This window comes from Dermochelys coriacea, chromosome 13 (assembly GCF_009764565.3).
Source record: "Dermochelys coriacea isolate rDerCor1 chromosome 13, rDerCor1.pri.v4, whole genome shotgun sequence".
Classification (NCBI taxonomy): domain Eukaryota; kingdom Metazoa; phylum Chordata; order Testudines; family Dermochelyidae; genus Dermochelys; species Dermochelys coriacea.
In genome coordinates, this window is record NC_050080.1 from 36,071,943 (window position 1) to 36,144,031 (window position 72,089).

A 72,089-nucleotide genomic window follows, 5' to 3' on the forward strand; every position below is an offset into this window, starting at 1 on the left:
CCAGGATGGTGATGGTGACTGTGAAACACTCAGTAAGATTAGAGAGGCTACAAAATAGAAAAGTCAATAATAATGGGGGATTTCAACTAACGGTATATGTTACCTGGTACAGGTCATCTCAGGAATGGATGGAAAGAAAAAATTTCTATACACCATTAATGACTGCTTCTTGGAGTAGCTAGTTCCTGCTCCAGGAGGGAAGAAGCAATGCTGATTTAATCCTAATGGTGCATGGGATCTGGTCCAAGAGGTGAATATAGGCGAACTGCTCAGTAGTAGCAAGCATAAGGTAATTAAATTTAACATCGTGGGGGGTGAGAAGGAATACCAAAAGAGCCTACCACAGTAGCATTTAATTTCCAAAAGGGGAATCCTGTCTGGGTGATCGGTTTAATTATTAATGGAATGATGTCAGATTGGAGGAATGTCTCAAGTCAGGTTCTACAGGGATCTGTTCTGGGCTTGGTGTAAACAGCTTTACTAATTACCTAGACATAGGAGTAGAGAGCATACTGATGAAATTTGCAGATGACACAACGCTGGGGGGGTGGGTGTTTCCAATGCTTTGGAGGATAGAGCTAAATCTGGGCTATTGACAACACAATAAAAATAATCAAAGACAAATATAAGGTGCTACACTTAGGGGGGAAAGCCAAATGCACAAATAGAATGGGAGATAACAGGCTTGGCAGCAGCACTGCTGAGAAGGATTTGGGAATTGTGGTGGAACACAACCTCAGCATGAGTCAACAATATGATGTTGTGGTAAAAAAAAGCAAATGCAAATTTAGGTTGCATTAACAGAGGCATAGCATGCAAGTGGTGGGAGGTGTTAGTACCGCTCTACTCAGCACTAGTTAGACCTTAGCTGGAGTACTGTGTCCAATTTTGGTCACCAATGTATAGAAAGGATGTCGAGAACTGGAAAGGATCCAGAGGTGAGTGACAAAGATGATTGAAGGGATGTAATGTACGCTGTAGAGCATAGGCTGAAGGAACTGGGTATGTTTAGTTTGGAAAACAGATTAAGGGGAACATGATAGCATCTTCAAGAACTTGAAAAAACGGCCATAAAAAGATGGAGAAAAGTTGTTCTCTTTTTGCCAAAGAGGGCAGAACAAGAGGCAATGGGTTCAAACTACAGCATAGCATAGGACAATAGACAGACTACCTGCAGAGGTTGTGGAAGCTCCTTCACTGGAGGTTTTCAAAAGGAGGCCGGATAGGAATCTGTCTTGGATGGTTTAGACACAACAAATCCTGCATGTTGGCAGGGGTAGACTAGATGACCCTTGCAGTCCCTTCTAACTCTATGGTTCTATTATTCTGTGATTCCATGAAAAATGAGTTAAACAGAAATTAAAAGGAAGAGTCACAAGAGTGAAATATCTGTAAGCTGCATGGAAACATTAAAAAAACAGAACAGAGCTCAAATTAAATGCATATCCCAAATAAAAAACACTGTAAGAGGACCAAAACCACCGTGGCTAAACCGCAGAGTAAAAGAGATGGATAGAGACAAAAAGACATCCTTTAAAAATTGGAAGTCAAATCCTACTGTGGAAAATAGAAAGCAACATTAACTCTGGCTTTTACAAGTGTAAAAGTGTAATTAAGCAGGACAAAAAAGAATTTGAAGAGCACCTAGAAAAGACACTGTGACACATGGCCAGAAAGAGTTAAGCATCCTGCAGGATTAATGACCCAAATTTAACCTTTAGGGTCATATTGGTAGATAATGTTTGTGTTTTGTGTGGTTACAGATATAGTTGTTAGAGGTTTCAGAGTAGCAGCCGTGTTAGTCTGTATTCGCAAAAAGAAAAGGAGTACTTGTGGCACCTTAGAGACTAACAAATTTATTAGAGCATAAGCTTTCGTGAGCTAATGCATCCGATGAAGTGAGCTGTAGCTCACGAAAGCTTATGCTCTAATAAATTTGTTAGTCTCTAAGGTGCCACAAGTACTCCTTTTCTTATTGTTAGAGGTTGACAATGTAACCAGACGGTTCCTGTCTGTGCTGTATTCTGTTAATTCAGAGATCAAAAGAAGATCTTAACATGTAGATGAACTGTAAATATAGTGATATCACTGTACTGATCTCTCTTTGAAATGTATAGCAAATCACCTGCGAATAGTGGAAAACAGGCAATTGCCTTATGTTAATCTATGTAGCTAATTATCAGGGATGCTTAGGAAATAGGTCTACTTCAAAGTCTCAGTGATTGCCTATTGTTCGCCTAAGGACTCCTTGCTGTCAAGAGAAGGCCTGGAACTGTATAAAGGTGTCTTGGATCCTGTTCCTCTTTATTCAGATCTGCTTGATGCTTTATGCAGGGGAAGCATGAGTTGTAAGACTGAGATCTCCAGACCCACCTGGATATGAACATTGGACTATAACCTATGGACTATTTCTGAAATAACTCTTTGTAACTCTCTCACCATCTCTACTATAAAACTGATCTCAGAATGGTACTCATGTCTGTATGTATACTGATCTTCCGAGCAGTACTCTCTCTCTCTCTCTCTCTTTTATTTTTAATACATTTTAGTTTAGTTAATAAGAATTGACTTTAAGTGTGTACTTGGGTAAGAGCTGAAATATTCATTAACTTGGAGGTAATGTGTCCAATCCTTTGGGATTGGTAGAACTTTCTTATATGATAAATAAGATTTACAGTAATCCTCATCATATTGACTTGGTGTGTCTGGGCAGAAGTTTAAGTCTGGGTTGCTATAGGGAATTTGTGGCACCTTAGAGACTAACAAATTTATTTGAACATTCTCTAAAGTGCCACAAGTACTCCTTTTCTTTTTGCGAATACAGACTAACACGGCTGCTACTCTGAAACCTATAAGGGAACTGTGTCTTGGCTTCTGTGTGACCAGTAAGGTATCATAGAAGCTGTTTTGTGCTGGCTTGGTAAATCTAAGTATCGGAATATCCACCAGTTTTGGGGATTACATTCTTTGCAGTTTGCCCTAATTGAGTTGTAATAGTAGGATTTATGTTTGTATTTTTGTACAATTTAAAAATAAAAAATAAAGAATAATAATGTAGCATGTATTAAATGTATTGGTGTATGATTTGATTATATTTTGCCAGCCACCCTTTTTGAATAGCAAAAAGGAATGGCCCTAATGGGCCAGTGGTAAGATGCATTAGCCAGAATTTGTGTCTAAGCTAATTTCAAGGCAGTAACATACCTTTTAGGGTCACCACTTTGTTTTAGGTTTAGCATTTTAAAATAAGTAAAAAAATGCAATAATTGTTTTTCTCTTGCATTGCAATTTAATGTTCCTGTTCAAATGTCTGTGTAAATCAATTCTGTTTTTTTGTGTGAATAAGGAATGTGTGTGTTAGAAGATCAGTGTGAAGGCCATCACCAAACCAGATGTTCGAGGAAAAAAACAAGGACAGAAGCAAGGGCACCAAAACATTACAACACATCCCTATTGAAATGTCAGAAAAAGGCAAATTAACTACTCTGAAAACAAGACAGGTACCTACCAATGGGACAAAAATAGCTGTAATCAAAACCAGCATAGGATAACTCCCTAAAAGAGTTAATACAAAACAAAATAAAAAATTTAAAAAAATTAAAAAAAACAAGCACTCATCAAACAACAATTGATTACAACATGACAGTGCAAAACTCATTGATGCCAATGAAGGAAAATCACCATATAAATAGGGTGCCTTGCCATGAAAGTTTGGGTTTGTTCTGTCAAGACTTCCCCGGAGCATCATGTGGTGACTGACAGAACCAGGCTCGTACCTACCCATGATCAGCCTAGCTGGCCACTAGATTGATCCACAAAAAGAAAAGGAGTATTTGTGACACCTTAGAGCCTAACAAATTTATTTGAGCATAGTTCCCAGTCCAGATTGATCCAAACTCTGGACTTGGAACTATAACATCAACTGGCAGGATTGTGTGTGTATATAATTAAATGCATATGCTAATTGTTGTATTTCCAATAAATGCAGCATATTGCCTTTTCCCTTAAAAAAATCCCATGTGCTTCTTATAAGCATAACATTAACCTCAGTGTAAGCTTTCGTGAGTGAACTGTAGCTCACGAAAGCTTATGCTCAAATAAATTTGTTAGTCTCTAAGGTGCCACAAGTACTCCTTTTCTTTTTGTGAATACAGACTAACATGGCTACTACTCTGAAACCTGTCATTAACCTCAGTGTGGTTCCTTTGGGACTCCAGTCCAGACACAAAATAACAGCAAAAAAATATTACATCAGAAGCAGGAAACTTGCCAAATAATCAGTGGGGCCATTGGACAATTGAGGTGCTAAAGAAGCACTCGAGAAAGAGAAGGCCTTTGTGGAGAAGCTAAATGAATTCTTTTCATCCTTCTTCAGTGCAGAGGTATGTGAGGGAGATCCTTCACCTGAACTGTTCATTTTAGGGTGACAAATCTGAGGAACTGTCCCAGGCAGATGCAAGAGGTGCAAGAGAGATGAGGTGGGTGAGGTAATATCATTTATTGGTCCAAGTTCTTGAAAGCTACAATGATACAGCCTGGGACGGTAACTCTGAGATGTGGGAACTGCTGTGTTCATCTCCATGGGTGTTCCCAGCCCCCTTCTTGGATCTTCAGAGCCTCTGAAAGGCAGGAAACTTGCCTATTCTCAGCTCCCCACCCAAAAGGGATGACTTCCCCAGATGTTGGCTCACATGGAGGGGCTACAGATGATCCCAAAATGGCAACACTTCCCTAAGCTTTGCTCGCACAAGGGGATGTATGGAGAGTGATCCACTGCTTTAGATGGGCACAGGTCCCCCAGATGCTGGCATACATGGCGGCAGCAAGAGTGGCTCAGACACCCCAGAATGAAAAGGCCCCCCATCTCAGCTCATATGAGTGGGGCAGGGAGGGGGCAAGGACCCACCTAGAGGGGAAAGAGACCCCTAGATCTGGGCACACACATGAGAGGGGAGCATGTGGGGCTGACAGGAACCCCTGCCCCTATTTTCACTCAGCCCCCCTCCCACTCTCCCCCATATCCCCCTACCCATTGTCACATCTCTCCATGCCCCCTAACCCTCACACCTCCATCATCTGAGCCCCCAACTTCTCTTCTCTCCCCTACCAACCATCTCCACGTATCCCCCTCCCCATTCCTCCCTGCCTTTGCTGTGGCCCCAAACCCTTCTAACCCTATTCCCCCAATCTTCTGTCCCACAATTACCCCTCCCTTTGCAGGAAGCTCTCACATGACTAACTTTTCTGAGAAAAACTGAGTGCATTCCCCTCAAAATAAAATTGACACCCAGGACACACAGATTGTAGCAACACCCAATGACTCAGCCCAACATGCATATTGTCCTAGTGGACATTTGAAATTAACTTTATTTGGTTGTTACTTGAAGGGTGAATTCACAGCCATCAGTCTCAGCAAGGTCTGTGATTCACCCAGTTATTAGTTTAACAGCACTAGTCAGAAGAAGGAAACCATTTTGGGGGCCACCCTGTGACTCTGGAACTCAAATTTGAATCACTAAAGCTACTCCATGTGTCCGTGAGTCACAGCAAATTTTAAAACAATTCAAGTAACCGTTCGGATTTTAGGCCACTTACAAGAGTTGAGCTTTAAAACAATAAAAAATGATGGGAATGGAAACTCTCAGGATGTTTATTTCTGTACTGCGTGCTGTCAGGTTCCTTCCCCACTCTGAACTCTAGGGTACAGATGTGGGGACCTGCTTGAAAACCTCCTAAGCTTACTTTTACCAGCTTAGGTTAAAACTTCCCTAAGGTACAACTTATTTTACCTTTTGCCCTTGGACCTTCCACTGCCACCACCAAACTCTAACCGGGTTTAGTTTTGAGAAAGTGTTGTTCGGAAAATGTCTTTCCCCCCAAAATCCTCACCAAAACCTTGCACCCCCCTTCCTGGGGAAGGCTTGATAAAAATCCTCACCAATTTGCATAAGTGACCACGGACCCAAACCCTTGGATCTTAAGAACAATGAAAAAAGTATTCAGTTTCTTACCAGAAGAATTTTAATAGAAGAAACAGTAAAAAGAATCACCTCTGTAAAATCAGGATGGTAAATACCTTACAAGGTAATTAGATTCAAAACATAGAGTATCCCTCTAGGCAAAATCTAAAGTTACAAAAAGACACAAAGACAGGAATATCCATTCTTATTTTATCAGCCATTTAAACAAAACAGAATCTAACACATATCTAGCTAGATTACTTACTAAATTCTAAGACTTCATTCCTGTTCTGTCCCCGGCAAAAGCATCACACAGACAGACACAGACCATTTCTTTCTCCCCCCTCCAGCTTTGAAAGTATCTTGTCTCCTCATTGGTCATTGTGGGTCAGGTGCCAGCAAGGTTTATCCTAGCTTCATAACTCTTTACAGGTGCAAGGGTTTTTCCTCTGGCCAGGAGGGATTTTAAAGGTGTTTACCCTTCCCTTTATATTTATGACAGGTGCGCACCCTGTAAAAAGTGAACATTTCTGTTCTTAAATGTCCTTCTAAATTTGGATCCACCAAAAAGTTAATAGGGGGCCATGCACTAACTTGGGTAAAACTCAACAAGTTGAGACCATTTGACCTGTATCACATCAATAGTTTGATCTGAAGTGCTGTGCAAAAATAAATAAATAAACCAGAAAATAAATAAACTTTGGAGGAAAGGGCTATTTCATCCAGCGTTATAGCTCTGGCAAAGCCCAGTTCAACTGTCTCCAAATCTGGAACACTACCCCTATCTTGACTCTCTCAGGCACATCAAATTTTAAAGGTTTCATAGTAGCAGCCGTGTTAGTCTGTATTCGCAAAAAGAAAAGGAGTACTTGTGGCACCTTAGAGACTAACAAATTTATTAGAGCATAAGCTTTCGTGAAGTGAGCTGTAGCTCACGAAAGCTTATGCTCTAATAAATTTGTTAGTCTCTAAGGTGCCACAAGTACTCCTTTTCTTTTTGCAAATTTTAAAGGAATCCAAGTTAGCATGTTGATGTTAGAGATCTTAGAAAGGGTGACCTTTAAACAGTAATTATGATGCAACAGTAGCTATATTGGCGCTGCCGTGCCAGGATAAGGTCATCAGTTCATGTACTGACTGTGGACACACTGTGCAGATTTCTGTCTGTTAATCATGATCTTGGAACTTTTCCTGGGCATTAGAATGGGATTGGCCATTAACCAATGAGAATTTCAGATACAGGAACAGACATAAAACTAAGCAATACCGTACAGATATTCAGGTCTTATAAACTGGTGTAGCTCCACAGCACTATGCCAAATTGTGCCAGCTGGGTAACTGGCCTAAAGTACTTCAATGGAGCTATGGCTGATCTACACCAGCTGAGGATCTGACCCTTCATAGTCATTCCATTTTGCTGACCTAGTTATGACCAGTGTGAATTAAATATTTTAAAGTGTGATGCAAAATTGCACATGCACCAATATGAGTTAATTTTTAGTGTTGTCTGCAGAGAAAAAAATGTAATTGCTGAGAAAGAAAGAAAGAAAGAAAGAAAGAACGAAGAAAGAAAGAAAGAAAGAAAGAAAGAAAGAAAGAAAGAAAGAAAGAAAGAAAGAAAGAAAGTTGGGCCATCTATCCCAATGGAAGTTGAAGATCAGATACAGAGAACCTTTGCAACACTGAATTGCTCCAAAGTTCTGCCCCTAGTGGGAATGAATTGGTTGATAACCATTAAAAGTTAGACCTTGTCTATATGAGGAAATTTGGTCAATATAACTTTGTTGCTCAGGGGTGTGAAAAATCCACACCTCTGAGGGACGGAATTAAATCCAACCAACCCCAGGTTAGACAGTGCTAAATGGACAGGGGAATTCTCCCATCAAACTAGCTATCACATCTCAGGGATGCAGATTAACTATGCCAACGGGAGGACCCCTCCCATCAGCATAAGTAGCTTCTTTAGTGAAGTGCTACAGAGGCGCAGCTGCAGCAGCATTTTAGGTGTAGACAAGCCCTTATACTTTTGTATTGATTCCCATGGGTCAAAGAAGTAGGAAAGTGGAGACGGCTTAGAAACTTTTGCCTTCTCTTTAGTTCAGAATGAGAGGCAAAGAATATGGATTTGAAACTGTGTATTGGACCAGATCCCCAGCTGATGTAAATCAATTGTAGCTCCATGGAAATCAATGGGCCAGATCTCCAACTGGTGTAAATCAGCATAGGTCCCTTGAAATCAAAGGGCCAGGTCATTATTTTACATAAAGATCCCTAACTATTTGTAACTCAATGGAACTGTATCAGTTTACACCAGTTTAGGATGTTGCACTGAGCTTTTAGTGTTTGCCTCTGACTGCTTCTTAGTGACCAACATCAAACAGCCAAGGCAGCCTGAGCTATGGGTTCCTCTGGTGTCTGTATCCCAAGAGCTGCTGATGCAATGCAGGAGGGAAAAAAAATCTCTGCTCTCCCAGAGCTGATTATGTATGGTTAAAGAAGGAACAGGCTATTTCAGGCCAGCTGGGTCTCTGGTGCCACTGGGCTCCGAGCTATTGTAGGTCACATGTCTGTGCTACAAATATATATTCTATTTTGAAATCTCATAAGGACACCACTTAGGTCTCAGCCCTGCCTTGTTTTTAGCCAAGGGTCCTTCCAGCGATGCTGCCATTGTGTGAGATCCAGGTCAGGTGCTGTTCCCCCTCAGTGGGGTTAGGGTCAGCTAGGGCAGGTGTCAGGGTGGTTTGCACCAGAGGTGAGATTAGAGCTGGGCTCACAGCACTGGGGAGTAGATTCAGCTATTTAACCCCAAGGCAGATAAATCCTGGGCTGTGACCGGGTCTTAAACCCTGCACAAGTCAGAGTCAGTTTCACAGCTGGGTGGGGTATCAGACCCACATTCTATTTAGTCCTTCACCACTCAGCCAAATCTGCCTGAGGAGGGGAGCAGGGAGCTCCCATCTGTGAAGTGGGTCCCTGTTTTCTAGGAACTGCAGAGAGACCCAGCAACTCAGGGAATATGGTGACGGGACAGAGAAATGGCTGCTGGATAACACAGTGATGCAGGCATTATTGCACCTGCACAGATAGACAAGAACTGAAGAATCCTGGCAGTGGAGTGTCAAATGCATTACAGACTTGGAAACATTCCACAAAGACAACACTGTAAGTTTGTTATCTCAATTAAATATGTTTGGACATTAATGTACTGGGGAAATGTAATAATAGAACTATGAATTACAATTGGAACTCAAGACATTTACTATCACTTAAACATCTAGAGCTTTGCAGCTTTTTTCCCCCAGCAGGAAAAAAAAACAATTTTCATAGAAATTGTGAAAAAACAAACATTCTTTCCCCCCCCCCATTGACAACCAAACAATTGCTGGTAAAAACTGCTGAAAACTGGGAAATTTTCACTGAATTTTTTGAAAAATAAAGTTTCGATTTTTACAATATAAATGTTTTTAAGGATAGCAGAGACATCCTATGAAAATTTCTTCACTTGAAAACCCAGTTCTCCTTTGAAATGATTGAAACGGAAAATATCTGAATACCTCAGATTGGAGATTTAGAATTAAGTCAGGGTGCCAGCATTGATATTATCCAATATCATCACACTTTTGAATCCATTCACTCTATTCCAATCCCGTTTACTGCTGTTTCAAATGGTTACTTGTAGGATGATAAAACTGAGTAAACAACATAAGTTGATACATGTAGACACCTTTAAACTGAGGCACAGAGAGTGGAAGCTCCCAGCCAAAGACTGTCTTTGCCTAAGGAGGGCAATGGGACTAGACCCCAGATCTCCTGCCCTGGCACCACCTGGCCTCTGTCCCACAATGATGCCTGCTAATAGAAATGCTCTTAGCAGGTGGACAGAACATACACATAGTAAGACACAGCCTATGCCCCAGAGAGTTTACAACCTAAGTAGAGAAGGCAGGGAAAGGGAGAGAGGGGAAACAGAGGAAAAGGGAGGGGAAGTAACTGTCTCAAGGTCACACAGCAAATCTGTGGCAGAACCAAAAACAGAAACCAAATCTCCTGATGGCCACTGAACTGCACAGCACAGACATAAAATCAGAGGGAAATAACATAACATAGAAGTAGCTGAGAAATGCTGTTAGCCTCTCATAACACTGTGTTGCAGTGGAATCATTACAAATGCTCTGCTGTAAGGGATGCTTTGTGAGTCCATGTCATATTTCCCTGGAAAGTGGAAATCAGGCAGCATTAGCTTTTTAGTATTTTAGCTTCATACCCAAGTTTGCAGCCTTGTGTCTGGACCAATACAGGAATCATCTTGGCTTGAATTGTTGGGTTTGGGTTGTACTTTGCTCCAACCTTCATACTGTATTTTATCAAGCCACATCCTGATCCAGATCTTCAGATGGTGTAAACTGATGCAGCTCCATAGACTTTAAGGGAGCCGCACCAATTTACACTTGTGTGTTAACTCACCATTCCTTGTTGATGTCAGTGACAAGTGCTGTGCACCTTTGACATTCCTACTATGACATATGTGACAGGGTCATGCCAGAGGGCTAGAGGAGAGTGATCCTATTGGCATCCGGGAAGCCGCCCACTGCTAAAAGGATCCCCTCTGAGCCTAAGAGGGGGGTCCACAGGACCTGGACACCAAATGAGTATGGGGGACAACTAATGAAATAACAGGGACAGGAGTGTGGTCAAAGGGTCAAACAAAGGGAACCGGACGGGGACACTGAGCAGAGAACCCCGGACAGCGCCTACTGATCCTCAAAGGCGTCAAGGGAGTCAGAGGATGCCACCCAGAGGAACTCTGCGAGGATATGTGAACAGACAGAGGATCAGATATAGGCCCCACAGTCACAGGAGACTCCATCAGCCAACCTCCTCACCCTGGTTTTATAGATGGCCATTTTCGCCAGGGCCTGGAGGAGGTTGGCCAGGAGGTCCCGAGACTTTGTGGGGCCCTGGATAGGGAGTGCATAAATAAGAAGGTGAGGGGAAAAGTGTAACCAAAAACATAACAAAATATTCATGAGGAGCCAGAATACGGGCTGCAGCCTGGCACACTCCAAGTATTTGTGAGCCAGGGTTTCCCTCACGCCGCAAAAGGGGCAGGTTTCTGGGATAGGGGTAAACAATGCCAAGTACACGCCTGTGCTCATGGCTCCGTGAAGGAGCTGCCAACTGACATCCCCGGTGGGCCTTGGAACTAAGGTGGAATATAGGCTGGCCCACCGGGGCTCCTCACCCTCCAGAGATGGCAGAAGGTCCTGCTATTTTGTATCGGGGCAGGGCGCGAGGGTGAGGACATGAAGGGTGTGGAGCATGAGCGTGTATAGATGATTCCTTGGTGTGGTCTGGAAACAGACCGGCGGCAGCTCGTGCAGCCAGCTCGCGATGAAGGGGCAGGAGGGTTGGTTGGGTCCACAGGACAGGGGCCCAATGAAAAGGACTGGAGGGCCTGAGGTGGAGGATGGGCGGGACATGCCCCAATGCAGGACCTGGTCGAGGTAGACCCGAGCAGCTGGCAGCAAAGCGGCCCTCACCTCCTAAAGTACGCACCGGGGAGTATGAGGTCTAGAGAGCCCCGTGCGCTGAGCGAGCATCAGGGGATCCAGCCAGTCTCCCCGGTCGTAGTCCAGGAGGTCTCTGACTCTTGTGATTTCTGCCAGGACCAACCTCTGGCGCACCGTCGGAGACTCTGCCACCTGCACGCGGAGCTGGGGGTTGTGTAGCAGGGGCTTCACGAGGAAGTCTGTCCCCTTGGTGACCGCCACGGACCTGATAGTTGAAAGCAGTTTCCAGGTCCGGAGGAGGTCCTGGTAGAAGACCAGCAGCCTGGGAGAGGTCTCGTGGAAGACCTCTCAGATGGAGATAAAGGAGATGCTGGTCGTATCGGAGCCCTCGGAATCGGCGCAGGAAGGTGTGCGCCAGTATGCTCCACTACCTGCACCATAAAGGAGCCTCTGCAGTGCCTGGAGGTGGAAGACATGGACGCGAGTGTGCAGACACTTCAGGCCCTGCTTTCCCTCCTCCAGGGGTAGATGGAGAACCCTTGCAGAGACCCAGTGCAGTCCTGACCAGAAGAACTCCAGAATCGATGTCCAGAGGTTGGCTAGGAAACCTGGGGCTAGGACCAGGATGTTGAGCCAGTACTAGAGCATGGACAGGACTAGTTGATGAAGCACCAGTGCTCTCCCTCGAAGGGAGAGGCACCGGAGTAGTCCTGTCCATTTCCAGAGCCGTTCTATCACCCTGCCCTCCAAATCGTGCCAGTTCTCTGGTGGAGAGGGAGGCATGGAAGAAAGGTAAACACCGAGATAGAGCAGCGGACCCGTGCTCCACCGGATGGCCTGAAGCGCGGGTGGGAGGGAGCTTGCCTGCTAGCTGTCCCCATCCACCAGGCCAGAGCTCTTGACCCAGTTGACCCACGCAGAGGAGGTTGCTGAGTAGATGGCCTGGCAAGCCTCCACCCATGCCAAGTCGCCTGGGTCCTGGACCACGAGGAGCACATCATCGGCGTACGCCGACAGGAACAGCCGCAGCTCCGGCTCCCACAGCACCAACCCAGTCAACCTCCTATGGAGGAGACAGAGGAAGGGCTTGATCGCCAGAGTGTACAGCTGGCCCGAGAGGGGGCACCCCTGCCGTACTCCTCACCCGAAGCTGACCGGTTCAGTCAGGGTACAGTTGAGGCTTACCAGACACTCTGCAGAGGAGTACAGCACCTGGAGAAAACCACAAACTGGGGTCCAAACCAAACACTCGCAGATCGCCCAGGAGATACCTGTGGTCCACCCTGTTGAATGCCTTCTCCTGATCCAAGGATAGGAGGGCGAACGACAGACCATCCCTACACCTGAGTTCCAAAAGGACCCAGACCAGATACAGGTTGTCAAGGATGGTGCGGCCCGGGACGGTGTAGGTCTGGTCTGGGTGGTCCACGTCTGCCAGCACGGACCCTAGCCGCGGCAAGATGGCTTTCGCTACGACTTTGTAGTCTATGCTGAGGAGTGAGACAGGATGCCAATTTCGTAAATTGCGGAGGTCCCCCTTCTTCGGCAATAAGGCGAGCATGGCTTGCCTGCATGAAAGAGGGAGGACCCCGCTCTGCAAAGACTCGGCCCAGATGGTGACTAGGTCTGGGCTGAGGATGTCCCAGAACTCACAGTAGAACTCCACGGTCAGCCCGTTCATGCCCGGAGATTTATTGGTGGGCATGCAGTGGAGGGCTTCCGAGAACTCGGCCAGAGTAAGAGGCAGCTCTAGCCGGTCTCAGTCGCTCACGCTGACCATAGGGAGCTAGTCCCAGAGCACTCTGCAAGCGTTAGAATCGTTCGGATCTGGGGAGAAAAGGTTTGCGTAGAAGGCTCTCGCCCTCCCACACATCTCCACCGGATCCGTGAGGGGGGTGCCGTCCTCTGCCAGAAGGCAGGTGACATGCTTCTTGCCCCCCCCTCTTTTTCTCCAGGGTGTAGAAGAAGTGGGAACCATGATCCATCTCCCAAAGGAGAGGGATGCGGGATCAAACAAAGGCACCCTGGGCCCGATGATCCTCGAGGGTCTGGAGCTCCTCCCGCTTCTCCCAGCACACTCCGCAGAGGGGTGGATCCTCAGGGCTGGCAGCCAGACGCCTCTCCAGCTCTAAGACCTCCTGTTCCAAATGCTCTATCACCGCATCCCTCCGTTGGCTGGCACCCCAGGTGTAGTCACGGCAGAAGAGCCGGGCGTGCACCTTCCCCAGGTCCCACCACCACCGCACCAAGGGAAAGGCACACCGCTGCTCTCACCCTTCCAGAACTCCCGGAAGGACACCACGAAGCCCACACCCTCCAACAAGCTGTTGTTGAAATGCCAATAGGCTGGCCCTGGGATCTCCGTGCACAGAGAGGCCATCACGGTGGCTAGATGATGATCAGAGAACAGGGCTGGCTGGATGCTGGTGGAGTGGGCCCGTGAAAGGTGGAAGCATGATAAATAGATGCGGTCTAACAGGGAGTGGCACGACCAATGGGCTTCCACCCAGACAAAGGTGAACATCAAGATGTCATCCTGGTGGTGGTTGCGCCAGATCTCCACCAGGGAGTGATGTTCCACTATCTCCCGGAGGATGTCCACAGAGACCGGGCACTACTCAGTCCCCAAGCAGTCCCATTCCTCGAGGGTGGTGTTAAAGTCCCCGCCCAGGACCAGGCACTTGTGAGGATCCAAGGTGCTGAGGAAGGCGGACGCCTGCTGATAGAATTACAGCTGCTCCGGGCCCGATGTCGGGGCATAGACGTTAATGAGGTTGACCATGAGCCCCTCCATATGGACCTGGAGGTGCAGCAGATGGCCCGGCACAGCCTCGGTGACCCCCAGCACCTCGGGCCGTAGGTCGGGGGAGAACAGGGTCACCACTCCAGCCGTATGAACTGTGAGATGGCTAAAGTAGACCCTGTCCCCCAGGCAAGCCGCCAGCTGTCTTTGGCGGCCGGATCCATATGGTTCTCCTGCAGGAAAACCACAGAGTACCCCCCCAAAGGAAGGAGAGAACCTGGGACCTGCTGAGACCCATCCTACAGCCCCGGGTGTTCAACGTTGTGATGATGATAGGTGCCATGAGGAGGGCTGGGGGGAGATCCTGGCCAGCAGGGATGGTCACGGCCCCCATTGGACCACGCAGCAAACTGTGACCTAACCCATAGGTGAGCAAGGAGTCACGGAAGCTGCAGACCCGCTGGTTGGCTGCTGCGGCCTGCTTCCCTGTCCTTTTACCCTCCCACATAAGGGTCCTTGTGGCCTGGAGGATTTGATGAAAGTCCCCCCATTCCTGGAGAGCAAGCTGGACCTTTTTGCGGGAGCCACGGATGTCTTCAAGAAACTCCCGCAGCTCCTCTCCCAGCGCATGGGGAGTGGGGTTACTGGCTCCTGACCATCCTCTGATGGGGCCCTTGGCACAGCCCGGTGGCCCAGCAAGAGGGGCAGGCAAGGTGCGGACCCTCAACGCGGCACTCAATGGGCCGGCGCCTCGCGGCTCGCTTTGAACCCTGGCTCAGTAGGGGGTGGCAGAAGGAAGATAGCAGCCCCTTGTGGGTCGGGACAGGGAAACACAAAGGCTGCTTCCTTTGGGTGATCTGCTGGAAAAGGGAAGGAGACAGCCCCTGGGGCGGCAATTACATCATGGGAGGTGGAAGGAATAGGGAAAGGGTCGGCAGGGGCATGGCTGGCGTCAGGGACAGGGGCAGGGGTGAGATTCTGGGGTTTGTGGGGGCCTCTGGGTGGTGTGGCACTGGGTGTAGGGAGTCAGAGGAGTGTTGGGCGGGGGGTAGCATGGTGCAGCATGGGACCACCCCCAAGAGGAAGAAGCATGATGGCTGCGCAGAGCCGGGCTGGTCAGTGTACATCTGGCAGCTCCCGGTCTGTAAACAGTGCCCTTGTACTGGGCTGGGTGGAGCGGGGCTGTCCCTGCCGTGCCATGACCCATCTCCCATTGCCCCCAGCCAACCCCTCACTCTGAGGACTCTGCCCCCTGCCCCATGTCCCCATTGCCCCCATGGGGGCCCACAAATATGTTTAGCAGCGGGCCCACAAAAGTTAATCCAGCCCTTTTTGGGGTGCAGACTCTGGGATAGAGTTGGGGTGCAGGAGGGTTGCAGGCTATGGGGAGTTTGAATGAGGGGTGCAGGGTCTGAGCTGAGGCTGGGGATTGGGATACAGGAGGGGGTGCAGACAAGTGGGCTCTCGAAGAGAGTTAGCAATTCAGCACGTTATATAAGAGAGAGGAGCTGCAGTGATTTCACATAGATATAGAAATGGATAGAAGACTCTTTTACATATTCAAAATGTGAGAGGCAGAGTTTGTGGGCCGGCGTGTCTAGAAATATTTCCCGGCAGTCAGACTCCTGGCTGGAGCAGTAATGTAGCCCCGCAGCACTTGGATACGACAGAGAGGAGCTGCGGTGCCTGAGCATTGACAGTCTAGGGATGGGGAGCCCTGGGCCTTTAAGACCCCAGCCCCAGGAACCCGCCCTCTGCTCTGGGGCTGACATGCAGCATCCTGGGAGAACGAAAAAAGCCTCTGTCCCCCCCCACCCCTAGATTTGCGAGCACAGCAGGTGGCTCATCCCACAGGGTCACTCTTCCCCCCGTCCCCCTGCCTAAACTGGGTTTTGTCCCTGCACAGGGTCTGGCAGCATCTCCTCCCCGGACTTAACCCGGGCTACCACCGATTTTTCCCCTTCAGCCCCTCTCCTGCCGCTACCTACAGTAGCTTGATCCCCCCCTGCCCAGTAAATTTCTGTCCCCTGCTCAGATCCTGACATCCCCCAATGCTGCGATTTGCCCCCTTGAGCCTTTTAAACCCCTCCAAAGAAGAGGCAGCAAATCATAAGGAGAAGTAAGGGCAGAGAGAGGGCAGGGGCAACAGCGAAGGTTATTGGACATGCTCAGTTCACGTGAGCCTGCTCAGGGCACCCAAAGTAGGGAACTGGGAGAGGGAACTGTTTGTGTCGGCACCAGCAAAACAAGCAGGTACTTGGGGTGGCACATTTCTAGGGGCGGCATTCCGGCGCCGGCCATGGCACCCCTAGCTAGAAATGTGCCCCTGCCACCCCAACTCGCCTCCGCTCCATCTCCGCCTTCTCCTCTGAGTGCGCCACCGCTGCGCCGCTTCTTCCCCCTCCATCCCTCCCTCCCAGGCTTGCCTTTCGCACACCAAGCCTGGGAGGGAGGGGGGAGAAGCGGAGCGGTGGCATATTCAGGGGAGCAGGCGGTGCGAAGGTGAGCTAGGGCGGGGGGTTGCAGGTGGGGGGAGCCGCAGGAAGCAATGGAGAGGGGGGTTGAATGCGGCACGCCTGGGGGAGGACGCGGGGCTGGGGATTTGGGGAAGGGGCGGAGTGGGGCAGAGCAGAGGGCGGCCAAAAATTTTTTTGCTTGAAGCGGCAAATATCCTAGAGCCAGCCCTGCTACTGGCTCAACCTTCAACTCAGGGGCTCTGTTTCCTTTCCCACCCTTGGCCCATCTTGTCTATTTAGACTGTGAGCTCTTTGTGTGTTACCGAGTGCAGTGGGCCACAGCTCTCAGGGGCATCTATCATATACATTTTATTATTGTTACCCCTCAGTACTACATCATGGGAATGGTAGTTATTATTATTATTAATTTGTTTTGTCATATTTTGTTTTATAGATTCACAGATTCCAAGGCTAGAAGGGACCACTGGGATCACCTAGTCCGAGGACACAGGCCAGAGAACTGCCCCAAAGTTTTGTAGTTATTGATTTTTAAACAGTCTTCACAGACCACAAGATGTTTAAGCGTACAAAGGGGAACACTACTGTCTAAAATTTATCCCCATGAATCACCAGTTAATCCTGACTCCAAACGGACTCCACAGGTTCTGGTGAGACAGAAGTTTTGTTAAACCCACCACAGAATGCCTGCATTTTAGTGGCTCAAATACCTTCTTTCCACTTTGACTTTCCTTAAAATGATCACAATGCCTAAGAGTGCTGTCTGCTGGTGGCCACTGACTGTGATGTCTTGCATTCTTGATCTGCTCATTCATATCCTTAGGGGTGTCTCCGACAGCTCCAGTAATCACCAGGATAATCTTTATTCCTAATCATTGCACTTTGTGGTAGAGATCTTCAAACTTCACCCTCTTCTTGTTTCTTTTCCATGTTTCTGTCTTCTGCTCTGGCAATATCAATTAACATGGACTTGTTTGTCTTCAACAGCTATGTCCAGCTTCTTTGCCTGCAGTCTTTGTCCTGTAACAATTACCAGAGCCCAAAGCCTTTTTATTCTCTAGAGCACCTTTGATTCATTGGTCATAATACCACATGGTTAATTTAAATCCAGAGAGGCTCCAGTGCAGACAGGTGGCAACCTCATTGTGTCTGTTCATATATACTCTCCCATCCAGGCTCCTGCAGATGCTCAACACATGTTCCACCATCTCTTCCTTTTTGGAAGACATTCTGCAGATTGGGGAGCAGTTCTGTTGGTCAATTTGATTTCAAATGTTGTTAAGCCTTAAGGATGGCTCTTGTGTACTCATAACTAGGATCCCTGCCTCTCTTTTGAGTCTGTGAATCTTCTATGGATAAGGGGTTTGATCTGTCTCCATGACTGCCCATGCATTGGTTTCTGTGTAAATCTTTCTAGGATTGCTTTCCCCTCCTTTTATGCTTTCTTGGGCTGGGATGCACATGCACCCCATTGATTGGTATCGCAACAAGCTGATCTGTTTTCTCTGGCTGACTTCTCATTCATTTTAATGTTGTATTCTTGATTGTCATTCGCTTCTTCCAGAGATAGCAAACACATCACATCGCTGGCTGTACGTCCTGTGCAGGTCTTGACTCATATTCAGTACTTTGTGTATCACCAGAAGCTACCTTTTTTAGCTTCTCCTTTGATTCCACTTGATCATTCAGGCCTTTCACCAGACAAGGCCAGCCATCAGACTGCTGCACTGGGCAACACAGTATGGGGAGGAGGTAAGCAGCCCTCAGTGGTGAAAGAACAGGTTAAGGACTATTTAGAAAAGCTGGACATGCACAAGTCCATGGGTCGACATCTAATGCATCCAAGGGTGCTGAGGGAGTTGGCGGATGTGATTGCAGAGACATTGGCTGTTCTCTTTGAAAATTCGTGGCAATGGGGGGACATCCTAGAAGACTGTAAAAAGGCAAATATAGTGCCCATATTTTTAAAAGGGAAGAAAGAGAACCTGGGGAACTTCAGACTGGTCAGCCTCAATTCAGTCCCTGGCAAAATCATGGAGCAGGTCCTCAAGGAATCCATTTTGAAGTACTTGGAGGAAAGGAAGGTGATCAGGAACAGTCAACATAGATTCACCAAGGGCAAGTCATGCCTGACCAACCTGATTGCCTTCTATGATGAGATAACTGTCTCTCTGGATATTGGGAAAGTGGTGGATATGATATATCTTGACTTTAGCAAAGCTTTTGATATGGTCTCCCACAGTATTCTTGCCAGCAAGTTAAAGAATTGTGGGCTGGATGAATGGACTATACGGTGGATAGAAAGCCAGCTAGATTGTCGGGCTCAACGTGTAATGATCATCATAGAATCATAGAATATCAGGATTGGAAGGGACCTCAGGAGGTCATCTAGTCCAACCCCCTGCTCAAAGCAGGATCAATCCCCAATCCCCAATCCCCAATCGATCAATGGCTCGATGTCTACTTGGCAGTCAGTATCAAGCGGAGTGCCCCAGGGGTCGGCCCTGAGTCCAGTTTTGTTCAAAATCTTTATTAATGATCTGGATGATAGGATGAATTGCACCCTCAGCAAGTTTGCAGATGATACTAAGATGGAGGGAGAGATAGATATGCTGGAGGGTAGGAATAGGGTCCAGAGTGACCTAGTGAAATTGGAAGATTGGGCCAAAAGAAATCTGATGAGGTTCAGCAAGGACAAGTTCAGAGTCCTGCACTTAGGACGGAAGAATCCCATGCACTGCTACAGGCTGGGGACCGACTGGCTAAGCAGCAGTTCTGCAGAAAAGAACCTGGGGATTACAGTGGATGAGAAGCTACATATGAGTCAGCAGTGTGCCCTTGTTGCCAAGAAGGCCAATGGCATATTGGGCTGTATTAGTAGGAGCATTACCAGCAGATCGAGGGAAGTGATTATTCCCCTCTATTTGGCACTGGTGAGGCCACACCTGGACTATTGCATCCAATTTTGGTCCCCCCACTACAGAAGGGGTGTGGACAAATTGAAGAGAGTCCAGTGGAAGGCAACAAAAATGATTAGGGGGCTGGGGCACATGACTTATGAGAAGAGGCTGAGGGAACTGGGGTTATTTAGTCTGGAGAAGAGTGAGGGGGGATTTGATAGCAGCTTTCAACTACCTGAAGGGGGGTTCCAAAGAGGATGGAGCTAGGCTGTTCTCAGTGGTACCAGATGACAGAACAAGAAGCAATGGTCTCAAGTTGCAGTGGGGGAGATCTAGTTTGGATATTAGGAAACACTATTTCACTAGGAGAGTAGTGAAGCATTGGAATGGGTTACCTAGGGAGGTGGTAGAATCTCCATCCTTAGAGGTTTTTAAGGCCCAGCTTGGCAAAGCCCTGGCTGGGATGATTTAGTTGGTGTTGGTCCTGCTTTGAGCAGGGGATTGGACTAGATGACCTCCTGAGGTCTCTTCCAACCCTAATATTCTATTATTCTATTCTGTGATTCTATGTTACCGGTATCACTCACATGTTAATGGCTTAAGTCAAATTCTTCGACTCAAGTTTTGTCCTTAGAATGGTTCTTATTCATCTGTAATATCTGTCCTCACTTCTTCTTCAACATCCCTATATTGTAGCTTTGACATGACCCTGATTGTAAGGGATTATGTTATTTATTATTTTATTATTATTATTATTTTATTTATTGAAGGGCTAGGTCCAGGACATCCTGAGCTATTCCTCTGATTTTGTTCAGTCATTTCACCTCAGCATTTCTCAGTTTATCATCTGTAACATGGGGATAGTAATTACAGTTTGGCAGATAATTCATAATGGTCAAAAATGTCTATCCAAATGGAATTTTAATTGGGTTTCACTAAAAATTATTTGGGGCAGAAAAATATAATTTTGGATTTAATTTTCTGAGTGGCGGGTATTGAAAACCTGGAGATGGAAAACTCTTTTGTAAAAAAATGTCAGTGTTTAGTAATATTTTTTGAAAAACAGAAATCTTTTCCAAAAGTTGAAAATACTTACCAAAAAAATAAGTAAAAATGGTTTTCAAAAGCCAAAATCTTTTCAGTTTTTCAGAAGCTGGGAATGAGCGACAGGGGATGGATCACTTGATGATTACCTGTTCTTTTCATTCCGTCTGGAGAACCTGGCACTGGCCACTGTCAGCAGACAGGATACAGGGATAGATGGACCTTTGATCTGACCCCGTATGGCTGTTCTTATGTTCAGTTTCTAGTTTGTTTCTTCTTCTTCTTCCCAATCCTTCCCAATCAAAAATATCATGGAGTATTTCAATGAAAACAAAACAATGACATAAAATATAATTCTCATTTTTCACCAGCTTCAGTAATGAGCAATTAAATTAAATTAAATTGAATGAATTTGAGTAGATCAGAGTGCTGTATTCATTGTGAGTTTAATTGAAAAATCTGCTTGTTTGATCATAGGGATTATCTAACAAATAGGCTGGAATTTCCAAAGGGGCCTAAGAGAGATGTGTGCCCAACTCCCATTGATTTACAGCTGGAAATGTGCTCCTAACTCCCTTCGTCCACTTGGAAAACCATCATCCACTTCTGTAACAGAGCCCCCTTGCTGAGGCTGACCTACATTGATGCCCAGCTCTTCAACCTCATTGAGCTCCTTAACTTCCTTTTTGCCCCACTGTTGTCATCCTCTCCTCACTCTTAGAGATGGTGGGGGTGTTTTCCTTCATTAGAATGACCATTGTGAGGATCCCATCCATCAAGGAATAACCAAAGGCCTTCCCCATGTGTGTCATGTACATCAAAATGGTTGTCTGGGGTCATGGCACTCCCATCATCCTCCAAATGCATTCAACCAAGAACACATTGCTGATGCCCAGGAAGCAGGCTGCCATGCTCAACAAAATACTCACACCATTCCTCAGTCACTTCAAATTCTGCTTAGGAACAAAAAGGTCCATGAGATGGTGAAGGATGCTTTCAACAGGACCCTTTACTTCTCTAAGAACACCTGGATGCTAACAGCACTGGGCAGCAAGGACAATGGCAGGAAATTGGAGCTGGTAGGAAATTTTCCAACATTCAAATTCAATGTAAAAAAGGGGTTAAATATTGCTAAATATTGTAAAAATACAGTCAACATTTTTTGATATTGGATTTCTGTCTGTGAAAATTTCCAATGTTGACGTCAAATACTGGAAAAAAAAGTCTTTCATTAAAAAATCACAAAAATTAACAGCATTAACTCAACATTTTCCATCAGAAGCTTCTAATGTTGACTCCCTGTAAGATGAAAACAAAGTGTTGCTAAAATCCAAACCAGAATTGAGGAGTTTTTTTGTTTTTGTTTTGTTTTAACATTCTAAATGTCTATGAATTCTTTAAAGAAACTTTGAGTTATTTTAACTGGTGGGAAGATTATGATCCCCTCAATCCACATTGTTTTCACCAACTCTAGTGAAATAGATTCAGGGAGATTTTTAGTTGAAGTAGGCCACAACTCAGAGTTATGTATCTCAGTCTCTGTCTTCTTGAAGTAGGCCACTGCTTCTTACAGGTGGTAACATCTGATGGGAATAAATTCCTGACCAGGACTCTGCAACAACCAAATAAAAACCCATCACCTTGGACAGTCCATCCTGGTTTTATGCACATGTTGGAGCCAGTGTGATCATCAATTTTCAAGGTTGCATTGGTAATTTGGCTATCAAATTCCAGATAATTTTAAAGGGAATTGAGCAACTCAAAGCCCTATATGGCCTTTGAAAATCTACACCCATAGTTTCAAAATCAAAACCCTGGAACCTTTTTTTCTGGTGGCATTTTTAGGGCCATGTGACATATCAACAAAATACAGGAGTGCTCTTTTATCTGCAATGTGGGCTGGTGTCATTACAGCCAGCTGCTGAGTCACCAGGGACATGGGCATGTTCTTCAAAGGGAAGGAATTTTTCCCAAGAATTTCCTTCTGCCCTTGAAATCTATTAATCTAGTCCATGTTGAATGTACACCCATGAAATGATTAAAGCTCAATAGAGGTCATGTCTGAGTCTCAGTCTCTGTATATAAGGGACTCCCCAGGAATCTGGTCCTAAAGTTTCCAGTGTGGTGGCTGCTAGTTTTGGCTTCCCACCTTGAGATATCTGGGAAGTTTTTGTTTCTTTGAGAGTGTGACATTATCTGATTAAAATATGACCATGCAAGTCATTATTGCTACCACTGTTATATAATTGCAATGAATCCTATATAAAGTGTGACGCATGGCCAGAAAGGGTTAAGCATCCTGTAGGCTAAATGACCCAGTGTCAAACTGTAGAGACATGTTAGAAAAGTATATAAATGGTAATTAGGACCATTCCATGGTAGACAGGCTAGAACTTTGAAATGCAAACCTATATTGTTAGAAATTAGAGCTGATACTAATTGTATGTGTACTCATATCTTGTTAAATGTTAGCCATGTAAACAGACAGCCTTTGTCCATTGCTATAGCTGTTGATTCAGAGATCAAAAGTAAATATTAACATTTAGATGACTTCTTAGGTAAAATAATGTCATTGTCTATGTCTCTTTAAAATTTGTGATAGACTGCCTAATGGATAAATTACCTTAGATTAATCCTTATAGCTAATTACTGGTGATGCTTAGGAAATAGGGCTACTTCAAAGTTGTCCTGATTACCTATTGTTTGCCTAATGTTTCCAACCTGTCAAAGAAGGGCTGAAAACTGTATAAAAGGCTCTTGGGACCTGACCTTTTAATCACAGATCTGTTTGATGCTTCGTGTAGGGGACGCTTAAACCACAAGGCAGAGATATCCAGTCCTAACCTGCAATCACCCTGAATATAAACACTGGATTATAATCTATGAACTAATTCTGAAAGAACTCTTTGAAACTACAAAACTCACCATCTCTACTATGAATCTGAATCTCAAGAGCTGTATGCATATCTGTATGTATACTGATCTTTTAGCCAATACTGTCTCCCTTTTCTTTTTTAATTTAAGATTAGTTAATAATAATTGGCTGTAAGCGTGCATTTGGATAAAATCTGGAATATTCATTAACATGGGAGGCAATGTGTCCGATCCTTTGGGATTAGTAGAAGTTTCTTATATAATGAATAAGATTTTCAGTAATCCTCATCATATTTGACTTGGGTGTCTGGGTGGCAGCCTTTGGCTGGATTGCTTCAAGGGAACTGTTTGTTGGCTTCTGGGTAACCAGTGAGGTATTATAGAAGCTGTTTGGTGCTGGTTTGGTAAAGTATTTGATAAAGTGCTAAGTACTGGCATATCCACCAGCTTTGGGGATTGTCTGCCCCATTCTTTGCAGTTCACCCTAATTGAGTAACTCCAGTGTGGCTCCCTGTAATCCCAGTCACAGAGAGCCATCAGGAGGCAGAGCTGTGTGATGAGGAGCCAGACAGAGTGAAAAGTGAGTTGCAAGGCAAAATGGATGTGCCTCCAGCTAAGCCCCTGCGATGCCCAAAGATAATCAGGAGGCCCCGGGGGTTCAGAGGTCAAATCACCCAATAGGATGGCTAAGGCCTGCCCCTGAATGCTGACACCTGAGCCTGCTGAGAACTGATGAGCTGCTGGCTGTTAGCAGAAATTCTCCTTATTAGACGCTTAGAGAATGACCTTCCACTTTGTTCTATTGAATGTCACCATATTTCTCTCACTCCAGTCTTTGAGTTCATTCAGATCTCCCTGTATAACATTCTGATCATCCCCTTCATTGATGATGCCTTCCAACTTTGGGTCATCAGCAAGCTTCATTAGCACACTCCTACTCTTTGTGCCAAGGTGAATAACAAAAATATTGAATAAGGCTTCTCCAAAGATAAATCCTTGAGGAGCTCCACTTGTTACCTCCCTCTAGTCCATCTTTCAGCACAATGCATTCCCTTGTCCCCTTTAGCCAGCTCCTTGTCTACTTTACAATGTTTGTTCTAATCCCCATCTTCCCTAATTTAACTAATAATTTCCCATGTGATATCATGTCAGATGCTTTACTAAAATCCAAGTAGATTCGATCGACTGAACTTCCCTTCTCTAAATAATCAGATAGGTTCTCAAAGAAGGAGTTCAGGGTAGTTTGGCATGATCTACATTGGGTAAATCCATGTTGCATTACATTCCCTTTACCATTTACCTCCATTAATTTGTTATTTCCTTTACCATTTGTTCTAAAGCCATGCTTTCTACTGAGGTCAGACTAACAGGTCTCAAATTGCCCTCATCACTTTTTTCTCTTTCTTAAATATAGGTGTTAGAAGGCTTTCTCTCCCCGCCACCCCATGCTTCTTGTCAGGCAGACAGAAAGCAGAAGACAGCAGTCTGAAGTGCAGGCAATGTGATGTTTATTGGGGTTAGTTCCAAGCAAGCAGATCCATAGCTCTACACGCCAGCAGAGTCTGTTCCCCAGTGTTCCATTGCCAGCTATGACCCCGCAGAGACTTGCCTGTGTCCCCATTCCCACCTCCTCCTGCTTAGCAGGCCCAAATATACCTGCAATGGCGTTCCTAGTCTCAGTGGCATTACTAGTCTCACTCATATGGTCAAGTTCCATATTGGAGGGTTGTGAGGTTAGGGTCTTTGTCCCACCTCTTTTGTATCCCATGGGAGGGGTAAGGAGTGGGGTTATGTTCTGACCAAGGCCAGGCTTTTCTTTGGATTTTAGTGTTTCTTATGCCTCCCCACACTTTTCCCCTTGCCCCTCTGAGTTGTTTGCTTAACCTTGGCTTGAGAGAGGAGCCAGGCAGCATTCCGGTGTATGCTCATATATCACACTCCCACCATACCTGTAATACTTTAGCTCTATCCCTTATCTTTTCTCATTATACTAAAAGCCCCATCTGGTTGTGGCAAATGCAACACACACTGTCTTTGTTCACTGTTTTTTGCACATATCAGAATAAGATACAAGAGTGTCAAAAAGTCAAACCCAAAATTCTATCTCAGGCTAACAAACAAGACTATATACTAACAATAGGTGTGACGTTAACTATTCTCCAGTTAGATGGATTTATTTAGACAGATTTTTTTTAAAGTATAGACAGATTGTGATTCTGTCTAAACAGTTTGCCAACTCTGTGATATAGATGGACCAACAGGGCAATTCACTTGCATAAGAATATCAAAGAGATCGTAAGTGGACTAATAGACATAGCCCCATTCACTTGTCATGGTAGAAATCAAGGGAGATGTTAATTGTATTGTTTTTATCAGTCTGTATCCTGTACTTAATTAGCCTTAGATCAAAGACGTGGTAAAATAAAACTCTATTTGATGTATACAGTGCATGAAACTCATGAATGTTACCTCTAATATTGTCACTTATCGATCCCTAGTGTAATGAATGGCTGAGAATTACATTAGGTAAATCACTGCACCTAAATTACTTGTATATGCATAGGAGGTAAAATGTTATCTTCAAAGAGTGGGTCGTTGTGTGTTAAACAATGAAAACTGACAGACTCATGTTGGGCTAAAACACTTGTCATAAAATATCAGGGTTGGAAGGAACCTCAGGAGGTCATCTAGTCCAACCGCCTGCTGCAGGACCATTCCCCAATTAAATCATCCCAGCCAGGGCTTTGTCAAGCCTGACCTTAAAAACTTCTAAGGAAGGAGATTCCACCACCTCCCAAGGTAAGGCATTCCAGTGTTTCACCACCCTCCTTATGAAAATGTTTTTCCTAATATCCAACCTAAACCTCCCCCACTTCAACTTGAGACCATTACTCCTTCTTCTGTCATCTGCTACCACTGAGAACAGTCTAGGACCATCCTCTTTGGAACCCCCTTTCAGGTAGTTGAAAGCAGCTATCAAATCCCTCCTCATTCTTTTCTTCTGCAGACTAAATAATCCCAGTTCCCTCAGCCTCTCCTCAAAAGTCATGTGTTCCAGTCCCCTAATCATTTTTGTTGCCCTCCACTGGACATTTTCCAATTTTTCCACATCCTTCTTGTAGGCCCAAAACTGCACACAGTACTCTAGATGAGGCCACAGTACCTCTAGATGAGGTCGAATAGAGGGGAACGATCACGTCCCTCGATCTGCTGGCAATGCCCCTACTTATACAGCCCAAAATGCCATTGGCCTTCTTGGCAACAACGGTACACTGTTGACTCATATCCAGCTTCTCATCCACGGTAACCCCTAGGTCCTTTTCTGCAGAACTGCTGCCTAGCCATTCAGTCCCTAGTCTGTAGCGGGTGCATGGGATTCTTCCGTTCTATGTGCAGGACTCTGCACTTGTCCTTGTTGAAGCTCATCAGATTTCTTTTGGCCCAATCCTCTAATTTGTCTAGGTCTCTCTGTATCCAATCCCTACCCTCCAGCATATCTACCTCTCCTGCCAGTTTAATGTCATCTGCAAACTTGCTGAGGGTTCAATCCACACAATCCTCCAGATCATTTATGAAGATATTGAACAAAACCAGCCCGAGGACCGACCTTTGGGGCACTCCACTTGATACCAGCTGCCAACTAGACATGGAGCCATTGTGCCAACTAGACATGGAACAACTTGAATCTGTTAAATAACTTTATAGTAAATCTGTAGTATCTATGGAATGTTTCTGTAGTATATATTGAAATCCCTATACAGTCTGTTGAGTAATTAGTAAATCTGTAGCATCTATGTAGTAACTTGCATGAGTAAGTCTACAGTAGCTGTGGAGGGAGCCTGTGGTTAAATGCAGTCATTCTACAGAGTGTATGGGTTTACTCCATACTTTCTATGGCGTAACTATATAATGAATGTGTAGTATCAATAGAAGATCTGTGGACTATCTATGGAGTAACTCCAGAATTGACACTGCTATAACTGAGAGAAGAAATTAATTCATTCTATTTTATATCTGAATATAGTGCCAGTCCTGGTTAAGAATAATTAATACTCAGGAGATGATCATCACTTGTATTAGTTGTGTTAAAACATGGAAGGAATTTTGGCCATGGGTCAATTGTCTAGTGCTAAATTCATGGCACTTAAAGACTGCAGGGTTAATTATTGTCTTTATTTATATTTCACAAAAACAGTGAGGAGTCCGGTGGCACCTTAAAGACTAACAGATTTATTTGAGCATAAGCTTTCATGGGTAAAAAAAACCACTTCTTCAGATGCACGGAGTGAAAATTACAGATACAAGCATAAATATATATTGGCAGGGAAGGGAGTTACCTTACAAGTGGAGAACCAATGTTGAAGACCAATTTAATCAGGGTGGATGTTGTCCACTCCCAATAATTGATGAGGAGGTGTCAATACCAAGAGAGGGAAAATTGCTTTTGTAGTGAGCCAGTCACTCCCAGTCCCGATTCAAACCCAAATTGATGGTGTTAAATTTGCAAAAGAATTGTAGCTCAGCAGTTTCTCTTTGAAGGCTGTTTTTGAAGTTATTTTGTTGAAGAACGGCTACTTTTAAATCTGTTGTTGATTGTCCAAGAATATTGAAGTGTTCTCCTACTGGCTTTTGTATGTTACCATTCCTGATGTCTGATTTGTGTCCATTTATCCTTTTACGTAGAAATTATCTGGTTTGGCCAATGTACATGGCAGAGGGGCATTGCTGGCACATGATGGCTTATATAACATTAGTAGATGTGCAGGTGAATGAGCCCCTGATCGTGTGGCTGGTGTGGTTGGGTCCGATGATGGTGTCTTTAGAGTAGATATTGGGACAGAGAAGGCAACGAGGTTTGTTACAGGGATTGGTTCCTGGCTTAGTGTTTCTGTGGTGTAGTGTGTAGTTGCTGGTGAGTATTTGCTTCAGGTTGGTGGGGGTTGTCTGTAAGCAAGGATTGGCCTGCCTCCCAAGGCCTGTGAGAGTGGGGGGAATCATTTTCCAGGATAGGTTATAGGTCGCTGATGATGCACTGGAGTGGTTTTAGCTGGGGGCTGTATGTGATGGTGTTCTGTTATTTCCCTTATTGGGCCTGTCCTGTAGTAGGTGACTTCTGGGTACTTCTGAAGGTGTATCTCCTGCAGGTGTGCAGCTTCAGACCCGGTCCCTACATTGCTCCCCTGTGTGCTGCTTTGGTCCCTGCACAAGTGATTGCTGATTGACACAGGTAAGTTTCCTACAGTGAGGGAAGGAACAGAGCAGCTCTGCCAAGGAATCTTCAGCATAGGATTGGCAAATACCTCTAGGAAACTTTCCTGGAGCTATCTCCAGAGGATTCCCATGAAATCTCAAAAAGAAAAGGAGTACTTGTGGCACCAAATGCATCCGATGAAGTGAGCTATAGCTCACGAAAGCTTATGCTCTAATACATTTGTTAGTCTCTAAGGTGCCACAAGTACTCCTTTTCTTTTTGCGAATACAGACTAACACGGCTGCTACTCTGAAACGTGAAATCTCAGTGTGCATTAACACACAGTTCCACTGCACTGCTTAGCTTCGCAAGGGAATGTGGAACACATGCAAACACAGCTAGTCGTATACATTTCTATCCCTTCACCCACTTATACAATATACAGAGCAAAGGACAGGTCTACCTCATATCACTGAGGAGCATCAACTCAAAAAGATCACTTACCAGGGCTCTCCTCTCGTCCATCATGTGTGAAGAGACGGGCTTCTGGTATTGGCTAGATCTCTCCACAGTGGAAGAGTTCCTGACTCACCTCACCACTGGATGACACTGCCATGTGCTCCGCATCATCCTCCAACTCAACCTCCTCATCCACAACTTTGTCCTTGGGGTCGAGTCCCCTGTATGCCACCACCAGTCCACACCAAAGTATGCATGGGGCTCTTGGTGGAGGTGCTGTCATTGCTGAGGCTAGTGTCCAGCTCCTTGTAGAAGCGGCAGCTCTTTGGCACAGCACCAGAGTGACAGTGTGCCTCCTTTGCCTTATTGTATGACTATCTCAGCTCAGCACTGCTGTGTGTCCTGTTCGTAACCCTTCTCCAACAAGCCACGAAAAATCTGACTGTAGGTACTGAAGTTTCTACTGCTGGAGCGGAGCTGGGACTGGACAGCCTTCTCTGCCCACAGTGCCAGCAGATCCAACAACTCAGGTGAATTCCAAGCAGGAGAATATTTGCTCCATGGAGCCGCCATGGTCAGCTGGGAAGATGCAATGTGAGCTCTCCACACTGAGAAAACAGGAACTGGAAATTCAAAAATTCCCTGGCCTTTAAAGGGGGAGGGGCAGATGTCTGTTTACCTGGGTGCAGGGATGCAGAATTCAAACTTCTGACCAGAGCGCTCAAGATGGGCATTGTGGGACACATCCTGGAGGCCATTAACAGCAACATAACCAAGCACGGTGTCTATAATGGCACTTTGTCAATATAACTTTTACCCCCAAGAGCTCTACACCTCTTGTTGAGGTGGTTTTATTTTGTCAGCAAAGCAGTTGGCCAAAGGTTAATTGTAGTGTGTACACCTCCACTGTTTTGTTGATGAAACTTGACTTTTGTTGACAAAACTGTGTGGTGAGACAAGGCCTTAGATGTATGTTTCTTAATGCAAGAGGTAAGGAGAATAAAAAGGAAGAACTAGAAATAAAAGTAAAAAGATTGGTGTTGTGCCTCAACTCCTTGGGTATGTTATGAGCGCACTCAACAAACATCCCAACCATCCAGACTGGAACCATTCAAACCCATGTGAGCAGCCTCAGCAGAGACCAAGGACCAGTCCTAATCTAAAGGGACCACCTCAGAAGTGGGAGAGGGTAGTTCTATTTCCTAGTGCCAGTCACATCACGTTCTTTCCATGAAGAAAGTGACAAAATGGACAATTGTTGCCAATCAAATATTGTGGTGTGTTATCATAGAGTCATAGAAGATTAGGGTTGGAAGAGACTTCAGGAGGTCGTCTAGTCCAACCCCCTGATCAAAGCAGGACCAACCTCAACTAAATCATCCCAACCAGGGCTTTGTCAAGCCAGGCCTTAAAAGACTCAAAGGATGGAGATTCCACCACCTCCCTAGGTAACCCATTCCAGTGCTTCACCACCCTCCTAGTCAAATACATGGTAACAGTGAATTTGAACCAATTGGGATAGGATTTTTACAAATGGGGCCTAAGGGATTTGGGTGCTCAATTCTCACCAAAAGTCAATAAGAGTTGGATAACTAATGGCTGAAGGTCCAGCTGAAAAAATCACATCCTTCCCCCCCTAATGCAAAGGGGAGAGTGAAAGCATTTAAACATTAATCAGCTGTAAAACTTTAATGGGACTTCTGGCTTAATTGTTTTTCCAGATCAGTGTCTTAGTTCAGAATATTCAAAGGAATTGAGTTTTAAATTCATAATCACTGAGTGTTTGGACAAGAAGCAATGATGCTTTAGACCATATGAGGAGTTGTTCCTTTGTTAATAAATTTGTTAGTCTCTAAGGTGCCACAAGTACTCCTTTTGTTTTTAAGAAAATTCCCATTATAATAATCCAATGTATCCAATAAGGCAAAAGAAACAAAGCACATTAAAATATATCTAGTCAAAATGGCTCAAAGCTCACAGACAATGCATGTGATAAAATTCTTGTTAAAAAGCTATGGAGTAAGAAATCTTCTCAGAAATAACAATGAATAATAATACATACTCTGAGGAAAATCATGATTTGTAAATCAAGAGTCAGACAGAAAAAGAGGCAAAATAAATTGACATTGATTATTCATGATCTATTTATATATCTATCTATATGCTCTTCTTTTATCTATTGTATATATAATATACACAACCATGCACAAACATGGTTTAATAATAAATAATAATAATAACAACAACAGCCAACTTCTGTGATCTAGACACTTTTGGATCCTTGTGTGGATGAGAGATCATTGGCCAAATCCACCTTTGAAGTGAATGACTATAGCTCAGTTGTTATGGTTACAAGGGTAGCTGAACCTCTTCTCCTTGGTCTGGTCTCTTAGTGGAAAACCTCAGGTCTCAGTTTTGTGCCTGTCCCTCTCTTAGGGTGGAATCATATGATTCTCCCAGGCTCTAGCAACTTGTGCACCAACAAATGAGTTCTCCAACCATGTCTGGTATTTGCAGTTCTTCCCACAGGAGTTGTGACCCATAGTAAGTTGAGTGACTAGCCAGCCTTCACCATACAAAGTATGATTTATTTACCACTGTAGGAACAAAGCATAACATAAGAGAAAATATGAACAATTCTAGATCCATCACTGCAGTAGTTTGGCAGGTTAAAAAGTTGGCATTATTACTCTGACTCAGTTTGTCTTTTTGAAATTGCAATAGCTTTCTCTTCCAAAATACCTTTCCACCACAGCAAGTAATTTTTTTAAATAAAAAATAATACATATAACTATATAAGGCTCTATATGCCCTACCACATCATAAATAAGACAAGAAAATCCCATCAGCATTAAAATAATCATTTGAACAGGAACTCAAGTTTTTTCAGGTGTCTGAATATCTTTTTTCAATTCTTTATAATTTGGGAAAGAAAAACTTCATGTTTCTCAGAAAACCCCTTCAAAGATATTATGACATTGACACCTTGAATAAGTGACAAAATGAACTGATACCCCCTGTCAAGGCTGATTCCTCACTCTATCACTTCGAGTGCAGAAGGTGGGGGCCCAAAAGGATTCTAAAAATTAATACTGGCCACTCCAGGCTGGTATGAAACTCCCAAGTTTGCAGCTATTCTCTGACCTTAGATGGGTAGATGCTGCCACCACCCAAGTTCAATCCCCCACCCCCCATTTTGAGAGCACTTGGGAATTCCTTCCTGTGGGGCTACCATCAACCCCTTTCACCCCCGCTCTGGGGAAGAGCTGAGAAAGAAAAACAAAGGAAATCGGCTGTTGCCACCAACTTATTAAACAACATATGCACAAACCTCTTAGGACACAGAAAATCCAATCCTGTTCTTAAAAAAAGGTAAATTTTATTAAAAACAAAAAGAAAGAAAATATATCTGGAACTTAGGCTTTTTGCTAGATCTTAAAAAAAATTACAAAAATTAAGCATCAAGTTCGCTCTCTTGAGATTCAGCTTAAAGGTTACAAGCAAAACTAAAGCATTTGGGGTTAGCACAGAGGAGTCTGTCAGAGTTCCTTCCCCACTCTGAACTCTGGGGTACAGATGTGGGGACCTGCATGAAAGCCCCCAAAGCTTATTGTGACCAGCTTAGGTTAAAACCTGGTATGCTGCCACCACCAAACGATTTAACAGGGAATCGGGGAAGAGCCCACTTGGAGACGTCTTCCCCCAAAATATCCCCCCAAGCCCTACACCACCTTTCCTGGGGAGGCTTGAGAATAAATATCCTAACCAATTGGTTACAAAATGATCAAAGACCCAAACCCCTGGGTCTTGGAACAATGGAAAGATCAGTCAGGTTCTTAAAAGAAGGACTTTATTTTAAAAAAAGGTAAAAATCATCTCTGTAAAATCAGGTTGGAAAATACTTTACAGGGTATTCGGATTCAAAACATAGAGGATCCCCCTCTGGGCAAAACCTTAAAGTTACAGAAAACAGGAACAAACCTCCCTTAGGGAAAATTCACATAAAACAAAAGATAAACTGATCCACCTTGCCTGGCTTACCTATACTAGTTGCAATACTGGAGACTTGGATTAGGATGGGTTGGAGAAGATGGATTTCTGTCTGGCCTCTCTCAGTCCCAAGAGAGAACAACCATGTAAACAAAGAGCACAAACAAAAAAGCCTTTCCCCCCCTCCAAGATTTGAAAGTATCTTGTCCCCTTATTGGTCCTTTGGGTCAGGTGCCAGCCTCAGGGATTTTATAGTATTGTATAGAGGAAGGTGGTTTTGCAGGATGGAACATGTTGGATGAAATTTATTCCTTTATATTTATGACAAGTCCACAAACCAATAAGAAATAAAATAAATTATAATCACATCTTCCTAGACATTCCCTGATTTACTTACATATCTGGGGTTCAAATACGTAGTTCTAGGTATGATCTGATGATTTTCCATACCTGGCTTAAAGCTTCTTATAACATTGCGGCTATGTGTCTCCTCTCTCCAGAGAACAACAATAGACAGACAAAGGGAAGGGTTTTTTTCCCCCCAATTTTAAAACGTTCTAGTCCTCCCATTGGCTCTTTTGGTCAGGTGCCCACTCAGTTCCCTTTACCTATGCATGCAGTCAGACTTTTTAACTCTTTACAGGTAAAGCAAGTTAAGAACAGCTACCAAGAGGGATTCTATAGCTAACTGGCTGGCTGGGTGTCCACAAAAGGGAGCTTCCTCCCTGCCCCCCATGTAACATACCCCCATTTCATCCAACATGATCCACCCTGCAAATTCCTACCCCAAAAAGCCATCTGGAACAAAGAAACAAGTCAACCAATGAATCAGCAACATAAAAAAGAAAAAAAATCAAGCAAACACACAAGCCAAACCTCTCATACTCAAGCACAGTTTTTATCCCAAAAAGAGAGACGAGGAAGAGACATCACAAAGCCCACTAGTGAGTTAGCAATAGCTATAGATATTCTGTGCAGCACGCTCAGATAGCATGGTGATGGTCACAGTATAAATCCCTAAGACAGATAGATACATGTCTATGTAGATTTATGGATAGACATATAGATTCTGATATTATGTACATGGTGTAATCCTAAACTTGCTCATTTGACTTCCATGGAGTTAGTGCAGATTTTATGACATCATAAACAGATTGCGCCTTATTTTCTCAAGGAAGCAATTGATTATTACTATAAAGAAGCCCAGAATGAAATCACAGCCAAGGATCAATGACAGACATTTTTTTTTGTTGGTGAATAACCTCCACGCAATCAGTTTATTTAATGCAGCTTTGATCTCCGAGTTCCTCATGCTGTAGATGATCAGATTCATAATTGGAGGCACCACAGAATAGAGAACAGCCACCATGAGATCCAGCCCTGATGCTGAGCTGGAGGTGGATTTCAGGTAGGCAAAGAAGCCAGTGGAAAGTAATGAAGAGACCACAGTGAGGTGAGGGAAGCAGGTGGAGAAGGCTTTATGCCGACCCTGCTCAGAGGGGATTCTCAGCACCGTTTTGAAGATCTGAACATAAGACACAATTATAAAAACAAATCAGTTTAAACTTAAAAACACACTAAAGGCAAGAAGCCCAATTTCACTGAGGTATGAGCCAGAGCAAGTGAGCTTGAGTAGCTGGAGGATTTCACAGAAGAGCTTCTTGATGACATTGGACTGGCAGAGGGTAACCTGAAGGTGTTCAGTGAAGCGTAGACAATACCAGTAATCCAGGCACTGGCTGCCATTTGGACACAAGCTCCCCTGTTCATTATGCTTTCGTAGTGCAGTGGGTGGCAGATGGCAACATCTGTCATATGCCATGATGGTGAGTAAGGCAAAATCAGCTGCAGTGAAGAGGAAAAAGAGAAACACTTGGGTGACACATCCAGGATAAGAAATCACCCTCGTGTTTGTGAGGGAATTGGCCATGGATTTGGGGATGGTGACAGAGATGGAGCCAAGGTCTAGGATGGATAGATTCATCAGGAAGAAGTACATAGGGGTGTGAAGGTGGTGGTTCAGGGCTACAACCATGAGTATGAGAAGATTCCCCATCAGGGCTGCCAGGTAAATCAACAGAAACACCACAAAGTGCAAAATCTGCAGCTCCTGAACATCAGAGGATCCCAGGAGAAGGAACTCGGTCAGGATGGTTTGGTTGGACATTTTCTTTCTCAGTTCATTGTGTGATGGCTGTGGAAGGAAGGAGAAAGACAATGGTTAGGATTAGAGCTACAGAGAGAATGGCCCTGATTCCCCTCATTAATATCTCTCGATAAAAGTGTCAATTGTGCCCAGCACTCATCATTGCCAAGAAGTGGTGAGTTAACTCACGAGTGTAAATTGGCACAGCTCCCTTAAAGTTAATGGAGCTGCATCTGTTGACACCATCTGAAGATCTGGCTCAGGATGTGGATTGATAAAATACAGTATGAAGGATGGAGCAAAGCACATTCAACCCCAATGATCTAGACAAGATAATTCCCCTATTGGTCCAGACACCTTGCTGCAAACTTGGGGATGAAGCTAAAATACTAAAAAGCTAATGCTGCCTGATTTCCACTTTCCAGGAAAACTGGGATTTCAACTGAAGACATTTTCATAGGAAGTCTCTGCTATCATTAAAAATAACATATGTATTGGGAAAAAAAATTCAATACATCAGTGAAAATTTTCCAGTTTTACACAGTTTTTACCACCAATTGTTTGGTTCTCAGTTAACAAAAACAAAAGTTTGGTTTTCACAATTTCTATGAAAATTGTTGGGGGGTTTTTCTGCTGCAGAAAAAAAGAGGAGCTCTAGATGTGGGATTAAATGATAGTAAAAGATTTAAAGAGTTTCCATTCTAATTCGTAGTTCTAGAATTAAATTTCTGCAACATAATAATACCCCAAAATATTTAACTGAAATAGCAAACTTACAAAGTTGGTCTTTGGGAAATGTTTCCCAGTCTGTGATGCATTTGACAGTCCACTTGCCAGGATTCTTCAGCCATTGTCTATCTATAGATCTGTCAATAATGCCCCCATATCTGTATTATCCAACATCCATTTCCCTGCCTCTTCATCATATTTCCTGAGTTGCTGGGTCTCTCTGCAGTTCCTTGCAGACAGGGATCCATTCCAGAGATAGGCGCTCTCTTCTTCAGGCAGGTTTGGTGAGAAGTGAAGGACTAAATAGGATTGGGGCAGAAAGCCACTCCCAGCTCTGAAACATATCCTGACTTGTGTAGGCTTCAAGACAGGGTCACAGTCCAGGATGTATCTGTCCTAGGACTAAGAAGCTGAATCTGGTCTCAGGGCTGTGAGCCCAGCTCTGATCTCACATCTGGAGCAAACCACCCTGACACCTGCCCTAGCTGACCCTAATCCTACAGTGGGGAAACAGCATTTGCCCTTGCTCTTGCACAATGGCAGCAACCATGGATGGATGAGTGGCTAAAAACAAGGCAAGGGCTGAGGCCCAAAAAGTGTGTGTGAAGGAAACTGCAGAATGAACTATATATTTGTAGCACAGACATGTGACCTACAGTAGCTTGGAGTCCAATGTGACCAGACTTAGTTTCTTCATTAAAGTCACATAATCAGCTCTGAGAGAGCAGAGATTTATTCTCCTGTGTTGCATCAGCAGCTCTTGAGATACAGCCACCAGAGGAACCCACAGCCCCGGCTGCTCTGGCTGTTTGATGTTGGTCACTAAGAAGCAGCCAGAGGCAAACACTAAAAGCTCAGTGCAACATCCTAAACTGGTGTAAATTGATACAGTTCCATTCAGTTCTGAGTAATTAGGGCTGTTTACACCAAGTGGAGATTTGGCTCTTTGATTTAACTGGCGCTACTTGGATTTCCATTAGCTGGGGATCCGACCCTAAAACTGCCATAGAGCTATGTCAGTTTTGACCAGCTGGAAATCTGGCCTCCTTAACTCCAATGAAGCTATGTCTGATTTACACCGACTGGGAATCTAGTCCATTACACACTTTCTGATCCATATTTGCCTCTGAATCTGAACTGAAGATGAGACAAAAGTTCCAAACCAGTCTGCCCTTTCTTAGTAATCTGCCCAATGGGATTGAGTGCAACTTTTAATGGCTACAGAGAGATTCATTCCCACTGGGGACAGAACTTTGGAGGAATTCAGTTTTGCTAAGATTTTCTGTATCTGATTTTCAACTTCTACTACGATGAATGAACCAACTTTCTTTCTTCCTTCCTCGGCCATTAAATGTTTTCTTCCTGTAGACAACACTAAAATAAAAGGCTCGTGAGGCTGCAGATGCAAAGCCATATGATATCTTCCAGCTGTTTAATTCACACTAGTTGTAGGTATGTCAGAGAGACTGAACAAATATGAACGGTCAGATCCCCATCTGGTGCAAATCAATTGTAGTTCCCTTGGAGTCAATGGGATTGTCAAAGCTGATTCCCCACTCTGGCACTTCGAGTGCATAAGTTGGGGGACCAAAAGGATCCTAAAAATTAATACTGGCCACTCCAGACCGGTATTAAACTCCCAAGGTTACAGTTTTTCTCTGACCTTGGATGGGTAGATGCTGCCACAACCCAAGTGCAAAACCCCTTTGAGGATCCAGGAAGGCGCATTTGGAAATTCCTTCCAGTGGGGTACCCTCAAGCACTTTCACCACCACTTTGGGGAAGAGCTGAGAAATAAAAACAAAGCAAATCAGCTGTTGCCACCAGCTAACTAAACAACATGTGCACAAAACTCTTAGGACACAAAAATCCAATCCTGTTCTTATAAAAGGTAAATTTTATTAAAAACAAAAAAAGAAACTACATCTCGGAAATCAGGCTATTGATAGATTAAAAAAAAACTTCTAAAGATTAAGCATCAGGAATAACCTTCTTGAGGACCAGCTTAAAGGTTACAAGCAAAACAAAAGCATTTGGGGTTAGCACAGCGGAGGCCACAAGCCACAAAGAATTAAAAGGAGATAAACTTGATCATGTCTTCCATGATATTTAGAATAGAATCATAGAAGATCAGGGCTGGAAGAGACCTCAGGAGGTCATCTAGTCCAATCCCCTGCTCAAAGCAGGACCAAACCCAACTAAATCATCCCAGCCAGGGCTTTGTCAAGCCAGGCCTTAAAAACCTCTAAGGATGGAGATTCCACCACCTCTCTAGAGAACTAATTCCAGTGCTTCACCTCGCTCCTATTGAAACAGTGTTTGCTAATCTCCAACCTAGACCTCCCCCACTTCAACTTGAGACCATTACTCCTTGTTCTGTAATCTGCTACCACTGAGAACAGCCTAGCTCCATCCTCTTTGGAACCCCCCTTCAGGTAGTTGAAGGCTGCTATCAAATCCTGCCTCATTCTTCTCTTCTGCAGACTAAATAACTCCAATTCCCTCAGCCTCTCCTCATAAATCATGTGCCCCAGCCCCCTAATCATTTTTGTTCCCTCAACTAGACTCTCTCCAATTTGTCCACATCCCATCTGTAGTGGGGGGACCAAAATTGGATGCAATAATCCAGGTGTGGCTTCACCAGTGCCGAATAGAGGGGAATAATCACTTCCCTCGATCTGCTGGCAATGCTCCTACTAATAATACAGCCCAATATGTCATTGGCCTTCTTGGCAACAAGGGCACACTGCTGACTCATATGTAGCTTCTCATCCACTGTAATCCCCAGGTCCTTTTCTGCAGAACTACTGCTTAGGCCAATCGGTCCCCAGCCTGTAGTGGTGCATGGGATTCTTCTTTCCTAAGTGCAGGATTCTGAACTTGTCCTTGTTGAACCTCATCAGATCTCCAATACATCTCGGTCACTCTGGACCCTATCCCTACCCTCCAGCGTATCTACCTCTTCTCCCAGCGTAGTGTCATCTGCAAATTTCCTGAGAGCGCAATTCATCCCATCATTCAAATCATTAAAAAAAGATGTTGAACAAAATCGGCCCCAGGACCAAGCCCTGGGGCATTCTACTTGATATCGGCTGCCAAAAAGACATTAAGCCATTGATCACTACCTGTTGAGCCAAACAATCTAGCCAACTTTCTATCCATCATATAGTCCATTCATCCAATACATATTTTTATAACTTGCTGGCAAGAAAACTGTGGGAGGCCATATCGAAAGCTTTGATAAAGTCAAGATATATCACATCCACTGCTTTTCCTATATCCACAGAGACAGTTATCTCATCATAGAAGGCAATCAGGTTGGTCAGGCATGACTTGCTGTCAAGGTTCCTTCCCCACTCTGAACTCTAAGGTACAGATATGGGGACCTGCATGAAAACCCCCTAAGCTTATTTTTGACAGCTTAGGTTAAAACTTCCCCAAGGTACAAACTATTTTAACTTTTGCCCTTGGACTTTATTGCTGCCATGACCAAGCGTCTAAAAAATATATAACAGGGAAAGAGCCCGCTTGGAAACATCTTTCCCTGCAAAATCCTCCTCAAACCCTACACCCCCTTTCCTGTTGAAGGCTTGATAAAAATCCTCACCAATTTGCATAGGTGAACACAGACCCAAACCCTTGGATCTTAAGAACAATGAAAAAGCAATCAGGTTCTTTAAAGAAGAATTTTAATTGAAGAAAAAGTAAAAGAATCACCTCTGTAAAATCAGGATGGTAAATACCTTAGAGTAATCAGATTCAAAACATAGAGAATCCCTCTAGGCAAAACCTTAAGTTACAAAAAGACAAACACAAGAATATTCATTCTATTCAGCACAGTCTAATTTCTCAGCCATTTAAAGAAATCATAATCTAATGCACATCTAGCTAGATTACTTACTAAGTTCTAAGACTCCATTCCTGTTCTGTCCCAGGCAAAAGCATCACACAGACAGACAGACCCTTTCTTTCTCCCCCCTCCAGCTTTTGAAAGTATCTTGTCTCCTCATTGGTTATTGTGGTCAGCTGCCAATGAGGTTATCCTAGCTTCTTAACTCTTTACAGGTGAAAGGGTTTTGCCTCTGGCCAGGAGGGATTTTAAAGGTGTTTACCCTTCCCTTTATATTTATGACACGCTCCCCAAATCACAGATAGGGTGAAAGGCTGGCAGTGATTTCTTCCTGGAGCTCTAGGAGAAAACAGAATTAATAATAAAGACTAACAATATTTTCCACATCTCAAGGACGATTTTAACCAGTTGATTCTTGGAAACTTTTCACGGGACAGTGCATCAGCCACTTTGTTAGAAGCTCCTGAGATGTGTTGGATGTCAAAATCAAAATCTTGGGGACCTAATCTGCACCGAAAAAGTTGTTTTTGTTATTTCCCATGCCGGTATGAAGCCACTGCAGCGCAGCATGATTGGTTTGCAGGTGAAAACGCCGTCCCCAAACATATGTGCGTAGATTTTCCAGAGCGTAGACAATGGCGTAACATTCTTTTTCACTGACTGACCAGTTGCTTTCCTCTCAGACAGCTTCTTGCTGAGAAACATTACAGGGTGGAATTCTTGATCTGGTCCTTCCTGCATTAAAATTGCTCCCACACCACGCTCGGATGCATCTGTGGTTACGAGGAACAGTTTGTCAAAATCTGGGGCCCTTAATACAGGGTCAGACAAGAGTGTCGCTTTAAGCTGGTTAAAGGCCTTCTGACACTCTTCGGTCCACTGAACGGCATTTGGCTGTTACTTTTTCGTTAGGTCTGTCAGTGGGACGGCGATTTGGCGCTATTGCGATACAAATCTCCTGTCATAACCGGCCAAGCCTAAGAAGGATTGAATCTGTTTCTTTGACTTTGGGACAGGCCACTTTTGGATAGTATCCACTTTGGCCTGTAGGGGGTTGATAGTTCCTTGACCCACCTGGTGTCCAAGGTAAGTCACTCTGTTTAGGCCTATTTGACCCTTCTTAGCCTTAACAGTTAGTCCTGCCTCCCTTATGCGCTTGAAGACTTTTGTAGATGTTCCAGGTGTTCTCCCCAGGAATCTGAAAATATGGCCACATCGTCAAGGTAGGTGACTGCATATTCTCCCAATCCCGCAAGGAGACCATCAACAAGTTTTTGGAAGGTGGCGGGTGCATTCCGCAGCCCGAAAGGGAGTACATTAAATTCATACAGCCCGACATGGGTGGTGAAGGCTGACCTTTCCTTGGCGGTTTCATCTAGCGGTACCTGACAGTACTCCGTGGTTAGATCCAAGGTAGAGATGAACTGGGCCTGTCCCAGTTTCTCTAATAGTTCATCTGTGCGTGGCATTGGACAGTTGTCTGGGCGAGTTACAGCACTTAGCTTACGGTAGTCCACGCAAAAATGTATCTCCCTGTCTGGTTTGGGAACTAGAACCACTGGAGATACCCATGCACAGCCAGAGAGGTGGATTACCACCATCTATAGCATATCCTGGATCTCCCGTTCTATACCAGTTTTAGCTTCTGGAGACACCAGCTAAGGTTGCACTTTAATTGGGTGATCATTACATGTGTCAGTGGAGTGGTATGCCCGTTCAGTCAGTCCTGGGGTGGCTGAGAAAGTCAGCGTGTAGCTAGTACACAGCTCCTTGATCTACTGTCACTGCATATGCCCAATGGTCATGGAGAGGTTCACCTCTTCCATGCCACCAGAACTTTTCCCTCGTAGTAGACACCTTTAGGCCACTCAGCGTCATCTTCTCCCTGGGCTGTAAACTGACAAACCTTTAATTCTCTGGAATAAAAGGGCTTTAGAGAATTAATATGGTATACCTTAGGCTTTCGGTTGGAGGTGGGGAATGCTATGAGATAATTAACAGCTCCCAGGCGCTCCTGGACTGTGAATGGCCTTTCCCACGACACTTCCATTTTATGGGCCTGGAGCAACTTTAAGACCATGACCTGGTCTCCTACTTTGAAGGAACGCTCTCTGGCATGTTTATCATACCAGGCTTTTTGCTCTTTTTGAGCATTCTATAGATTTTCTTTAGCAAGGGCTCAAGAGGTTTGGAGGGTGTTTTGTAGGTTGGTTACAAAGTCCAGAATGTTAGTTCCTGGAGAAGGTGTAAACCCCTCCCATTGCTGTTTTACAAACTGTAATGGCCCCTTAACCTCGTGGCCATATACAAGTTCAAATGGTGAAAACCATAAACTAGGACGTGATACAGCTCTGTAGGCAAAGAGCAACTGCTGCAACATTAGGTCCCAATCATGGGAATACTCATTTACGAATATACATATCATGGCCCTCAAAGTCCCATTAAATTTCTCTACCAGGCCATTTGTTTGATGATGGTAAGGGATGGCAACCAAGTGATTCACCTCATGAGCTTCCCAAAGGCTTTCCATAGTTCCTGCCAGAAAATTAGTTCCTGCATCTGTGAGGATGTTGGAGGGCCAACCTACCCTGGCAAAAATGTCTGCTAGTGCTTGGCACACACTTTTAGCCCTGGTGTTGCTTAGAGCTACTGCTTCCGGCCATCGGGTGGCAAAATCCATGAAAGTCAGGATGTACTGCTTTCCGCTGGGTGTCTTTTTCGGAAAAGGACTCAGAATATCCATTTCAGCTACTCGCTGAAATGGAACCTCAATGATGGGGAGTGGCTGGAGAGGGGCTTTCACCTGGTCTTGGAGTTTTCCCACTCTTTGGCATACCTCACAAGACCGGACATAGGTAGAAACATCCTTGCCCATTCCCTCCCAATGGAATGACCTCCCCAAATGGTCTTTGGTCCTGTTCACCCTAGCACGGCCACTAGGATGATCATGGGCTAAGCTCAAGAACTTGACCCGGTACTTAGTTGGAACTACCAACTGTCTCTGAGGATGCCAGTCATCCTGGTGTCCACCCGAAAGAGTTTCCTTGTATAAAAGTCCTCTTTCTACAACAAACCTGGATCAATTAGAAGAGCTGAGAGGTGGTGGGTTGCTCCGTGCCACTGTCCAAACTCTCTGGAGGCTTTCATCTGCTTCCTGTTCGGTCTGGAACTGTTCCCTTGATGCTGGAGACATCAGTTCCTCATTGGATTGTGGACCTAGGCTTGGTCCCTCTGGAAGTGATGTACGGGATGGGGCTCTTTCTGTGGACTGTGAACCACTCTCCACTGGTGAACTATGTTGGGGTTCAGGCTCTGGTTGAGCCTCTGGTGAAGGGTTATCAGCTGCTTCCAGTTCAGGTTTGCTGGGGCCCTCTGGTGTTGGGGTTGCAAGTACTGTATTCATTGCTGGCAATGGGTCTGGTGCTGGTTGTTCCGGTTCTGGGACTGGCTCTGTCTGGGTCTCTGGGACTGGATCCACTACTGCTGTTGCAGACATTGGCCTGGGGTGCGTGTCCATCATCTCTGACCGGGTCCTGGTAGAAGTTTCCAGAACAGAGCTAGGTGTGACGGCTTGTTTAGCCTGGCTGCAGGTGACCATTTCCAACCTCTTGGCTAGCTTCACACGATTGGCCAAGTCTTCCCCCAACAGCATGGGGATGGGATAATCACCATAGACTGTAAAAGTCCACGTTCCTGACCAGCCCTTGTACTGGACAGGCAACTTGGCTGTAGGCAAATTGAAAGAGTTGGACTTGAAGGGTTGAATTATCACTTGGATCTCTGGATTGATTAAATTGGGGTCCACTAAGGAAGCATGGATAGCCGATACTTGTGCTCCAGTGTCCCTCCACGCAGTGACCTTCTTCCCATCCACACTCACAGTTTCCCTCCACTCCAAGGGTATCTGGGAGGTATCTGGGTCTGAGGACCTCTGGGGTGATTCCGGTGCGATGAACTAATCTGTGGGGGTTCTTGGGGCAGTTGGCCTTCACATGCCCCGGCTCGTTACATTTAAAACATCGTCCAGCTGACGGATCACTGGGGTGAGGTGGGTTGCTGGAGAATTGTGTGGCGGGACGATAATGTGTCTGGAGGGTTTCTTGGGGGTATTTGGGGCCTTGGGCTGACCCCAGTAGTAGGGTGTGGTCTGAGCTTGTCCCTTCTGGTATCCGCTACAACTGCGACCAGTTTTTTTTTTCTTTTCTGCCACCTCCACCCATTTGACTCTTATTTCCCCCGCCTTGATTACAGTTTTGGGCTTCCCATCTAGGATGCATCTTTCTATTTTCTCAGGAATGCCCTTTAGGAACTGTTCCATTTGCATTAGGAAGGGCAAATCTTCTGGAGATTTAACACTTGCTCCCGATGTCCAGGCATACCAATGTTTCATAATGCAGTAGGCATGTCGGGTAAATGACACATCTGGTTTCCACCTTAGGGCTCTGAACTGCCAACGAGAATGCTCGGGTGTTAGCCCCATTCTGACTCTCGCCTTGGTTTTAAACAGTTCAGACTGGTTCATGCATTCCTTAGGCATTTCAGCTGCCACCTCTGCTAAGGGTCCACTGAGCTGCGGCCTCAGCTCTACCATGTACTGGTCTGTAGAGATGCTGTACCCAAGGCAGGCCCTTTCGAAGTTTTCTAAAGGCCTCAGTATCATCGTCTGCCTTGTAGGTGGGGAATTTTCTGGGATGAGAAGTGGTACCTGGAGAAGGATTGCTATTCTGCTGCGCCTTTGCCTTCTCCATCTTCAGTTTATGCTTCCTCTTTTTCCTTTTCTTCCATTTTTTCCCCCTTGCCTCCATAGCTCTCCTGTTGGCAGCCTCCCTTTCCTCCTCAGCATGCTTCCATTCTTTTTCCTTTCTCTCCATAAATCTCCTGTGGGCAGCCTCTTGGGCTTTTTCCTTTTCCTCCATTTCTTTTTCCTTTGCCTCTATAGTGCTCCTGTGGGCACCCTCTTTGGCTGTTTCTACTTTGGGCTCTGTCATGTTTGCCTCTCGGTTTTTAACTAACTTTACACCCGAGAGTTAGAAATAAAACAAACAAAAACTTGGCTTGTAAAATTTTGCTGTGCTGTAACCGGATATTTATGTTCTCTGATAGTGTTCGTCAGCTTACAGAAAAATCCTTAAAAAAAACCCCTAACACCTTTGTCTCCAGGCAAATAGACAGAAAACCTCTGTATTTGCTCTTAGGTAAAAAAAAAAACAAAAACAAAAAACAAAAAAAACAAACCACTTCCACAGGTCTGTGAAGACTTGTGAATTTCCCTGCAGGATAACTACCCTGCCTTTAGGTGTAGAAAACTCCAGCTCACAAAAAACAATTCCCTTTTGTCTCTGCTCTGGCCCCCAAGCAGAAACAAAAAAACCTCTAACTGCTTCCAGCTGAAAACCTGCTTTACAGCAGCCCAAAGGAAAATAAATCCTTTTTAAAATTTGTGCTTCTTGTTCAAAAAAAATTAATCTCAAAATGATTTCAAGTTAATCCCACCACTCTGCTACCATGTCAGGGTTCCTTCCCCACTCTGAACTCGTGGATACAGAATGTGGGGACCTGCATGAAAACCCCCTAAGCTTATTTTTACCAGCTTAGGTTAAAACTTCCCCAAGGTACAAACTATTTTTCCTTTTGCTCTTGGACTTTATTGCTGGCACCACCAAGTGTCTAACAAATATATAACAGGGAAAGAGCCCGCTTGGAAACGTCTTTCCCCCCAGAAACCCTCCCCAAACCCTATACCCCCTTTCCTGGAGAAGGCTTGATGAAAATCCTCACCAATTTGCATAGGTGAACACAGACCCAAACCTTTGGATCTTAAGAACAATGAAAAAGCAATCAGGTTCTTTAAAGAAGAATTTTAATTGAAGAAAAAGTAAAATCTGTAAAATCAGGATGGTAAATACTTTACAGGGTAATCAGATTCAAAACATAGAGAATCCCTCTAGGCAAAACCTTAAGTTACAAAAAGACACAAAAACAGGAATATACATTCCATTCAGCACAGCTTATTTTATCAGCCATTTAAACAAAACAGAATCTAATGCATATCTAACTAGATTACTTACTAGGTTCTAAAACTCCATTCCTTTTCTGTTCCCGGCAAAAGCATCACACAGACAGAGAGAACCTTTGTTTCTCCCCCCTCCAGCTCTGAAAGTATCTTGTCTCCTCATTGGTCATTTTGGTCAGGTGCCAGCAAGGTTATCCTAGCTTCTTAACCCTTTACAGGTGAAAGGGTTTTTCCTCTGGCCAGGAGGGATTTTAAAGGTGTTTACCCTTCCCTTTATATTTATGACACTTGCCCTTGGTGAATCCATGTTGACTGTTCCTGATCACCTTCCTCTCCTCCAAGTGCTTCAAAATGGATTCCTTGATGACCTGCTCCATGATTTTTCATACCTGGCCCCAAGCTTCTTAGAGCATAGTTGCAGCCCTGTCTGCCTCTCCCTGAGAGCAACAACAGATTGAAACAAGACTTCCCTTTTGTCTATTTTAAAAGTTCTAGCCTTCCCATTGGCTCTTTTGGCCAGGTGCCCACTCTCTTCCTTTTACCTAGGCATTGCAGTGGGACTTTTAACCTTTACAGGTAAAGCAAGTAGAGCTGCTAAGAGGGATTTTATAGCTAACTGGCTGGCTGGGTTGATAAAAGGAAGCTTACCTCCCACACACACACTTCATTTATCAAAGGAGTCAAAATCACGTCCCCAACTTGTGTAGATCTGCCATGATCTTGTGTAGAGTCAATGAGGCCAGATCCCCAGATGGTGTAAATTCAATAGTGCTATGGAGCTATTCCAGTTGACATAGAATCATAGAATCATAGAATATCAGGGTTGGAAGGGACCCCAGAAGGTCATCTAGTCCAACCCCCTGCTCAAAGCAGGACCAAGTCCCAGTTAAATCATCCTAGCCAGTGCTTTGTCAAGCCTGACCTTAAAAACCTCTAAGGAAGGAGATTCTACCACCTCCCTAGGTAACGCATTCCAGTGTTTCACCACCCTCTTAGTGAAAAAGTTTTTCCTAATATCCAATCTAAACCTCCCCCATTGCAACTTGAGACCATTACTCCTCGTTCTGTCATCTGCTACCATTGAGAACAGTCTAGAGCCATCCTCTTTGAAACCCCCTTTCAGGTAGTTGAAAGCAGCTATCAAATCCCCCCTCATTCTTCTCTTCTGCAGACTAAACAATCCCAGCTCCCTCAGCCTCTCCTCATAAGTCATGTGCTCTAGACCCCTAATCATTTTTGTTGCCCTTCGCTGTACTCTTTCCAATTTATCCACATCCTTCTTGTAGTGTGGGGCCCAAAACTGGACACAGTACTCCAGATGAGGCCTCACCAGTGTCGAATAGAGGGGAACGATCACGTCCCTCGATCTGCTCGCTATGCCCCTACTTATACATCCCAAAATGCCATTGGCCTTCTTGGCAACAAGGGCACACTGCTGACTCATATCCAGCTTCTCGTCCACTGTCACCCCTAGGTCCTTTTCCGCAGAACTGCTGCCGAGCCATTCGGTCCCTGAATGACCTGACATGACCTGAATATCTTTATCATGATGCCTAGTTTCATGTTTGTTCCAGTATTTCTGATTCTCATTGTTTAAAACCACCATGCCATTTTCATAACCATGAAATATTCCCAGATCTTGAGATCATGGTTTATAGACACAAACCTATGAGATGGGCACCCAGCTGGGAAGTTGACAGATCAATATATAGACAATAGGTATGGGGCTGCTAGGTAACATAACAGGGGTGGTATAGCAGATCAAGAGACCCTTGGTTCAAATCCAGGTGCCCCCTCATTTTAAATACTTAACGTTTTTTGGGGGAGGGATAGCTCAGTGGTTTGAGCACTGGCCTGCTAAACCCAGGATTGTGAGCTGGATCTGGGGCAAAAATTGGGGATTTGTTCTGTTTTGAGCAGGGAGTTGGACTACATGACCTCCTGAGGTTCCTTCCAACCCTGTGTGACAAAGTTCCTCCTCTATCTTGGTGGGTCTTGTGCTTATTGGCAGATTTGCTCCCCTTGGAGCTTCAAGGCAGCCCTCAGTTTGGCCATTTTCATGAATCCACAGTCCCCGTCAACTCCTCCTGTGTCTGACCAGGAATTGGGAGGTTTGGGGGGAACCCAGGCTCATCCTCTACTCCAGGTTCCAGCCCAGGGCCCTGTGGAATGCAACTGTCTATAATGCCTCCTGGAACAGCTGTGCAACAGCTACAACTTCCTGGGATACTTCCCCATGGCCTCCTCCCAACCCCTTCTTTATTCTCACCATAGGACCTTCCTCCTGGTGTCTGATAATACTTGTACTCCTCAGTCCTCCAACAGTATGTGTTCTCACTCTCAGCTCCTAGCACCTCTTACTCCCAGAGCGCGTGCACGCACACACCCCACAACCTGGGGTGAACTCCTTTTTAAAACCCAGGTGCCCTGATTAGCCTGCCTTAATTGATTCTAGCAGCTTCTTGATTGTCTGCAGGTGTTCTAATCAGCCTGTCTGTCTTAATTGTCTCCAGAAGGCTCCTGATTGTTCTGGAACCTTCCCTGTTTTCTTACCTAGGGAAAAGGGACCTGCTTAACTTAGGAGCTAACATCTCTCCTTTCTATTACACTCCTGCATTACTCTAGCCTGGAGAAAGAAGGAGGGAGAGGGCTGCTACAGCTGCTGCTGCTAGGCCCTGGGCTCCCCCTGCAGCGACTATTGCTTCTCTGGCTCGGCTAGACACCACCCCTCTCCCTGTTCTCTGCTACCTGGTTGCTGGCTGGCTGCTGGACCCCCCACCCTTGGGTGCTGCTAGTGCTCCAACTGCAGCCCCTTGGGGGGGGCTGCTGGCCTGCTCCCCAGAAGTGGGGAGTGAGGGATCCCAGCCTTTGCTGCTGTGAACACCACCACCACCACCTGAGAGGGGTCATTTCTGCCTGCCTGGACCACCACCTGGAGTTCCCGGGGCTGCTGCTGCTGCGGAGTCTGCTGCCTGGAGCTGCTGAAGCTACAAGGAGGAGAAGAAGGGACCATCTACCAGTGGGGGAGCACCTAGAGACTTTGCAGACCACTGTGGAGGGGGCCTTAAGACTGAGTAACTTTCAAACTGTGCTCTTGTGGTGGGGGTCTTGAGTGTGTTTCTAGGGATACAGGGGGTATGGTGTGGAGCTGCCCCCTGATGCATCTGTGTGTCTCCCCCAACCCCCACCAGTACCACCACCGCTGCCCCCTCCACCACCTCCACTGGCTGCATACCATCTGCCTCAGCTCCTGCCTCTGGGACTCCGCTGCTTGCTGGGCCTGCCGCGCCCTTTCACCACCTTTTGGGCCTGAAGCAGCAGCCAGCCCAATCTGACTCTTTGACAGCGCACGTGGGTGCACGCGCCTCCCCCATCCCCCTGGACTGGACCCCTTTAGTGAGCCCCTAGCATTGTCCCCCTTTGTTTTTGGTGCCCTCCTCCCCTGCCCGCAGCCTAGCGGGGAGGAGTGGTCGACTTGCCTCCCCTCTCCCCTCCTCTCTCTGGTGTTTTCCCCTCCCTCCCTGCTCCTTATGGCGGGGCACAGGATGGGTGGGGCCCCTCCAGCAGCCCCAGACACCCTTCCCCCGCCTGCCCCTCCGTCACCCCCCCAAGCCTCTACCTCACGCGCCACTGCCAAACCACCTGTCCCCTCCAGGGCGCTGGCAGCAGTGGGCACTGGGGTGACCTCTGCTGCTGCCATGCCTCTCGCCCCCTCGGATTCCGGGGGAGCCCCCCCAGCCAGTGGGAAGGGCTAGGGGAAGAAGAAGGGGAAGGGCCCCGCTAAAAAGACCAGGCCCTCCACGGCGGGGACTGCCCCTACTGCCATGGCCTCACCACTGGCTACAGTGTCCCTACCCACTGCTCCCTCCACCAGCTCTATGGGTGTCCCTCCCTCAGCCCCCAGGGCATACGCCCAGGTGGCAACGCCCCCCCCCGCCTCCTGCTACATCATCTCTCCCGCCCACCGCCTCCACTACCATCTATAGCGGCTGGGGCCCCTTTCCCACCATGACTAGGAAGCACGGCGTCCATTGCCTCCTGGTGCCCACCTCCCCCCATGTGGAGACCTACGTGTGGATGTTGGTGACGGTGGTGGGGCCCATGGCCATTGTGGCAGCCTCCAAAATGTATGGGAAGGTCATGTTCTTTTTAGCATGGGAGGCCGACACCCAGGAGGCGGTGGAGAAGGTCCTGGCGGGGGGACGTGTTCGTCCCCCTGGAGCCGCTGTACGACCTGGGCGTCCGCCTCGTCCTGACATCAGTCCCTCCCTTCCTTCCAAATGCCGCCCTATTACCTGCCCTCTCGACCCTGGGGAAGCCCCTTTCCGTTCTGAGCCCTGTCTCACCGGGCTGCAAGGACCCCACCCTCCGTCATGTCCTTTCGTTCCGCCGGCAAGTGCAGCTCCAACTGCCACCGGCAGCAGGTGACGGAGAGGTGCTTGAGGGGTCCTTTTTGGTCCTCTACCAGGGGGCCCATTCCTGGGTGCATTACTCCACAGGGAGGCCCAGTGCTACCTCTGCCAGGCGATGGGGCACGTCCGGAGGGGCTGCCCGTTGGCCCAGCAAGGAGAGGCATCCGGGAGCTCTGAGCCCCAGCGGGGCGCCGGCCCCGTCATCACCAGCACCCCAAGTTGCCTGGCACCCAGAGCCGCCCCTCCTCCCACTCAGTCCACCACTGCTCCTGCTCAGGCCCAAGGTGCGCTCCCCCCAGCACGCCCAGATGAGCAGGAGAGCTGCGCCTCTGCTGCCTGCAGTTCGGCGGGGCATCTACAGGAGGGTGCGGCAGGGATACCACCGAGTGCAGGAGAGGGCCTGCCCCGGGGGATTTTTCCCTCCCTCATGCCGCTCCACCGCTGCCTCCCACAGTCCCTGAGCCATCACCCCTGCCTCCCGACCAGATCCCTATTAGCCGGCCCCCTGATGATGCCATGGAGGGCTGGGCCCTAGTCCAGGGGAAGCGGGGCAAGCGGAAGGCTCGAGCTCCGCTCCTTTCCACCTATGCGGAAGCCTCCCGGAAGACCAAAAAAGGCAGGCACCGATGCCGAGCCCTCTGCCTTGCCCAGAGGCATGTTCCATCCCCCAGTGCCAGCGGGGGAGGGCATGGCAGCATGGGAGGGCAGTACCGTCCCTCCATTGGAGCCCCTTCCCTTCAAGGCCCGCGATGGAGCCCCTCCTGCCCCATTACCATCCGGAGCCCCTGTGAGCCCCGAGGCGAGCGTCACTTCGGGCATTGGCGGGGAGACCTCTGGGGTGGTAGAAGGGGAGCTCCCCTCCATCTACGAGGAGATCGAGGCCCTGGGTCTGACCCTGGTCACCCAGGGGGAGGACGACCCTCTGCCAGCAGGCCTCGATCTGAGTGACCTCACCCCGGCACCCCCTTCTCCATGCTCCTCCTCCCCAACTGCTGCTTCTGCTCCCACCCCCGAGGGTGGCCTGGGCTCCTCCATCAGGGCACAGTTTTTTAATAGTGAGGGTGATTAACCATTGGAATAAAGTGCCAAGGGAAGTAACGGATTCTCCATCTCTTGGTTTCTTCAGAACCAAACTATAGACCTTTCTGGAAGATAGCCTTTAATCAAACACAAGTTATTGGGCTCAATACAGTAGTAACGGGGTGGAATGCAATGCCCTGGGTTATACAGAAGGTGACACTAGATGATCTAATGATCCCTTCTGGCCTGAATCTATGAATCTCCAAGTCTATGTAAACAGATCCTGGATTCAGTTGTATTACTCATTTTTGGGTTTTAACATAAGAACATAAGAATGGCCATACTGGTCAGACCAATGATCTATCTAGCCTGTATCCTGTCTTCTGACAGTGGCCAATGCCAGGTGCCCCAGTGGGAATGAACAGAACAGGTAATCATCAAGTGATCCATTCCCTGTTGCCCATTCCCAGCTTCTGGTAAAGCTAATAGGCATTGATGGACCTATCCTCCATGAACTTATCTAGTTTTTTTTTTGAACCCGGTAATAGTCTTGGACTTCACAACATCCTCTGGCTAAGACTTCCACAGGTTGACTGTGTGTTGTGTGAAGAAATACTTCCTTTTGCTTGTTTTTAAACCTCTGCCTATTAATTTCATTTGGCGACCTCTACTTCTTGTGTAATGAGAAGGAGTAAATAACACTTCCTTTTTACTTTCTCCACACCAGTCATGATTTTATAGACCTCTATCCTATTCCCCCCTTAGTCGTCTCTTTTCCAAACTGAAAAGTCTCAGTGCTTTTAATGGCAATGTGTAAATACAATTACAAGAAAGGGTATTTTGTAAATACAAGAATCAATGTCCACGGGCTGACCTCCTTGGGTTTACTTCCATAAAGTGCAGATTCATAGGTTTATTAATAGAAAGAGAATTTGAAGATAAGACAAGAATAACAGAAAGAAAAACAAATCTGGTGTCTATAATGCAAAATTGAGTGTTATCTCTTAACACAGGATTCCACAGTTTGTTTGGGGGCCTGACACATTCCTTTGGAGCATTGTAAATGATGACACAAAGTTGCAAGAAAATGGAGAATTATTATGTTTTATTATGGCTAGGAGTGTCAAAGGAGTGAGGGGAGTTAGACAACCATCTACTGAACGCAGCTACCTAATTCACTTAGGCTCAATTGAAAAAGTCATTTTATTTGTGTTTCATTAGCACTTAGGGACTAAACCTAAACCATGGCTCTATTGTGCTAGGTGCTGTGCAGACAAGAAGAGACAGACATCACCCTGAAGAGCTTGATATATAAATACAGAGTGGGAGAAATGAATTATTATCATGTTATATTATGTAGATGGGAAACTGGGTCACATAAAAAGCCAAATTCCCGGCTAGTGTAAATCAGCTGCCGCTTCATTGGAGTTAATGAGCCATATCCACAGCTGGAATAAAATGACATCTCTTCATTGGGGACAAGGGACCAGATTTGCAGCTGGTGTAAACTGGCATAGCCTCACTGAAGTCAATTGAAAAAGTGACTACTCAAAATCAGCCTGGGATGGAGTTAGGACTTGAACTCAGGTTTCTGGAGTGCCAGGCCTGTGCTCTGTCCTTGTTGGAATCAGACCCATTCTTGCTTCATCCCTTCTGCTCCCTGCTCCTGCCGAGGGCTCTCTGGAGTGCCCCTTGCACCTCCTTGTTCCTGAAGCTGTAGATGAAAGGGTTGAGCATGGGGGTGACAATGCCATAAAACACAGAGACCAGCAGGTCCTGCTCTGGTGAGTGGCTGGCTGAGGGGGGCATGTAGATGAAGATGATTGTGCCATAGAAGATGCTGACCATGGCCAAGTGGGAGAAGCAGGTAGAGAAAGCCTTGATCTTGCCCCGGGCATGTGGATCTTCAGGATGGAGGAGAGGATGTTGAGGTAGGAGAGCAGTGTCAGGCAGAAGGGGAGGATTATGAGACAGAGAAGGTCAGCAGCTGCCTCAGGGAAGTATTAGAGCAGAAGAGCCGGATCAGGGGTGGGATGTCACAGAAGAAGTGGCAGATCTGAAGAAGAAGTGGCAGTCAAGCCCGACTAATCTAATTGCCTTCTATGATGAGATAACGGACTCTGTGGATGGGGGAAAGCAGCGGACGTGTTGTTCCTTGACTTTAGCAAAGCTTTTGACACAGTCTCCCACAGTATTCTTGCCAGCAAGTTAAAGAAGTATGGGCTGGATGAATGGATGATAAGGTGGATAGAAAGCTGGCTAGATTGTCGATCTCAAAGGGTAGTGATCAATGGCTCCATGTCTAGTTGACAGCCTGTATCAAGTGGAGTGCCCCAAGGGTCGGTCCTGGGGTCGGTTTTGTTCAGTATCTTCATTAATGATCTAGAGGATGTCGTGGATTGCATCCTCAGCAAGTTTGCAGATGGCACTAAACTGGGAGGAGTGGTAGATGCGCTGGAGGATAGGGATAGAATACAGAGAGATCTAGACAAATTGGAGGATTGGGCCAAAAGAAATCTTATGAGGCACAACAAGGACAAGTGCAGAGTTGTGCACTTAGGACGGAAGAATCCCATGCACCACTACAGACTAGGGATCGAATGGCTAGGCAGTAGTTTTGCAGAAAAGGACCTAGGGGTTCCAGTGGACGAGAAGCTGGATATGAGTAAACAATGTGCCCTCGTTGACCAGAAGGCCAATGGCATTTTGGGCTGTATAAGTAGGGGCATTGCCAGCAGATCGAGGGACGTGATCGTCCCCCTCTATTGGACACTGGTGAGGCCTCATCTGGAGTACTGTGTGCAGTTTTGGGCCCCACACTACAAGAAGGATGTGAAAAAATGGAAAACATCCAGTGGAGGGAAACAAAAATGATTAGGGGACTGGAAAACTTGACTTATAAGGAGAGGCTGAGGGAACTGGGATTGTTTACTTTGTGGAAGAGAAGAATGAGGGGGGATTAGATAGCTGCTTTCAACTAACTGAAAGGGGGTTCCAAAAGGATGGATCTAGACTGTTCTCAGTGGTAGCAGATGACAGAAGAAGGACTAATGGTCTCAAGTTGCAGTTGGGGAGGTTTAGGTTGGATATTAGGAAAAACTTTTTCACTAGGAGGGTGGTGAAGCACTGAAATGTGTTACCTAGGGAGGTGGTGGAATCTCCTTCCTTTGAGGTTTTTAAGGTCAGGCTTGACAAAGCCTTGGTTGGGATAATTAAGTTGGGGATTGGTCTTGCTTTGAGTAGGGGGTTGGATTAGATGGCCGCCTGAGGTATCTTCCAACCCTGATATTCTGTGATTCTATGATCTAAATGGTGCGACAGAAGCTCAAGGAAAGGACCATGGCAGTATTGATGACGGAGTTCAGGTGGTCGATGACCCATGAGGCCCCCAGAAGCAAGGCGCAAACACGTCTCCTCATGAGGAGGATATAGCGTAGTGGGTGGCAGATGGCAGCATAGCGGTCATAAGCCATGGCCAAGAGGAGGACACACTCAGTGCCACCCTGGGCAACAAAGAAATACATCTGTAAGCAGCAGCTGGTGAAGGAAATGGCCTTGTCTTCAGAGTGGAGATTCCACAGCATCTTGGGCATCGTCTTATTGGGATCCGGGAAGTGGGCGGGCAAAGCCTGTCCACCGCTAAAGGATCCCCCCCAGCCTAAAAGGGGGATCCACAGGACCTAGATACCCAAAAAATTCCGGGGGACAACTAATAAAATAACAGGGACAGGAGTGCGGTCAAAAGCACAAACAAAGGGAACCGGACGGGGACACCGAGCAGAGAACCCTGGACAGCGCCCACTGCTCCTCAAAGGCATCAAGGGAGTCAGAGGACGCCGCCCAAAGGAACTCTGCCCGGATACGTGAACGGACCAAGGATCGGAAATAGGCCCCACACTCACAGGAGACTCCATTGGTTAACCTCCTCACTCTGGTTTTGTAGATGGCCATTTTAGCTAGGGCCAGGAGGAGGTTGACCAGGAGATCCCGTGACTTTGTGGAGCCACGGATAGGGAGTGCATAAATGAGAAGGTGAGGGGAGAAGTGCAACCAAAAACGTAATAAAATATTGGTCTTATTGGGATCAGGGAAGTGGGCGGGCGAAGCCCGTCCACTGCTAAAGGGTCCCCCCCAGCCTAAAAGGGGGATCCACAGGACCTAGATACCCAAAAAATTCCGGGGGACAACTAATAAAAGAACAGGGACAGGAGTGCGGTCAAAGGGTCAAAAGAAGGGAACCGGACGGGGACACCGAGCAGAGAACCCCGGACAGAGCCCACTGCTCCTCAAAGGCGTCAAGGGAGTCAGAGGACGCCGCCCAGAGGAACTCTGCCCGGATACGTGAACGGACCGAGGATCGGAAATAGGCCCCACAGTCACAGGAGACTCCATCGGCCAACCTCCTCACTCTGGTTTTGTAGATGGCCATTTTAGCTAGGGCCAGGAGGAGGTTGACCAGGAGATCCCGGGGCTTTGTGGGGCCACGGATAGGGAGTGCATAAATGAGAAGGTGAGGGGAGAAGTGCAACCAAAAACGTAATAAGATATTGGTGAGGAGCCGGAATAGGGGCTGCAGCCTGGCACACTCCAGGTAGACATGTGCCAGGGTATCCCTCATGCCGCAAAAGGGGCAGGTGTCTGGGATTGAAGTGAACCGCGCCAAGTACACGCTCGTGCTCACGGCTCCGTGAAGGAGCCGCCAACTGACATCCCCGGCGGGCCTTGGGACTAAGGTGGAATATAGGCTGGCCCACCGGGGTTCCTCACCCTCCAAGGGTGGCAGGAGGTCCCGCCATTTTGTATCAGGGCGGGACACGAGGGTGCGGGCGTGAAGGGTGTGGAGCACGAGCGTGTAGAGATGTTTTCTTGGCGTGGTTTGAAAGCAGACCGGCTGCATCTCGTGCAGCCGGCTTCTGGTGAAGGGGTGAAGGGGTCGGTTGGGTCCACGGGGCAGGGGTCCAATTAAAAAGTCCGGCTGGCCTGTGGTAACAGGTGGGCGGGGCGTGCCCTCGTGCAGGACCCGGTCGAGATGAACCCGAGCAGCGGGCGGCAAAGCGGCCTTCACCTCCTGAAGTATGTGCCGGGCAGTACAAGGTCAGGAAAGCCCCATGCGCTGAGTGAGCATCAGGGGATCCAGCCAGTCTCCCCGGTCATAGTCCAGGAGGTCTCCGACTCTTGTGACCTCTGCCAGGATCAACCTCTGGCGCACCGAGCGGGACTCCCCCACCTGCACACGGAGCTGGGGGTTGTGTAGCAGGGGCTCCGTGAGGAGATCTGCCCCCTCGGTGGCCGCCACGGACCTGGTCATTGTAAAGGGTTTCTAGGTCCGGAGGAGGTCCTGGTAGAAGACCGGCAACCCGGAGAGGTCTCGTGGAAGACCTCTCGGATGGAGATAAAGGAGCTGCCAGTCGTATCGGAGCCCTCGGAAGCGGCGCAGGAAGGCGTGCGCTAGTATGCTCCACGCCGGACTACCTGCACCATTAAGGAGTCTCTGCAGGGTCTGGAGGCGGAAGACATGGTCCTGAGTGAGCAGACATTTTAGGCCCTGCCCTCCCTCCTCCAGAGGTAGATGAAGAACCCCTGCAGGGACCCAGTGCAGTCCTGACCAAAAGAACTCCAGAATCGATGTCCGGAGGTTGGCCAGGAAACCCGGGGTCGGGACCAGGGTGTTGAGCCGGTACCAGAGCATGGACAGGACTAGTTGATTAAGCACTAGCGCTCTCCCTCGAAGGGAGAGGCACTGGAGTAGTCCTGTCCATTTCCGGAGCCGCTCTATCACCCCGCCCTATAAATTCTGCCAGTTTTCCGGCGGAGAGGAATGCGTGGCAGAAAGGTAAACACCCAGATAGAGCAGCGGACCCGTGCTCCACCGGATGGCCTGAAGCGCGGGTGGGAGGGAGCTCGCCTGCCGCCAGTCCCCTACCACCAAACCAGAGCTCTTGACCCAGTTGATCCGCGTGGAGGAGGCTGCCGAATAGATGGCCTGGCAAGCCTCCACCCTCGCCAATTCGCCCGGATCCTGGACCACAAGGAGCACGTCATCAGCGTACGCCGACAGGACCAGCCGCAGCTCCGGCTCCCGCAACACCAACCCTGTCAGCCTCCTTCGGAGGAGACAGAGGAAGGGCTCGATCGCCAGAGCGTACAGCTGGCCCGAGAGGGAGCACCCCTGCCATACTCCTCGTGCAAAGCTGATGTTCGGTCAGGGTCCAGTTGAGCCTGACCAAACAATCTGCAGAGGCGTACAGCACCCGGAGAAAATTCACAAACCTGGGTCCGAAGCCAAACACTTGCAGAGTGCTCAGGAGATACCCGTGATCCACCCTGTCGAATGCCTTCTCCTGATCTAAGGACAAGAGGGTGAACGACAGACCATCCCTACACCCAAGTTCCAAAAGGTCCCGGACCAGATATAGGTTGTCGAAGATGCTGCGGCCCGGGACGGTGTAGGTCTGGTCTGGGTGGACCACGTCCGCCAGCACGGACCCTAGCCGCAGCGAGATGGCTTTTGCCACGGCTTTGTAGTCCGTGCTGAGGAGCGAGACGGGACGCCAATTTCATAAATCGCGGAGGTCCCCCTTCTTCAGCAATAAGGCGAGCACGGCTTGCCTGCACGAAAGAGGGAGGACCCCAGTCTGCAAAGACTCGGCCCAGACGGTGACTAGGTCTGGGCCCAGGACGTCCCAGAACACATGGTAGAACTCCACAGTCAGCCCTTCCATGCCCGGAGATTTATTGGTGGGCATGCGACGGAGGGCTTCCGAGAACTCGGCCAGAGTGAGAGGCAGCTCTAGCCGGTCTCGGTCGCCCGCATTGACCGTCGGGAGCTCCTCCCACAACACTTTGCAAGCGTTAGGATTGGTCGGATCTGGGGAGAAAAGGCTGGCGTAGAAGACTCTCGCCCTCCCAAACATCTCCACTGGATCCGTGGGGGGGTGCCATCTTCTGCCAGTAGGCAGATGACATGTTTTTTAGCTCCCCTCTTTTTCTCCAGGGCGTAGAAGAAGTGGGAGCCGCGATCCATCTCCCGAAGGAGACGGATGCGAGATCGAACAAAGGCACCCCGGGCCCGATGGTCCTCGAGGGTCCGAGCTCCTCCCGCTTCTCCCAGCACGCTCCGCAGAGGGGTGGATCCTCGGGGTTGGCGGCCAGACGCCTCTCCAGCTCTAAGACCTCCCGTTCCAACTGCTCTATCACCGCATCCCTCCGTCAGCTGGCGCCCCGGCTGTAGTCGCGGCAAAAGAGCTTGGCGCACACCTTCCCTAGGTCCCACCACTGCCGCGCCGAGGGAAAGGCACGCCGCTTCCCTCGCCAGGCCAGCCAGAACTCCCGGAAGGACGCCACGAAGCCCGCATCCTCCAGCAAGCTGTTGTTAAAATGCCAATAGGCCGGCCCCGGCCTCTCCGCGCAGAGGGAGGCTGTCACGGTGGCTATATGATGGTCAGAAAATGGGGCCGGCCGGATGCTGGAGGAGTGGGCTCGTAAAAGATGAAAGCGTGATAAATAAATGCGGTCCAACCGGGATTGGCGCGACCGATGGGCCTCCACCCTCACAAAGGTGAACGTGGAAGTGTCATCTGGGTGGTGGTCGCGTCAGACGTCCACCAGGGAGTGGTGTTCGACTATCTCCTGGAGGACAGCGACGGCGGCCGGGCTCTGCTCGGTCCCCGAGCGGTCCCGCTCCTCAAGGGTGATGTTAAAGTCCCCTCCCAGGACCAGGCACTCCTGAGGATCCAAGGTGCCGAGGAAGGCGGATGCCTGCTGATGGAATTGCAGCCGCTCCGGGCTCGCTGCTGGGGCATAGATGTTGACGAGGTTGACTACGAGCCCCTCCATGCGGACCCGGAGGTGCAGCAGGCGGCCCGGCACGGCCTCGGCGACCCCCAGCACCTCGGGCCGTAGGTCGGGGGAGAACAGGGTCGCTACTCCAGCCGTACAAACTCTGAGGCGGCTAAAGTAGACCCTGTCCCCCCAATCCAGCCGCCAGCTGTCTTCGGCGGTCGGATCTGTTTGGGTCTCCAGCAGGAAAACCACAGAGTACCTCCCCTCCTGAAGGAAGGAGAGCACCTGGGACCTGTGGAGACCCATCCTACAGCCGCGGTTGTTCAAAGTTGCGATGGTAAAGGGTGCCATGAGGAGGGCTGGGCGGGATCCTCGCCGGCAGGGATGCTCGTGGCTCCCGGCGGGCCGCGCAGCAGTCCGTGATCCACCCCGTAGATGAGTAAGGAGTCATGGAAGAGGCGGACCCGCTGGTAGGCCGTGGCGCCCTGTTTCCCATCCTTTTCCCCTCCCCCATGAGGGCCCTTGCGGCCCGGAGGATTTGATTAAAGTCCCCCCATCGCTGAAGGGCAAGCTGGACTTTGTTACGGGAGCCATGGACGTCTTCTAGGAACTCCCGCAACTCCTCTCGCAGCGCATGGGGGGCTGGGGTTACGGTCTCCTGATTACTCCCCGACGGGGCCCTTGGTACAGCCCCGTGGCCCAGCGAGATGGGCAGACAGGGTGCGGACCCCCGATGGGTCTCCTGATAAGTTGGCTTAAATGCAGGGGCGAAAGGGGGCGGCGGAGGGAAGATAGCAGCCCCTGGTAGGTCGGGACGGGGAAACACAAAGGCCGCTCCCTGGGGGTCATCTTTTGGTAAGGGGAAAGAGACAGCCCCAGGGGCGGCAATAACATCTCGGGATGTGGACGGGATAGGGGCAGGGGCAAGGTTAGAGGTGAGATTTTGGGTGGGGAGAGGGCTCTCAGTGATGCTGGGCGCAGGCTCTACGGTGGATTTGGCAGCCACAGCATCAGGGGGTGGACTTTATCCTGTTGGGCCCTCTCCTGGGAAGGAGGTCGAATGCTCCTCACCAACGACGGGTGCCCCTGGTGGCTCAGGTCCTGGCCGCGTGGCCCTGGCCGTCGCCTCAACAGGTTCGGCGGCCCTCAGTGGGGTGCCATCTACAGCCGGGTTGATGGAGGAGTCCAGGGGTCCCTCGGAGGTGGGAGCGGAAGCAATGGTTAGGGGGAGGGAGCATGGGGAAAGGGGGGCTGGAGTGAAGTCGCCTATATCGAGGCACGCTGGCATAGGGTCGTCCTCCCCCTGGGTGACCGGGGTCAGACCCAGGGCCTCGATCTCCTCGTATATTGATGGGAGATCAGTTTCCGCCACCCTGGGATTCTCCCCGCTGCCACCTGACGCGACTGTTGCCTCGCGGCACACTGAGGTTTCAGATGGAGCCCCGGGGGCCTTGGAGGAGAGGGACTCCCGTGGAGGGGAGATACTGCCTTCCAGTGCTGCCACGTCTTCCCCAGCCGGCTCTGGTGGGTGGAACACACCCGTGGGTAGAGCAGAAGGCTCGGCATCGGTGCCCCCCTTCCTGGTCTTCCGGGGGGCCTCCGCGTCAGATGGGAGGAGCAGAGCTCGAGCCTTCCGCTTGCCCCGCTTCCCCTGAACCAGGGCCCAGCCCTCCATAGCATCATCTGGGGGCTGGCTAGCAGGGGTTGGGTCAGGGGGCAGAAGCGATGGCTCAGGGACTCGAGGGGGTAACGGTGGAGCAGCATAAGGGAGGGAAGATTCCCCTTGGGGTGGGCCCTCTCCCATGCCCGGCAGTGTCCCTGCCGCACTCGCCTCCACAGGGCTCGCCAGATTTCAAGCAGTGGGGGCGGGGCTCTCCCGCTCATCTGGTCATAGTTGGGGAGGTGCCCCTTGGGCCCGAGTGGGAGCAATGGTGGACTGGGAAGGAGGAGGAGTGGTTTCGGGTGCCGGGCAGTCAGGGGTGCTGGCGATGACGGGGCCGGTGCCCTGCCGGGGCTCGGGGGTTCCGGATGCCCCTCCTTGTCGGGCCAGGGGGCAGTCCCTCCGGACGTGCCCCATCGCCCGGCAGAGGTAGCACCGGGCCTCCCCCGTGGAGTAATGCACCCGGTAACGGGCCCCCTGGTAGGGGACTAGGAAGGACCCCTCGAGTGCCTCTCCGTCACGCGCCCCCAGCGGCAGTTGAAGCTGCACTTGCCGGCGGAACGAGAGGACGTGACGGAGGGCGGGGTCTTTGCAGCCCAACGGGAGAGGGCTGATGACAGAGATGGGCTTCCCCAAGGTAGAAAGGGTGGATAACAGGGCGGCATTGGGCAGAAAGGGAGGGACGGAGGTCAGAACCAGGCGGACGCCCAGGTCCTCTAGCGGCTCTAAGGGAACAAAAACACCCCCCACCACCAGGCCCTTCTCCACCTCCTCCTGGGCGGTGGCCTCCGATGTTAAGAAGAAGACGACCTTGCCATACATTTTGGAGGCCGCCACAATGGCCGTGGACCCCACCACCCTCGCCAACGCCCGCACATAGGTCTCCACATGGGGTGAGGTGGGCACCAGGAGGCAACGGACGCCGTGCTTCCTGGTCATGGTGGGAAAGGGGCCCCGGCCGCTATAGATGGTAGCGGAGGCGGTGGGATGGAGAAATGACATAGCGGCAGGTGGGGGGGCTGCCGCCACCTGGGCATATGCTCTGGGGGCCGGGGGAGGGACACCTGCAGAGCTGGTGGAGGGAACAGCGGGGAGGGGCGCCCCAGCCGGAGATGGGGCTGGGGCATTGGGGGCAGCCCTTGCCATGGAGGGCCTGGTCTTTTTAGCGGGGCCCTTCCCCTTCTTCTTCCCCTGGCCCTTCCCGCCAGCTGGGGGGACTCCCCCCGAACCTGAGGGTGTAAGAGATGTGGCAGCAGTGGAGGTCACCCCGGTGCCCGTCGCTGCTGGTGCCCCAGCGGGGGCGATGGCAGATGGTTCTGCGGCGGAGGTAGAGGCTTGGGGGGGTGACAGAGGGGCAGGTGGGGGAGAGGTAGCTGGGGCTGCTGGAGGAGCCCCACCCGTCTCATCCCCCTCCATCATGAGCAGGGAGGGAAGGAGAGACTCCAGAAGGAGGAGGAGAAAGGGGAAGGATGTCGACCACTCCTCCCTGCTAGGCTGCAGGCAGGGGAGGAGGGCGCCAAAAGGGGTGGGCTGGACGGGGGGCAATCAGGGGTTAGGGGTCAGTCACCGACACAAGGTGGAATTCCGGCTCCTCTTGGTGCACTAGGGGAGGGGGGGATACAACAACATTCGGGGTGCCGTGAAAGGGGTTGAAACTAAAATGGGGAGTTGCACAAGCGCATGGGAGGGGGCATGGGCACACGGAGCGAGGGGCTAAGCGGTCTGGAGGTAGAACAGGGAAACCAAGGGACTAGCTTCAGAGGCTGGGGCGGGGCAAACAATCAAAGGCTGCAGAAGGAAATGGGCAGGGCAGGCAAACAAACTGAAGCTAGTAAGGGGGGCTGGGGCAAAAGAGGGGGCAAAGCTACAAGTGGCAAATGGGGCAGGTAGTAAAGGGCAAAGCTGGGGGGTAGGCAGTCCGGGGGGGGCACATGTGCCCACGTGCACTTGCACAAGTCTTTTTTAAGCTGGCTGCTGCTTCTGTCCCAAAGGGTGGAAATAGGGCATGGCAAGCCAAGCAAGCAGCTGAGTCCAGAGGCAGGAGCTGAGGCAGATGGTATACAGCCAGTGGGGGTGGTGGAGGGGGCAGCGGTGGTGGTAGGAGTGGTGGGGATTGGGGGACACACACAGATGGATCGGGGGGCAGCTCCACACCACACCCCCTGTGTCCCTACAAACACAGTCAAAACCCCCACCACAAGAGCACAGTTTGAAAATTACTCAGTCTTAGGGCCCCCTCCACGGTGGTCTGCAAAGTCTCTAGGTGCTGCCCCACTGGCAGATGGTCCTCTTCTTCTCCTCCTCAGGGCTTCAGCAGCTCCAGGCAACAGACTCCACAGCAGCAGCAGCTCCAGGAACTCGAGGTGGTGATCCAGGCAGGCAGAAAGGACCCCTCTCAGGTGGTGGTGATGGTGGCTGTGTCCACAACAGCAGTGGTTGGGGTCCCTCACTCCTCCTCTCTGGGGAGTGGGCTAGCAGCCCCCCCCCCCGCCTCGGGGCTGCAGTTGGAGCAGCAGCAGTACCCGAGAGTGGGGGGTCCAGCAACCAGGTAGCAGAGAACGGGGGGGGGTGGTTTTTGGCCCAGCCAGGGGAGCAGCTGGAGCAGCAGGGAGAGCTTAGGGCCTAGTAGCAGCAGGAGTAGCAGCTTCCCACCTCTCTCCAAGCTAGAAGGCTATGGAAGAGCTTGGGAGGGAGGGAGAGAGAGAGAGAGATTCACTCCAGGCTAAACAAATTCCTGGTACCAGGTTAAGGGAAATGGCAGCTGCTTCAGGTCAATTAAGACACCTGGGGCCAGTTAAGAACTTTCCAGAAGGCAGGGAGAAGGCTAGGTTGATTGGGTCACCTGAAGCCAATCAGGGGACTGGCTGAAACTAGTTAAAAGCCTCCCAGTCAGTCAGGTGGGGGTGCATGTCAGGAGCTGTGGGAGGAAGTTGTGCTGTTGGAGAGACTGAGTAGTACACACCATATCAGGCACAAGGAAGGAGGCCCTGAGGTAAGGGTGAAGTGGAGTTTGAGGAAGTGAGGGCTGTTGTGAGGGAAGTAGCTCAGGGAATTGTACATGTCATGTTTCTAAAAGGTCAGCTACCATAGCTGATACTATTAGGGTCCCTGGGCTGGAGCCTGGAGTAGAGGGTGGGCCTGGGCTCCCTCCCACCTTTGCCCCCTGATTAATCACTGAGACTGGGAGACAACAGAGACTGTGCAAGGAAGGATAACTTCTCCTCACCTCCCTCACTGGCTTATGATGAAAATGGCTCAGTAGACTATGACCCTTGTCTCTAGAGAGAGAAGGGTTATGTGGAGGGTCACAGTGAGCCTCTGAGGCTCGCAAAATCCTCCAGGAAACGCGAGACCCATGGAGGCAAGGACAGAGCTTTGTCACAGTACATAGGAGAGAGAGAAAATATTTTGACAAATAGAGACTAGAATGAACATGAGAAAGTAGGTAGATAGATAGATAGATAGATACCTGATGAAGAGCTCTGTGTAAGCTCAAAAGCTTGTTTCTGCCACCAACGGAAATTGGTCCAATGAAAGATCCATCTTGTCTCTCTAATATCCTGTAACCAACATGTCTACAACAACACTACAAACTAGATAGAATGATCCCAGTCTCAATCCACTGAGTCAGCCATCCAGCCTCCCTACTCTAGAAAATTTTACAAACATTTTTCATGTTCCCAGCTACAAAAGGTAGCATCATGTGACAATTATACATATTTTCTCTATAACTGGAACGATCAAAAGAGGTGATGCCTAGAGTTGGTTGGAACATTTTTTGACAACAGTTTTGCATTGGAAAATGCTGGTTTGATCAAATTGAATTTTTAGCAGGAGAACAATTTAAACAAAATTTTTGATGGAAACTTGTCATAATGAAACACCTCGACATTATCAACATTAAACATTTTGAAAAGGAATTTTTGATTCTCGGTACATTTTGGAATGTTGGAACTTCTTGCAGAATGAAAATTCTGTTTTCCAACCAGGTCTAGCGTTCCCTTTCGCATTTCCACTCACCATAGCCAGATGAATCCAAAGCTGAGGATCTGATAGTTAATATTGATTGACTGAAGGTCTCATATCAGCTTGCCTGAGAAACTCAGTCTCTTCCCTCATTGAATCATTGATGAAGTGTTGCTGGTATTTACTGCTAGTGCTCAATCCAGACAATGTCACTGGAGACGTTGTAAATGACTGCTCAGGGGATTTCCTCATTAAATAGATAATGAGTGGGTCTGAGGGGAAATTGCAATTAGTTTGTGCTTTATGGCTAGAAACAAATAATGGGCCAACTCCCCAGCTGGTGCAAATCAGTGTAACTCCCCACTGGAGTCAATAGAGCCAGATTCCCAGCTAGTGAAAATTACCATAGTTCCATAGAAGTCAATGGGCCAAATACTTAGCTGGTGTATATTGACTATAATGCCATTGGAGTTAATGGGGTCAGATCCCCAGCTGTTGTAAATTGCCATAGCTCCTTGGGAGTCAATGGGCCAGATTCCCAAATTGTGTAAAGCAGCATATTTCCATTGAAGTCAATGAATCAAGGCTGGGAATCTGCCCAGCAGAGATACTTACAACCAGCCTAGTACTTTGGGCCAGATTGTCGCTAAGCTTTCCAATCTAGATTGACTTTTGTGTCATTCCTCTTCCTTGTGTGGCTGTCTATTCTCAGTCTGTGGTCTCCTCCACGAAGGGACCAGTCTGACTGCAAAGCCCCCAGGATGTCATGAACACTAGCAAAAAGGCAAAGTGGTTGAAGTCAAAATTAGAAACGGCAGACACAGTCAAATAGCCATGAAAGGTGCCAAACTCCCATTGACTTTAATTGGAGTTAGGCTCTGAACCTTCTTTAGGCTTTATTGAAAATCCCAGTAGGTGCCTATCTGTGTCTGTAGCTGCCTAAACACATTTGCACTTCAAGCCTGTGGTCTTTAATCTTCCATGCCACACGCCTCTTCTAGTGAGAGACCTTGTCTACTGTGTGCTGAGTTGTTGCGTGCTAGTTGGAGGGCATTACATAAGCCAAAGCGATAGCGTCCACACGGACCTCTATTTCCTGGTTCAATCCATATCATTGCATATACAGGACAGGGACTTTTTGTGCAGTAAGCACACAGCGTTCTGGTTGAATAGTCCCATGGGCCTTTGCTTCGCTGCTGAGCTGTGTGCCTTCTGGGACTTTTCTCACTGCACGTTGTGGGATACATAGCAGAAACCAGGTGGAAGCCAGTGGCATTCTGGGACTTGAGGTCAAACTCCAAAAGTCCCATGATTCCACTGATACCCGTGAATACACATTGGCTCCTTGGGCTTTATTTGAGATATAGGCGCTAGATGACTTTAGGTTTGAATTTCAGCTGCTGTGCCACCAAGCAGTTCATGCTGCTCCAATTGCAGCTATGCCAGTAATATCATGAGGAAGAGGAGGAGGAGGATACTGAGTGCCTGCTCCTATACATACTGTTCTTGGAGCAGCTTCACCTACTGAAGTGCCATTTCTGATCTCGTGTCAGGCCAAAGCGGGGCTTGGATACAGTCAATGAAGCCACACCAGGTGTGTAAGTATAACCGGTTTTATTGCCAAAGTATAATAAGCTTCCCAGCCTTCATGCATTACTAAATATGTGCTTTCCAGCAACCAAGCAGGCAAGCAAGAATCAATGCTTACACCCCTTCTGCTACGGACAGTCCCGGACCCTCCAGCCTTGTCCTTGAGGGCTCGTTGCAGGTGCTGCTCCAGCGTGGGCAATTCCTGGGCACCCAGAAGGCCTAGGTCCACAGATGAGACTGTTCGTCTAAAGCAATTCTCATAGCCATTTTTATCATCACCTCTTAAGGGGGTGTATACATCCACAGGCAGGCTCTGGCAGGAAACACTATTGCTTTCTATTCTCACACTTAACACTCTCAGGCCTTCCTTATCTCATTACTTGTTTATCCAGTTGAGTGGCTGCAAGCCAGCCCCTGCGGTCAAAGCCAGTTCAGTACTAGCTCCCTGCTGAACCATTCTGTAACAACAGGCCAAGGTAACTTGTGGTCAGCCTCAACAGCTCAGGAAACCAATCTTGATTTGTGGGAAGGGATTGTTCTGCAGACTCAGGATGATCAGCAACGGCACCAGAAGTTTAGTATGACAAAGGCACCTTTTTTTGAGATCTGTGCTAAGCTCACTCTGGGGCTGCAGCAGCAATGCACCAGCATGTAGACTCCCATTCCTTAGATAAATGGGCTGCAATTGCCATCTGGAAGCTGGCCACTATTGACTGTTACCAGTGGGTAGCTAACCAATTTGAAGCGAGAAGATCAACCACTGGGGCCATTGTCAGGCAGGTGTGTTCTGCTATGCAAAAATGTGCTGATTACAAAGTTTGGTAATGCTCAGGAGATTATTGATGGCTTTGCATGCATGGGATTCCCAAATTATACTGGGGCAACGGATGGGACCCAATATCCTACCAGTTGTCCCCTGCACTAAGCTTCTCAGTACATAAACAGAAAGGGGTATTTCTCAAAGAGTGTTGCCTCCACCATGAAGGAATTCTATGTTAGACCTCTTCTTGACAGAGAAAGAGAATTGATCAGAGAACCAAATATTAGTGATTGCTGAAATGTCAGGATCTTGGGAAAAAGTTGGCAGTTCTAGTGTCAGGAGCTTGGGATCCCAGAACTGAAGTCATGGATCAGAGCCAGTATAAGGGTCAAGAGTCAAGCGGATGGTTAGAGCCAGAAATCAGGCCAAGGATCAATACCAGGTATGGGGATCTGGTTTCCAGGGATCAATCGGGAGCCAGAATCCAAGTCAGAGCCGAGGTCAGTACTGGGAGTTCAAAAACAGAGAAGCAGGGCAAACAGGGAAGCTAGCTAGGGATCCACATGGTTGTTGGAACACTTCCAGATACATCCACAAAGCTTCTATGGGATCAAAGACCCAATCAGAGATTGCTGAGACCACTGTCAGTCACTCGTGGGATACAACCTCTGCAAATTGTGAGCCACAGGGAGTGCCTAGGTTGCAGCTGCTGTTGGGTAGCAGTCTGGGGATATTGGTTGCCTGGTAGCCCTACAAGCAAAGATTCAAGTCCTTCTGATTCTTACATTAAATACCGATGATCAGGACTTGAATATGGTAGCAACAAGAAGAAGGTCAGGGAAAGTTTGGGACCCTTACTGAATGGAGGAGGCAACCTAGTTACAGATGAGGAAAAAGCTGAAGTATTCAATGCTTTTTTTGGCTCGGTCTTCACAGACAAGGGCAGCTCCCAGACTGCTGCACTGGGCAGCACAGTATGGGAGGAGGTGAGCAGCCTTCAGTGGGGAAAGAGCAGGTTAAGGACTATTTAGAAAAGCTGGACATGCACAAGTCCATAGGGCTGGATGCAATGCATTCGAGGATGCTGAGGGAGTTGGCTGATGTGATTGCAGAGCCATTGGCCATTATCTTTGAAAACTCATGGTGATCGGGGGAAGTTCCAGACGATTGGGAAAAGGCAAATATAGTATGCATCTTTTAAAAAGGGAAGAAGAAGAATCTGGGGAACTACAGACATACCTCAGTCCTTGGAAAGATCATGGAACAGGTCCTCAATTAATCAATTTTGAACCACTTGGAGGAGAGGAAGGTGATCAGGAACAATCAACATGGATTCACCAAGGGTAAGTCATGCCTGACCAACCTGATTGTCTTCTATGATGAGATAACTGGCTCTGTGGATATGGGGAAAGCAGTGAACATGATATACCTTGACTTTAGCAAAGCTTTTGATACAGTCTCCCACAGTATTCTTGCCAGCAAGTTAAAGAAGTATGGATTGGATGAATGGACTATAAGCTGGACAGAAAGCTGGCTAGATCATCAGGCTCAATGGGTAGTGATCAATGGCTCCATGTCTAGTTGGCAGCCAGTATCAAGTGGAGTGCCCCAGGGGTTGGTCCTGGGGCCGGTTTTGTTCAACATCTTTATTAATGATCTGGATGATGGGATTAATTGCACCCTCATCAAATTTGCAGATGACACTAAGCTGGGGGGAGAGGTAGATATGATGGAGGGTAGGGATAGAGTCCAGAGTGACCTAGACAAATTGGAGAATTGGGCCAAAAGAAATCTGGTGAGGTTCAACAAGGACAAGTGCAGAGTTCTGTACGTAGGAGGGAAGAATCCCATGCACCGCTACAGGCTGGGGACCGGCTGGCTAAGCAGCAGTTCTGCAGAAAAGGACCTGGGGATTACAGTGGACAAGAAGCTGGATATGAGTCAGCAGTGTGCCCTTGTTGCCAAGAAGGCCAATTGTATATTGGGCTGTATTAGTAGGAGCATTGCCAGCAGATCGAGGGAAGTGATTATTCCCCTCTATTCGGCACTGGTGAAGCCACACCTCAAGTATTGCGTCCAGTTTTGGTCCCCCCACTACAGAAGGGATGTGGACAAATTGGAAAGAGTGTAGTGGAGGGCAACAAAAATTATTAGGGGGTGGGGCACATGACTTATGGGGAGAGGCTGAGGGAACTTGGGTTATTTAGTCTGCAGAAGAGAAGAGTGAGGGGGGATTTGATAGCAGCCTTCAACTACCTGAAGGGGGGTTCCAAAGAAGATGGATTTAGGCTGTTCTCAGTGATGGAAGATGACAAATCAAGAAGCAATGGTCTCAAATTGCAGTGGGGGAGATCTAGTTTGGATATTAGGAAAAACTATTTCACTAGGACAGTGGTGAAGCACTGGAATGGGTTACCTAGAGAGGTGGTGGAATCTCCATCTTTAGAGGGTTTTAAGGCCCGGCTTGACAAATCCTTGGCTGGGATGATTTAGTTGGTGTTGGTCCTGCTTTGAGCAGGGATTGGACTAGATGACCTCCTGAGGACTCTTCCAACCCTAATATTCTATGATTCTATTATTCTGATCTCAGCTCCCCCAGAATTATCTCCTGATTGTATGGGGTCAGTTTTGGTAATTAGTCTCAGCTCTCCCGGGGTCAGCTCTCCCAGGGTCCCACTTTTCCAATTTTCACCCTTGACCATTGGGTCCCAACCAGAGTGGGGGCTGGAGGCTGATCATAGTGGGGACAGGGCCCAATCGGGTGAACAGCTTGGCCTAGAGAAGCAGGGAAGTGTGCAACCTTCTAGTTAATTAATAATGATTAATCAGGTGCCGGCTTAGTATAGGACTCACACAACGGAGATCCCATAAAGAGTTTTGCTCTTCCCTTGGCTTGGCAAAGGAGAAACACATTATCCCCCCGCAGTGTGAGGTCTACACTTGGCCTGTGTTCATAAAGCACCTTCACCCTTTGACCATGTACACCGCGCAGGTGAGATGCAACCAGCTCTGGTGCAGGGTAGCTCAGTAACAGCCACACAGTGACACTTAATGGAGATGTTTTGCCTGTTGCTGAGATGCAGCCAGCTCTGGGGAAGGCTGGCAGGGGAGCAGCCAGTAAAGAACATTGCAAGAGGATGGTTCGCTTGGCACTGAGGGGTGGGGTGTGGCCCTGCTGTTGCCTGTTGGAGGGAATGAACCCCGCACTGTGTCTGGAGAGAGGAGAGAACCCAGCACCTCCTAGAAGACAGAGCACTGCCTTAGTACTGCCAGCCCCTGATCAGGATTCGCCATGTGCCCAAGGGGCTGGCACTGGGGTCTTTTAATGTGGCCTCATATTGACACCTACCAAGTCCTGTTTGTGGGGGTGGAGGGCTGTGTATGTGATGAGGAGGTCTGTATGTGTGTGTATTGTGGGAGAGCTGGGGGGGGCTCTGTGGAAGGCTGTGTGTGAGGAAGGGCAATGTGGGGGCGGTGGGTATGTGTGAGGGGATATCTGTGTGGGGTGTTTGTACTGGGGCTGTGTGGAAAGCGCTGGGAGCGACTCTCCCCAGCACTCTCCTGGCTGCCCACAGTCCCTCCAGGGATCAAATCCAGGTCTGGTTGCTCTTATACACCCCAGAGACCAAGTGCCAGTGAGGGACCCAGCGGCTCAGAGAGCAGATATCAGCCCTCTCTTGCCCAGCTCCCTTCACAGCAAAGATGGAGAGAGGATGCTGAGATCTCACAGGCAGGTAGGTTTTCACACACAGCTTGCTTCAATTCCTCTCTGGCTGCTGCTGTTCTGCTGCCCACCCCTCCCTGCTCCAACCACTAACCCAGCCATGCACAAGTGGAGGGAGAACATAAGAATGCCATACTGGGTCAGACCAAAGGTCCATCTAGCCCAGTATCCTGTCTGCTGACAGTGGCTAGTGTGAGGTGCCCCAGAGGGAGTAGAACCTAACAGGCAATGATCAAGAGATTTCTCTCCTGCCATCCATCTCCACCCTCTGACAAACAGAGTCTAGGGACACCATTCCTTATCCATCCTGGCTAATAGCCATTAATGGACTTAACCTCCAAGAATTTATCCAGTTCTCTTTTAAACCCTGTTATAATCCTAGCCTTCATAACCTCCTTAGACAAGGAGTTCCACAGGTTAACTGTGCACTGAGTGAAGAACTTTCCTTTATTTGTTTTAAACCTGCTGCCCATTAATTTCATTTGGTGGCTCCTAGTTCTTATCTTATGGGAACAAGTAAACAACTTTTCCTTGTTCACTTTCTCCACACCACTCATGATTTTATATCTCTATCATATCCCCTCTTAGTCTCCTCTTTTCCAAGCTGAAAAATCCTAGCCTCTTTAATCTCTCCTCATATGGGACCCGTTCCAAACCCCTGATCATTTTAGTTGCCCTTTTCTGAACCTTTTCTAATGCCAGTATATCTTTTTTGAGATGAGGGGATCACATCTGTATGCAGTATTCAAGATGTGGGCGTACCAGGGATTTATATAAGGGCAATAAGTTATTCTCCATCTTATTTTATATCCCTTTTTTAATGATTCCTAACATCCTGTTTGCTTTTTTGACTGCCACTGCACAATGCATGGACATCTTCAGAAAACTATCCATGATGACTCAAAGATCTTTCTCCTGATTTGCTGTTGATAAATTAGTCCCCATCATATTGTATGTATAGTTGGAGTTATTTTTTCCAATTTGTCCATTACTTCACATTTATCCACATTAAATTTCATTTGCCATTTTGTTGCCCAATCACTTAGTTTTGTGAGATCTTTTAGAAGTTCTTCACAGTCTGCTTTGGTCTTAACTATCTTGAGCAGGTTAGTATCATCTGCAAACTTTGCCAGCTCACCGTTTACCCCTTTCTCTAGATCATTTATGAATAAGTTGAATAGGATTGGTACAAGGACTGACCCTTGGGGAACACCACTAGTTACCCCTCTCCATTCTGAAAATTTACATTTATTCCTACCCTTTGTTCCCTGTCTTTTAACCAGTTCTCA

The 72,089-nt window shown here is 47.8% G+C and overlaps 1 protein-coding gene and 1 pseudogene across 1 annotated transcript; both read right to left on the minus strand.

The window, feature by feature from the left end:
• Window positions 1-34,283: 34,283 nt before the first annotated feature.
• LOC119841612 lies at window positions 34,284-35,377 on the minus strand (annotated as a pseudogene).
• A 17,585-nt stretch (window positions 35,378-52,962) lies between these two features.
• Window positions 52,963-54,911, minus strand: LOC119841613 (olfactory receptor-like protein DTMT). The gene is given in 4 exon segments (XM_038369170.1): window positions 52,963-53,216; window positions 53,219-53,290; window positions 53,293-53,374; window positions 54,657-54,911. Coding segments are annotated over 4 exon segments (663 nt in total).
• Window positions 54,912-72,089: the final 17,178 nt, after the last annotated feature.